The sequence below is a fragment of the Delphinus delphis genome, chromosome 14 (genome assembly GCF_949987515.2).
Source record: "Delphinus delphis chromosome 14, mDelDel1.2, whole genome shotgun sequence".
Taxonomy (NCBI): Eukaryota; Metazoa; Chordata; class Mammalia; order Artiodactyla; family Delphinidae; genus Delphinus; species Delphinus delphis.
The window spans coordinates 3271513-3343601 of NC_082696.1; the positions used below are offsets into that span (position 1 = coordinate 3271513).

The 72089-nt window shown below is 46.3% G+C and overlaps 2 pseudogenes; one reads left to right on the top strand and one right to left on the bottom strand.

The window, feature by feature from the left end:
• Positions 1–12378: 12378 nt before the first annotated feature.
• LOC132437419 (putative uncharacterized protein FLJ36797) lies at positions 12379–13365 on the bottom strand (annotated as a pseudogene).
• Positions 13366–15218: 1853 nt separating this feature from the next.
• Positions 15219–56362, top strand: LOC132437420 (putative transcriptional regulator encoded by LINC00473; annotated as a pseudogene).
• The last annotated feature ends 15727 nt before the right edge of the window (positions 56363–72089 follow it).

The following is a 72089-nucleotide window of genomic DNA, read 5'->3' on the forward strand; positions in this document are numbered from 1 at the left end:
CGTGGCATGGAACTTTCCAACTCAGCTGTAGCAGGCAGCAGCCTCGCTGGTGGAGAGAGATTCTGAGAAGCCCTCTTGTTAGAATTCCCTTCTCATCCCCAGCAAATCCTAAGTATACCTTAGAATTCAATACACGAAAGTCTGATACTTGTACACCAATATTCAAAGCAGTGTTATACACAACAGCCAAAGGGTGGAAACAACCCAAATGTTCAGCTGTTGATGAACTGAAAAACAAAATGTGGCCTATCCGTGCCGTGGAATGTCATTCAGCCATAAAAAGGAACAAATTTCCAACACGTGCTACAACATGGATGAACTTGAGGACAATCTGGTTAAGTGAAGTAAGCCAGGCATAAAAGGACAAATACTGTATACGTCCACTTATATGAGGTCCCTAGAGTAGGCGGATTCATGGAGACAGAAAGTAGAAGGGTGGGTGCCAAGGGCTGGGGAGCGGGGGATGGGGACTTATTGTCTAATGGGGACAGAGCCGCTGCTTGGGAGGATGAAAAAGTTGGGATAATGGGGACGGTTGCACAACATTGTGAAAGTGACCAATGTCACTCAACTGTGCACTTACAGACTGCTATGTTATGTACATATTTCACCATAATAAACAAACAAGCAAACACCAGCGTCTGCTAGAGATGCTACTTCCCCCGGGTTTCCTCCTCAAACTGTCGATTCTAAGGACGGCACCCCTCAGGCAGGGCACCCGAGTTGCAAACACCAGTTTTAAATGTAACTTCTGTTGCCTTAGAACCCACATGAGGTAAGATACTAAAAGTCACTAAGGGCTTTCTAGGCCTTTTATATCGATTTGAGAATGTTCCAGAGTGGACTAAATCCTTACACCTTCTGGATCTTCCCTGTGATAGTGCCCCGCCCCCAAGGCTACTGCAGACATACATTAACGGAATGGATCTGGGGGAAGAAAAGTAATTTCCACTTTTTTGGTTACTGCTAACCTAAGCGCACTAGTGTCATACGGCTACGGTAAGATGGACTCAAATCTGGTGGCTTAAAGCAACATAAATTGACCATCTTCCGATACTGGAGGTCAAAAATCCAACCCCGGTCTCACTGGGCTAAAATCAAGGTGTGGGCAGGGCTGCGTTCTTCCTGGAGCTTCCAGGGCAGAATCCGGTCCTTGCCTCCCCCGCATTCCTCTGCTCCTGGCCCCTTGCACTGTCTTCACTGGCAGCAACGCTCCATTTGCTCCATCCCCTTCTGCCCACGGCTGGGAAAGGTGATGAAATTGAGCTGGGACCACCTGGGTGATCTGTTATTCTCCCCATCTCAAGGTCCACGCCCCAATCGCACAGCAGAGTCTTCTTTGCCATGTCAGGTGCCACAGTCACAGGTTCTGGGGTCTAGGGTATGGACGTCTTTGGGGCCGTGGTTCTGCCCGACACACCAAGGCTCCTGTGAGGGCTCCTGATTCTATATTAAGGAATATTGCTCTAGGTGAACTCAGCGGCACCAAGCAGTTTGCTCACAACTCAATACTCAGGAGAGAAATTAAGTGAAGCTCTCCTGTGTGCTTGATTTTTCAGTGGCTTCGTTCCTGTTTTAGAGCCCTGGGAGTCCTCCTGGCGCAATTGTGGTACCCTGGAATGAGTGGTGTTGACTGGGAGCTCATCTTTGCAGCTGAGACCCCAGGCGACAGTCACCCACCCTGTGTTCAGCTTGCTGGGGGTTTGGGCAACACAGGTCCCTAGGCGTGGACTCCGTGGAGAGGGAAGGTGGATGCAGGGCACCACTGGTGACTTGTGTCTCAAGTCACCGAGGGTCTTGCATCGCTGGGGCTCAGGCTTGTTTATTACTGGCCTGTCACCTTCTTAAAGCTCTTAGTGTTTTTGAACAAGAATCCCCGAATCTTCATTTTGCGCGGGGCCCAGCAAATTGTGTAGCCAGCAGTGGGTGGCTGGGACACGCTGCCCGCTGGGGGTCACACGGCCGGTCCTTCTAGCTGAGCCCCGCTCATCACCCTGAGCACTGCGCTGCCCTTGCTGCCCTGAGCACAGTCGTGCCTGGATATTGATGAGGCTGGCTGTCCGGTTCCTGCCATGGGTGCTGCATGGGGTCCAGGATGGGGCAGGCCTGCTGCCCTTCGGCACTTAGTAGTCAGAGAGAAGCGCTCTGCTGCTGTAACGGGTGACCTGACCATGAAGCCACTCGAGGCTAAGACGAGGGTCACGGTCCTGAGGCTGGCAGCTACTCTTTGTTTCGGTGCACAGGCTTCTCATTGCAGTGGCTTCTCTTGTTGCAGAGCACGGGCTATAGGTGAGCAGGCTTCAGTAGTTATGGTGCGGGCTCAGTAGTTGCGGCTCATGGGTTCTAGAGCACAGGCTCAGTAGTTGTGGCACACGGACTTAGTTGCTCCACAGCAAGTGGGATCTTCCCGGACCAGGGCTTGAACCCGCGTGTCCCCTGCATTGGCAGGCGGATTCTTTCTTTCTTTTTTTTTTTTTTACAGTCTTCCTTTGTTAGCCAACTAAGCTCAAAATAATTATCCTAGACCTTAGGGAAAGATAAGGGATAAGAACCTAAGTACTTTCCACTGGATCAAAGGTGGCTGGTCCTGCACTTTCTGGTAGAAAAATGATCTTAGACCTTCAGGAACTGTATCGGCCTCTTTGTTAAAAGTTCCATTTTCAAATAACTTATTTCTTGGTGAAGATCTTTAAAGAGGGGGCGTGGCATTCTTCTCAAGCCTCTGGGTCCTCTCACTGCTGGCTTAACATAGCCTCCTTGAGGAATCTGCATGCTTTGGGACCGGAAAGAATATTACAGGCGAAGAGGTCAACCCTTTTATTGTATAAAGATGGAAGATACAGTCCAGAAAGATGGAATAGCATTTCTAGATTCAAACGGTGTGTTAACTGTAGTGGGGATGAAAATGAACAAAAAATGCAAATTTCTTAAATTTCAGTTAAATGTTCTTTCCCCTCATTCTCTTAGAAGTGAGACGTTTCAAAGACTGTGGACGTATAGAAACGATAGATAAACAGATGGCACTTTGTCATTTATGTCTATAAATGACACACACATCTGATCCTTAAACCAAACTATTATGTAGTCAGGGAACATATTGTTTTATCCCCATTTTACAGATAAGGAAATAGAGTCTTAGTGACATCAAGTGACTTCCCCAAATTCACAGAGCAAGAACTTGACAGAATTGAGAAGACAAATCATGCCTTGTTCCAAGTGATTTTTTCCACTATATTTATTACATAATATAGAGGGATACAAGGTTCAAAATGTATGTGCTCCTAACAATGAAATATCAGAAAGAGAAATTAAGGAAACAATCCCATTTACCATTGCACTGAAAAGAATAAAATACTTAGGAATAAATCTACCTAGGGCAGCAGAAGACTTGTACTCCAAAAACTATAAGACACTGATGAAAAAAATTGAAGATGACACAAACAGATGGAAAACTATACCATGTTCTTGGATTGGAAGAATCAATATTGTTAAAATGACCATATTACCCAAGGAAGTCTACACATTCAAGGCAATCCCTATCAAATTACCAATAGCAGTTTTCACAGAACTAGAACAAAAAATTTTTAAATTTGCATGGAAACACAAAAGACCTGGAATAGCCAGAACAATTTTGAGAAAGAAGAATGGAGCTGGGGGAATCATGCTCCCTAACTTCAGACTATGCCACAAAGCTATAGTAATCAAAACAGTGTGGTACTGGCACAAAAACAGAAATATACATCAATAGAACAGGAGCGAAATACCAGAAATAAACCCACACACTATAGTCAATTAATCTATGACAAAGGAGGAAAGAATATACAATGGAGAAAAGGCAGTCTCTTCAATAAGTTGTGCTAGGAAAACTGGACAGCTACATGTAAAAGAATGAAATTAGAACATTCTCTAACACCATATACAAAAATAAACTCAAAATGGATAAAAGACCTAAGTGTAAGACAGGATACTATAAAGCTCCTAGAGGAAAACATAGGCAGAATACTTTTTTTTTTTTTTTTTCAGTACGCAGGCCTCTCACTGTTGTGGCCTCTCCCATTGCGGAGCACAGGCTCCGGACGCACAGGCTCAGTGGCCATGGCTCACGGGCTCAGCCGCTCCGTGGCATGTGGGATCTTCCCGGACCGGGGCACGAACCCGTGTCCCCTGCATTGGCAGGTGGACTCTCAACCACTGCGCCACCAGAGAAGCCCAGCAGAATACTTTTTGACGTACATCGCAGCAATATTTTTTGGATCCATCTCCTAGAATAATAGAAATAAAAACAAAAAATAAACAAATAGAACCTAATCAAACTTAAAAGTTTTTGCACAGCAAAGGAAAACCATAAACAAAACAAAAATACAACTTATGGAATGGGAGAAAATATTTGCAAATGATGCTACTGACAAGGGATTAATTTCCAAAATATACAAACAGCTCATACAGCTTAAAAAACAAACAAAAAAACCACAACTCAATCAAAAAATGGGCAGAAGACCTAAATAGACATTTCTCCAAAGAAGACATACAGAGTGTCAGCAAGCACATGAAAAGACGCCCAACATGGCTAATTATTAGAGAAACGCTAATCAGAAATACCATGATGTATCACCTCACACCAGTCAGAATGGCCATCATTAAGAAGTCTATAAATAATAAATGCTAGAGAGGGTGTGGAGAAAAGGGAACCCTCCTGCACTGTTGGTGGGAATGTAAATTGGTGCAGCCACTATGGAGAACACTATGGATGTTCCTTAAAAACATAAAAATAGAGTTACCATATGATCCATCAATCCCACTCCTGGGCATATATCCATAGAAAACTCTAATTCAAAAAGATACATGAAACCCAATATTCATAGCAGCACTATATACAATAGCCAAGACATGGAGGCAACCTAAATGTCCATCAACAGGTGAATGGATAAAGATGTGGTACATATATTCAATGGAATATTACTCAGCCATAAAAAAGAATGAAATAATGCCATTTGCAGCAACATGGAAGGACCTAGAGATTATCATACTAAGTGAAATAAGTCAGTTAGAGAAAGACAAATGTCACATATCACTAATATGTGGAATCTAAAAAAATGATACAAAAGAACTTATTTACAAAACAGAAATAGATTCACAGACATAGAAAACAAACTTATGGTTACCAATGGGGAAAGCCAGGGGTGGTGGAGACAAATTAGGAGTTTGGGATTAACATATACACACTACTATGTATAAAGCAGATAAATGACAAAGACCTCCTGTATAACTCAGGGAACTCAATATCTTGTAATAATCTATATGGGAAAAGAATCTGAAAAAGAATATATATATGTGTGTAACTGAATCACTCTGCTGTACACCTGAAACTAACACAACATTGTAAATTAACTATACTTCAATTTAAAAAATGGTTAAAAATGTATGTGCTCAGTTTAGTAGACGAGTCATAGAAAAATATGTTTATATTATATCCTGATAAGTTCATCACACCCCAAGTTGCCTGAGGATAAAGCAGTCCCTAGACCCTAATCTTTCCAGTTCAGTGAACAAAATTACTTCCTTAAAACATTTTTTTTCATTAATATAGATCTGTTTACACTTGGGAAATTTTATTTGTTTTTCTTTTAAAAAGAAAATGACTGGTGGATTGTAAACTGATGTAAACCCCTTGAAGAGAGTTCGACAATATCTAACAAGATTATGTATTTCTTTTTCTTTAATTAATTAATTTTATTTTTGGCTGCGTTGGGTCTTCGTTGCTGCGCATGGGTTTTCTCTAGTTGCAGCGAGTTGGGGCTACTCTTCTTTGCGGTGCATGGGCTTCTCATTGCAGTGGTTTCTCTTGTTGCAGAGCAAAGGCTCTAGGCGTGCAGGCTTCAGTAGTTGTGGCACGTGGGCTCAGTAGTTGTGGCTCACGGGCTCTAGAGCGCAAGCTCAGTAGTTGCAGCGCACGGGCTTAGCTGCTCCGCAGCACGTGGGCTCTTCCTGGACCAGGGCTCAAACCCATGACCCCTGCATTGGCAGGCGGATTCTTAACCACTGCACCACCAGGGAAGCCCCTAACAAGACTATGTTTAAATTTACTTTGCAGCCCAGCAATTCCACTTCAAGGAATTTACCCTGAAGTTATACCTTCCATAGTATGAAAATGTAAAAACAGAAAGTAACTTATTGCACTTATTTGTAATTGTAAAGTATTGGAGATTGCCTAATTGTCCAAGCATAGGACATGCACACAGTAGAGCTGCTGTCAAAAACTGAGGAAGACATTGAAAAACAATAGGGAGTGATTTCCAGGAGATGTTACTAATCCCAAACAGGAAATTGCAAAAGAGCATATAGAGTATAAGTTTTGTGGAGAAAATAAGAAAACAAACACATCTGCCACCTTTACAAAAGGAAACAGAGTTGAGACAAACCAGAAACAGTGAAATTGGTTTCTAGCCAGGCCTGGGGGTGGTGAGGGGAGATGGAATGGAAAGAATTTAGAAGGAGGGGCCTCTCTCTGTGCATTTAAAGTAGAGTTTTGACTTTCAGAAGCATATTCAAAAATACATGCTCAGAGAATAAAATTAAAGCGATACGAACAGGAAGGGGAAACCCCTGAACCTGAAAGGGCAACGCAACAAAGGAATCCTGTCATCCTTCAAAGGAAAGGAAACGGAAAGTAAATACAGAAGACAGAACAAACTGAGAACTTCTGAGCAAAGTGTAGTTTATAGATCACCTGGATTTTGTACGGTACGATGTGGTGAGAGGTGCTGGGGCGAGAATGCAAAACTCATCTTGACCTCCTTTAGTTGTTTTTGTTGCAGGGGTGAGGGCAAAGCAATTATGAAACGTTCAGACACATTATGGCATTGAGCAAGTAAGGAAATATGTTGATGTGGTTAGAGTGGGGTCAGGAGGGCTCTCACTGTGCTAAAGGGACGTACACAGCTGCCATGAGAAGGCAAGAAAGACTCCTGAAATATGTAAATGCATGTATATGTGCACACATGTTTGTCTGTGTATGTGTGCATGTGCATATATGTGTGTGTGTGTGTGTGCGCGCTCACTAATTGCCTAGATCTGTCTGCTGCAAGGGTCAAGAAGAAAGGACACCCCACTAGCAGTGAGCAACCTTGGTACCCAGATCTTGGTCTCTAATGCCACTACAAGGACCAGCGTTCCTTGGGGGAATGGCTGATTCCAGGCTGGGCAAGGAAGGTACACGATGGGTCTGTAACATTTTACTGTGCCAAAAGCAGGGAAAAGCTCAGAAGATGACAACAGGGCGTTTCGTACAGGCAGGAGCCAGCTTACGGGGCTCTCACTGGTCCTTTTTTTTTTTTGCGGTACGCGGGCCTCTCACTGTTGTGGCCTCTCCCGTTGCAGAGCACAGGCTCTGGACGCGCAGGCTCAGCGGCCACGGCTCACGGGCCCAGCCGCTCCGCGGCACGTGGGATCCTCCCGGACCGGGGCACGAACCCGCGTCCCCTGCATCGGCAGGCGGACTCCCAACCACTGCGCCACCAGGGAAGCCCTCACTGGTCCTTTTATGGACCAAATATGAGGAAATTAAGTGCATGCAAAGATGAATTATAAATCATCAGGCCTAGGACTCTGTGTCCTGAACACTTTAATACTTGCAACATCACTAATACGCAGATACATAAAGTAGTGAATGAGGGAAGAGGGAGGGTTCTTTCCCACCCCACGGCTGATGAGTGAAAGTGGAGGGTGGGCTGGGTTCCAACGCTAAAGAAGCAGGAGTGGACCAAGTTGAAATCCTCAGCTGAAGCCGATTTGGGGCGGAGTATTAGCCAGATCTTCACGTGTCTCTGCACAGACTACTTATTAGTTGCAAGTGAAACAAAAAGAGTGATTACACAGTGGAGACATCAAACAAAAACCTCATCAGGATTCAGACACCCAGTGAGAACTGGGTGGACGTCAGAGCCTCCGACATGCTATTCTGAAAAAGACACAGCTTCCTCTCTGTAGTGTTCCAGCTGAGAACGCATAATCTGAATCCAGTCCTGATGAAACATCTAACTGACCCACACTGAGAAATGGTTTATTCAGAAATGGGGGGAGGGGATATCTATAGTCTTCCAAAATGTCTGTGTCATAAAAGACAAAGAATGGTTCAGGAAAGTTCCAGATTGAGAGCATCTGAGAATAGAGCAATTAAATGAAATCCTTGCCCCTAGACTGCATTCTGCTCTGAAGGGGAGGACGTGTCTAAAAGCCATTGGATCAATGGAAAAAACTGGAATATGGATGGAGATGAGATAAAAGTACTTTATCAGTAATGTTCATTGACTGAAGTTGACTACAGTGCTGTGTTTATATAAGAAAATATTCTTATTTTTAGGAAATACACACTGAAGTATTTGGGTGGTAAAGGACCAAGAGGTACAACTCACTCTTAACAGATTAGAAAAGTAGAGAGCATGCAAGTGACAAGGAACATGGAGGTAAGCGTTCACAGGAGGAGAGTCTAAGTAACAGGTGCATGGAGGTGCCTTGTACCATTTTTATTCTTGCACGTTTTCTATAAATTTGAAGTTATTTCCAAGTAAAAGTCTAAAAAACGTGAATGATGGAATTTAAATAGTTGAAATATTTAGGATGATTAAGTCACGCCGCTACTTGTGGAACAGATATGACGTAACTAAAATTTCTGCATTTATATGCTCGGTTTCAACATCTGAACACAATCCACAGCTATACTGTCCTTCCTTTAAAAAAAAAGAGCCTACTCAGAGCTCCACTACTACCTGGCTGTGTTACATTATTTACCCTCATTTTCCTCATTTACAGCACAGCATTTTGGGGCTAGGGGATTAGTCTCATTAGTTAATTGAACGTTCCTTCCAGCTCTGCAAATCAGTGATTAGACTCTATTTAACCCATTCACAGTGTTAAATAAGCTACTTTCAGACTTTCTACATCTGCAATACCCGTTTGAAAATCATTTCCAAAAACTTAGAAATTCTTCCAGGCACAGAGATGCTTGTGGTCAGCTGGTTGGTCCAGAGATCCCACCTGTGTGCGCCAAGCAGGCCACTTTGTCAGGAAGCCTACTCTGATTTTGCTTGTCTTCCCCAGACTGTCCTTGGAGGTGGTGAGAAATAACGCTCCATTATCCAAAGATCTCACTTCTTCTCAGAATGAGAAGAACCCGGAAATGCTCTTCCAAGAACCAGGGGAATGGAAAGTCTCCGTGGGACGCAGCTCCACTTGCAAGCTGAGCCTCACAGGGGTCAGGAGAAGCCCCAGGCTCCCTCAGAGCCTTTTATTCTCATGGCTCTCCTCAAGGTGTCCGGAGGAGAACAGTCATTTTGGAAGCAGAAATGTGGAGGGTGCCCCGAGGAAGCCAGGTCACCGTTGGGACGTCCTGACGGCAGTCTCGACGGGACTCCCCCTCAGAGCCCATGTGACTTTCGCTGGCCGGCACCACCGGTTCATCACCCCTTTCCACAGCTTAGACGAAGTGGCCTTGAAGCCCATAGAGTGTCCTGTAATCTGATGTGTTCGTGGGAAGGGGTGGCCGGGGTAAAGGAAGAGGGAAGCCCAGCCCTCACAGACTCACCTCCCTGGGATGAACGAGGTGGCCTGGCTTATACACCCGTGTCCCGTGAGTCTTCACCCGAGAGCCTCCAACCCCCATCTGCTCCGGCTGGCAGGTAACGTGGAGTTTCCAGGTGTGCAAGGTGGGTGACAGATGTTAAAGGGAACTTATTTGTAGCATCCAGCGGAGCCAACCTGTCTGCCCCTTGCCGTTGATCTCCCTGGACTCCTCAGCACAGTTGGGCTGAATTTTCAGATCCTACTTCAGGAGATGGGCCACCACGTATGCATCCTAGAACCACTTCCGTCTTCCTCACCTCCTACATCCTCTCACGCACGCTGCCAGCTCTGCCCACTCCTTCAACTCCGGATCTGTGAAACAGCCTCTCAGCTTCTCTCCCTGTCTCTGGTCCCAGCCCCTCTCCACCGCTCCCCAGTTGTCTTCCTGACACAAATAGGACTTTATTTCATTCCTTTCTGAAAACCCATCCAGGCCTTCAGAATACACCTCCAGCTCCTCGGCGGGGCCTGAGCCTGGGGCACTGGGCCTTCCCAACCACCGCTGGGCCTCCTGGGTGGGGCTCCGCCTGCAAGGGCACCTCCTGCACAGCACACAGCCCGGGGCCCCTTCTGCGCCCCTTCCCCTCCCCCATCAGAGAGCCTGCGGGGAGATCTGGGCCTTCAAGCTTTGGCCCCTAGAGCTCAGTGGCTGCTGAATGAAGATGACGTTTGGCACATAGAGTGGATGTTCTACAGTTTCAGGATATTTACTTGCTGGATGAGAAGGGGTGTGAACACTAAAACAGGGCTGAAGGGGCTTCCCTGGTGGCGCAGTGGTTGAGAGTCGATGCAGGGGACGCGGGCTCGTGCCCCGGTCCGGGAAGATCCCACATGCCGCGGAGCGGCTGGGCCCGTGAGCCGTGGCCGCTGAGCCTGCGCGGCCGGAGCCTGTGCTCCGCAACGGGAGAGGCCACAACAGTGAGAGGCCCGTGTACCGCAAACAAACAAACAAACAAAAAACAACAACAAAAAAACAGGGCTGAAGGGAAGGATTGTGGTCTCTGAGGACCCAGGGCAGCTCAGCTCCCCTTTACCTCCTTGTGGCCCATGGCAGGCTTAAGGCTTGGACAGGAAAGAAAAGGCCAACAGGGAGAAAAAAAAAGAGAAAGAAGCAATGGAATAAGAAAGTGAGTGGGGAGAGAATGGAGTCACCCAGAGGTCTAACAGTGGCCTCGGGCGGGGCTCCCACACTCTCAGGTGGAGAGTTTACTTGGGGACCACTGTGGTGGAGAAATGCCCCCGGACAGTCTCTACGCTCACCTGCTTCTATTTGTCACCAAACAAATCCAGCATCTCCTGAATGTGTGGTGAGGTGAGGAACTTCGTGACACTAAGTCTAGTTTTTAATGCAATTCTAAGCCAAAGCGAAACTCCGTGTCCTCGTGAAGCTAGCATTTCAGTGGGGAGATAGAATAAACAAGGCAAACGAGTAAGCCAGAAGGAACGCCAAGAGGAAAGTGAAGCAAGGATGGGGGACAGGAAGAGAGTTGAAGTTTTAAGTGAGGTGACCTCTGGAGGCTTCTCCGAGGAGGCCCCAGAGTAAGTGTGAGAAAGAGGAAGAGAGCTAGTCCTGTGCTTCTTTAGCAGAAGGAGGTCTGGAGAGGATCCGCGGACGCAGAGTTCTGAACGGGTTCTATAAACGGCCAGTGGGGCTGGGGACCAGGGAGTGGGGCTGAAAGGTCTGTTGACGGAGGTGGGAAAAACCGTGGGCAGAGCAGGTTTGGGGTGAGGGTAAAATCAAGAACCCACTTTGCCCTCCTGAGTTTCGGATGCTTTCTAGACACCCAGGTGGAGGTGCTAGTGAGACATGAGTAACATTTAGGGGAGAGGTCTGAGCTGAATATATAAATGCAAAGTCTTCAGCACTGAGACAGGACTTAAAACCAGGAGGCGGAGTGAGACCACCAAGGGGGCAGGTGGTGAGAGAAGATAAGGGGGCCGTGGGCCACTCCAAGGTCAAGAAGTTGGGGGGATGCAGATTCATCAAAGGTAACCCAGAGGGAATGGCCAGAAAGATAGGATGGAAACCAGGGAGTGTGCTGTCTTGAAAGCCAAGTGAAGGGTGTGTCCCTTGGAGGAGGGAACCGTAGACTCTGACCCACTTGGCTGGGAAGTCAGGCGAGGGGAAGGCTAAGAACTGACCTTTGCACTGAGCAGCCGGGGGTGGCCGCTGACCTGGGGGAGCTGAGTCGCTGAGCCAGAACATCTAAGAACATCTAAGACGGTCTTGTAGGCCTAGGTTCAAGAGCCAATGAGACGAGAGAAACCAGAGACAAGAGTCTAGGGCAACTGCTGGGAGCTGTTTGTTGTAAAGGGGAGAGAAAGCGGTGGGAACAGCAGAGGAGATGTAGTCACCTCTAGCAGCGAGAGGGGCTGCGGCCAGGGCCCAGGTGGGGGGGGTGGCCTTTACGGGGGTGGGGTGCAGGCGCACGGGGAGAAGGCCCCCTGAGCGGCAGCTTCTCAAACAGCCTGGGCCAAACCGGGCTCTGAAGGGCTCTGCGGGTCGGTCTCCACACTCCTGGGCTTCTGCTGTCACCCAGACCGCGCGCGCGGGTCCTGGGGTAGCAAAGGCGCTCTCGGATTCCCTCGGCCACACTGTGCTCTGGGTCCCATGGAAGCTTTCGTGCGCGTCCATCAAGCTCCAGCGGGGAGCAGGGTGCCTCAGAACTCCATCCTGCGGGATCCTGAGCGAGAAACGGGGGCAGCGCCCAAACGGGGGCGCCGCGTCCCGCTCCGGGCCGGCGCGGGCCTCGCCATCCCTCAGCTCCCAGCAGCAGCACGCGGGAGACGCGCGCCCACGACCCCTGCAAGCGGGGCTCTGGTGGGGCACCCGCCCTGCGATCTTCCGCAACCCCACGCCGCGCCATGGGGTTCGGGAGCGGAGAGCGCGCCGGCTTGTGCAGCCAAGGGTGCGCACAGCGAGGTGACACCCTCGGCCCCAGCCACTGCCCTGCGCCACATGGCCGCTCCCCGGGACCGCCGCCGCGTGGCCCAGGCTGCGTCCGCGTCCCGGCTCTCCATGGTGCTGGGGCCGAGCGCAGCTCGATTCTGCGGTTTGCGTTCCAGCAGGGGCAGAAAAGAACTCCGGGGCTGGAGGAGCCAGAGGGGGCAGGCCCTGGGTCTCTTAAGGATGGTCGTTTGGGGTCCTCCCACCCGCCCCTAGGCGAGGGAGCAAGTTCCCGCGTGGGAGGAGCGCCTCCCGCGAGGGCGACACCCTGCCCACCCAGTGGTCCCCGCGCGCGGTCGTCCATCCATTCACTGCGGCTCCTGGAGCCGAGCGGCGGCCCCAAGACTCAAACCGAATCTATGAATGGGAAGAGGGAAGAGAAGCAACGTCCGTTTCCACTCCCTGCTTCCCCGCCCCCTCTGCGCCTCCCTCCCGACCGAGCGAGTCCAGCGCGAAGTGACAGGGGCAGGGGCGGGGGCACCGCGGGGGCTGCAGCGGAGGGGTCGAGTCTGGCTGGAGACAGCGCTATTTATAAACTCTGGAGCTCCAGGATAAAGAGGGCAGAGCGGAGTCCCCTCCTCCTCGAGCCCCGGAGCCTCGCCGGGCCCCTCCCCAGCGACTTTGATTTCATTACTCCCCCTCCTCCCCCCGCGGGCTGGCTGGCAGGTGCGGGGGTGGGAGCCGTCTCCGCCCGAGCAGCTTTGCCAAAGGTCCGGCTGCTGACGTCGGAGCGCCCGCTCCTGTCAATGAACGGCAGCGGCAGCCTGGGGACTGTCTGGCAACGAGGCTACAGACGTCATCGCCTCCTGTTGGACGCGGGGGGGGGGGGGAGGGGGGGTGTCCGAGCAGCAGCTCCGGCTTAAAGGAAAACTCTCCAAGTTCCAGGCAGCCAGGGAGAGTCGTTCCCGAGAGCACATGCGCCCCAAAGCCCGGTGCGCGCGGGCAGACAGGCTGGCACACTCACGCGCACACACTCAAACACACACGCACACTCGCACTTAGGTTCTCTGTAGGTGTGTGGGTCCAAAGTTGCGGCCGCGGGAGGATGAGCTGAAATGGACCGGTCTTCCTTGGCGCCTAGAGCGCTCAGCGCGGCTTTCCCGGAGACCCCCAGATGGACAAGAGGGATAGAGGAATGCCACACACCGCTTAGAGTTGTCTGCTCCTTTTCAGGGGAGATCAGCGCGAAAGGCAGACTGCCCCACGCCTCTGGAATATGCCTGCCGAGTGGAGCAGAAGCGAGTGTTCTTGGAGAGGTCATGAACTTGGGCCACCTGGGCTCACTGGCAACTTGTTGTGCGCAGCTCTCAATGGAGCCCTGGACCCACGGGGCTCCGGGCCCGCCCGCTTTTTTTTTTTTTCCTCTTTGCTTTTTCTCTCTTTTTCCAGTGTGTGAACTTGAAGCGGAAAGCAGACAGGCGCTTCGCATACTTCGGCGGTGAGTGGACTGTTCCTTGTACCTGTTATTTAACCCTTGAGAGTCCAGAAAGACTCCAATCCAACCATTTAAAAAGTTACCATCTTTTCCCTCCGTCCTTTTCGGCAATAAGAAAGTGTGTGTGTGTGTGTGTGTGTGTGTGTGTGTGTTGTTTGGGGACATGACTGTTTTGGAAGAGGGGTGATGAGTGGAGGTGAGAAAAAAGAGACCTGAGTGGATAAAACCAGAAGACTCAGGGGTGGCAGAGGAGGTGAGAGGGAGGGCAGCCGAGCCCAGCGCCTGAGCGATTGCCTCCGGCTACTGCTTCTTGGACCGAGTTTCCAGCTCCAAGTTCCCTGCAAGGCTGCCCTCCAGCTGCAAACGGCCGCCTCCGCAAGGCTAGACCCAAGGGGGCCTTGGGAGGAGGCCCCCACCCTCCTGCCTCCTTTCTGGGCCTCCTTCCTCAGTTCTGAATGGGGACAAGACCCCTCCCCCTCCCCTTTCTGCCTCGGGCCTCTGTTGCCTCTCTCCTAGGTCCTCCCTGCACCTCCCCCAACCCCTTTTGCAAAAGCTCAAATGATGTCACAGAGGAGGAGGGGGTCCTGTGCCCCTAGCACCTGAAGGCATCACTATATTGCATCCTGCAGCATTTTGTTTTCTTCATTCTACCCAATTTTCCTCGTAATCCACTGAAAATATTCCCTTCCAAACACCATTAACACCCTCCCCCCTCCCAACACCTCCCTTCCCAGGACACCAGTCCTTTACAGACAGGGCTAGAAGTCCCCATACCCAGCACCCACGCTATCCCCCTCCTAAATTAGAAAGAAATCAGCTGAGCACCCAAAGAGCCTCTCCTCCCTGGTGTTTTGGTCTCTTTTTCCCTCTGGGCTTACCCTTCTAGTGGAAGGAAAAAGAGGAAGGAGGAAGGAGAGAGGGAGAGAGGGAGAGGGAGAGAGAGGGAGAGAGAGGGAGCAGAGAGCCCCCTAGACGGAGGACTGCTGCTGAACTGATTGTAGGCTCTCTGCGCCGCCTGCCCGCCTGGTTCCTGCTTCCCCAAAGTGCCTTCCCTCCTTCAGCAGCAATTCCTCTCCAGCCATCTCCCTCCCCGGCCTCTCCTCCCCACCTCTTTTGCCCGTCTCTCTCCCCTCCACCTAACCCCACCTTCACTCTCCTCTCCGAGGGGGGAGGCTGGGGGTGCGGAAAGAACACCCCAAAGCCCCAGCCCCGGCAGAGATGTCGAAGAAACGCAAAGCCCTGGAGGGTGGAGGACAGTCGGGGCTCCCAGAGGAGGAGCCCACTGCCTGCTTTGAGGGCGGCAGCCAGGAGGAAGGTAGGGAGAGCCGGGCTGGAGGAAAGGAAAGGAGCCTGCAGGGAAGGTCTGGGAGTTGAGATGCTCTGCAGGAATGCTCCAGCCGGTGCTCGGCAGCTCCCTGTGTCAAGGCAACTTGAGTAGACTTTTCTCCCCACAAATGGGATTTTACATGTGCCTCCAGGAAATGGGGGGCGGGGGAGTGGGAATGTGCTGATTAGGCTGGCATTGAAGACCCAAATTTGGGTGAACTTGAAACTCTGTGTGGAGAAGGGGAGGGTGGGGTGGAGTGGGAGAGGAGGCTGGAAGAGGCTGGGTATGGATTGGGGATGGCTGGCCATTTCCCATCCTCTGCCTTGCTGTCACATACATGGGGGTGTCGAGCTGTCCTGTGGTTCTGTGGCCTGTACTGACGTGTGTGCAGGACGCCTGGGTCTGCAGAGTGGGTGCTGGTGCTGTCCCCTCATGTGTGTTGCTGGCAAGGGGCGTCAGGAGGGCTGCTGCTTCTCCCAGGCTTCTCCAGTCCAGGGATGCTCAGGGTTGCATCATGTTGAATCCCCATCTGCTCAGGCAGCCCTTTGCATCCTCCCGAAGTTGGAGGTGAGGCTTGAGGCAGATCTAATGGTGGACTGATCTCGAGGGGAGATGCTGTGCTGCAAGCATCTGGGGACTCCTTTCCCTAGAATCAAACCAACGAAAAAGTGAAGATGGGAAATTTCCTATGGAAGCAAAAGTAATTCTTGGATATCTGATTGCCATATAAGAGCAACCCAGTCAGACACCTTTTATTTCACTTACAGTATTCTGAATTTGGTTGAAAGTAGGCCCCAATGGACTAGTGAAGTTCTTTTCTGGACTGTAGTTTAAACACAAAGGAAATATGAACCAGATGCAAATGTTTTGTTATCGGTTAAGCTGTGGAAGGGGAGGTGAAAGGGCCTGTGGGGGAAAGGTCTGAACCCAGGCAGGGAGAGGAGCTGTGTTTTGGGGTTGCTCTTCTTTTCAGAGGGGAGACCTGTGGCCTGGTCGGTGGCAGGGGCTGGTCGGAGCACCAGGGGACTGGGCGTGTACCTCCAAAATGGAGTCCATGGCTTTTCTCCTTTGACGTCATAAGAAATACGAAGTCACCAAAGTCCTTCCTGCTCATAAGACATGAATCTCTGTGTCCCCTTGCAACCCTTTGCATGGCTTGTGTGCGTTTTAAAGCAAAGGGTCTGGTTTTGGTTCTCCCTGGTCAGTGGGATTTAATAGAAGCAGGTGAGAGCAATGTCTCCCACTCACCTCAGAAGCGGTTGTATTTCAGTGTCTGCCCATGTTTGGACTTTCTTTGCTCAGTTGTGATCTTAGAGCAAAAGTTAGTACAGCTCTTCAATTAATTTTACTGAAAAAAATGTCATTTGGTAAGACATTCAAATATGGCAATGATTCTATCTGAATGGTATTTTGGTATTTTTCCATCTTTGGGGAGAATAATTCGGTATCACCATGGGTGTCTGACAAATTCATCGGCTCTATACTCAGCATTCAGTTTTGACCCGAGGTTACTCTCAAAGGTGCATACTATCTATGTTCTTTTGGTTAAGCAACTAGTGAAGTCTATGGGAACTGACATGATTATCCTGGTATATAACAGCCTGGATACATTTTATGCCATTTTCTAATAATTAGTGAATGCATGGCTGGCATTTATAAAAGCAATAAGAATTGTATTTTAACAAACATTTATCGTCCTTTTGGTGGAAATGTGTGGTATTAGAATTTAAAAAGCTATGTTCTGGAGGTCCTGTACTAACAGTAGTAGCAAAATTCCCACATTCCCTAGTGTGATAGGACCCGGCCGAGAATATTTTGTAAGTCATAACAGGCAATATTAAGTATTTGTATCTATGTTATTCAGAGATTATCATAATTTTGAAGTGACTTATGGTACAGATTGGTTTTGTTAGAGCTGAAAAATGTCTACTGATTTTACTGTATCCTTTGCATTTGGCAAATAAAAATGCTACTAGATAATTGCCTATGAATATGTAACTGTAGAAATCATTAAGTGTGTGAGTACTCAAGTACCGTAGGATTGTGAATGCGTTTCCTTGAGAAATGGTAGTCACGGCACTCAAGCGCCAGCAACTTGGAAGGCCGACGTGTTTGTTCATTTCAACCACTGAAAGCACATTATAGCATCTATTAGATCAAGGCAATTGGAAATTAAGTTTCATTGGGAGTCATTGATTTTAAGACCGTCTGTCAGCAGGTTGTCTTGGTCTAAAGTTTTAAACAGCCAGTAAGCATGCAGGCTGCCTGGAGGGAGTGGAGTGGGAACTTTGAACAGAAGAACGGAAACCATTGCCCCTATTCATGCCCTCACCCGCCACCAATCTGTGCCCCAGTCACGAGGGTAGGTGTCCACTCAGGCCCTAGGTGGCTATTTCCTGTAACGGCTCCTGTCCTGTTAATCATTTCTCTTTAGGAGATTCCTTATGAGATGAAGGTAAGACGGTGAACGGTTGTTGTGAACACACACGGATGGTTCCTTTTTCTCCCTGACTTATTTGCTCAGCTGTGGCAAGGGGACAGTGAAGTGTCCTGTCCTACAGCGGACGTTTATTTGGAAGGTCCGCTGAAGTTATCTGACGTGTGTGCGTATGTGTAAAGTCACGATCGGGACCAGGATATGGTTCTCTTGTGGGCCCCAGCTGGCTCTGTGTCCACCGTGTGTTCAGACTCTACTGATGGGAGATATTTGCATAAAATGTTAAACATACAAAGATTTTGTCTTTACAACTTAGAGAGATCTGGTGTGCAAACGGACAATGCCGGCCACAATTTTCGCTTTGCTTTGCATCTACTGTCTTTCATGGCTTTGAACTTAGACATGGGAGTGTGTTACAGCATTCATCTGGCTGTGAAGGTGATGGGTATGTATGTCGAAGACCATGTGGGAAGAGGCTGTGATGGAAACACTGAATAATTATAATTATTGATCTTATCCCATAGGAAGATACTTCTATTTTTTCATTCTCTTCACATTCCCTTCATATTGGTCCCTTTTCAAGGAATTGTTATCTACTTAGATACTTCGGTCTAATCACATGACGTTGCATTAGTTACTCTACACTGAAATATAACATTAAAGCCTATTTTCCAACACTTACCCTCTAGTTAGAAACTTGTTCTCTCAGCCCCTGTGGGCTCTTCCTAGGCTCTCGGAAACCCATTTCTGTTCTCCCCCTTCCCCACCCACACCCTAACAGTTCTGTATTGTTTTGTCTTCTGACTTTAATTCTCATTTCTTTTAAGATGATTTTTGGATATAAAATGATGTCAAATGTTTATTATTACATTCAGTTAATCTCATGAGTGTTTTAAAAGTAAGCAGTTTCTATCTTTGATGAGCTTGGTTAAGATCCTATCCAGCCCAGTCTTCTGGTTTCCTGTCACTCTGGGGTGTAAAGTCACCCGAAGGGGGCCTCTGCAGTGAAGGAGGTCAGGGGAGGTTTGAACAGAACCCATGACCTACTCATGTTTTATGCTCCTCAGGTTTCCTGAGCCACAGTGAGACTGTCTATGGGTAGCTATTCCTTCATCTGACGAGGTAATGACTGAAGTAAACATTGGTTTCTTAAAATTGTGTTCCTGTTTGACGTCACACTGGCTTTTGGGTTTTGTGGCTTCCCTGTATTATCCACAGGCCATTGGCTTTGGGGGCATCCGGAAACAGGGGCAGGGGAAGTCTTAGCAACTCCGTACCTCTAAAACCAGTTAAAGCTGAACATCTAGATTGTTGACTGCCCTACGTCTACATGACCCCCTAAAACCAGTTGAAATGATTTTTTCCGAACAGATTAATTGTTTTAGAATAGTTGATCAGATTTTTAATTATTATAAGAAAAATCTCTTAAAGGGTTATTTATAATCATTAATATGAAAGAGTGGGCTTGACCCCTGGAAGAAAATCTTGACCCCTGAAGAAAATCTCACAAGCGCACGTTCCATAGAAGCTTGATGGCGAAGAGCGTTGCAGGTCAGATGTTCTTCAGTTCTCACCTTGGTTTCTCTGGCTCCCACCAGGAAGGCCATTTTGCCCTCCAGTGTGCCAAAGCTGGTTGGCGGGGAGAGGAGAGTTTCGGGGAAAAGAAGCACAAAAATACAGAGTAGCATCCGGGGGTGAGTCCTCACACGTGGACCAGAAAGGAAGTCCCATTAGTCTAAAAAGACATGCCTGTTGCCGGGTTCCTCATCTGTAACATCAGAAGGTTGAATCAGATGACCTGGATGGTGACGTTTTTAAGACTTTGAATAGGATTGTGTGAAGAAGCAGGTAAACCATAACCGACTCCAAACGAAATGGTAACTCGCAAAGGAAGTAGATAAGCAGCAGTTCTTGCTGACGTGAAAGGCTGGGGAAGTCACTTAACATCTGCACAATTTGGACAGGCTGGTGGCTGGGGCAATGCTTTCTCTCCATTCTTTCCAGAACTACCAGACACTCTGAGCATGGTGGGGTGTTAACTGAGGGTACCTTCTGATCTACGGTTTAGAAGCAACTTTTTAGGTTGAAAGCAGTTTTGTTTATACTCTGATTTGCTAGCCCCTTCCCTGCCCCCCCCCACAAACACCCCCCTTCCCCCTTCCCACCAGTGCAGAAACAGGATTGCAAATAAACAGAGGTAAGAGCTCTGTGGAGATGTTTCCTTCAAGTGCTTCCGTGACGGAACTTAACCGTGCAAATGGAATCTTGTCTTCTTAGGTAAGCTGAAGCTATCTTCACTGTCTTGGCTGGAGGGGCAGCATCGTTTAGTATAAGAACGGCTCGACTGGGATATGAGATTCTTGTTAAAAGCTCTTTAACTTTCTGTCCTCTTCCTTGATGAATACAATGTGGCAATCACAATGATCAACATCATCATATTATATATATATACACACACACACACATATTATACACATACACGCACATATACACACATGCACATGGTAAAAAGTGTAAATATCACGGCAGGACTTACAGAAAAGATGCAAAATATGTCCCCCTCCAACCCCATTCACCTTTCCCAAAGGTCACCCACGTTACAAGGTTCTTATGACACCAACCAGAAATGTTCTGTGTGTATACAGTCGTCCCTCAAAATCCTCAAGGGATTGGTTCCAGGACCCACTGTGGATACAAAAACCCAAGGATTCTCAAGTCCCATGGTCAGCCCTCCCTATCTTTGGTTCCACATATGCAGATTCACCCAACTGTGGATCGTGTAGCACTATATGTATTTATTGAAAAAAAATCTGTGTAGAAGTGAACTTGTGCGGTCGTGCAAGGGTCACCTGTGCAGGAGTGCATACGTGATATCCCTTTCTTACACAAACACGAGCATCCTCCACCTACTTTTCTGCTGTACCTTTCTTTATTCACTTACTTATGTATTGGAAATTTACCAGCATATATAGATCTACTTGATTTTTATTGTCTGTATAGTATTCCACGGCACAATGTAACATAACTGATAATTCTTATGGAATTAATCTTTTTATACATAGTGGTATAATAAGCAACCACGCAGTAGTTTTTTGAGCACGTGTATAAATCTATCTGTTGGTGAATTTCCAGATAGAGAAGTTGAATCAAAAAAGATGACAACAATTGAAACTCCACCAAAGGCCTATTTGCCCACACCTGCCCCAATTTTCTTTTGCAGTGATCTACTAGCCCTATGGACACTACACTTTGGGGACCTAAAAATGGAGTGATTAGCAAATGTAAGCAAACTCCTCAAATCAGTGGGATAGCATATTTGAAGTCTCAGAAGTACTAGATGTAGGGCAACCGTAGCACCATGCACTTTAGGATTTATGGGACAGTTTTTCTTCTCCAACTCTCTGTTTAGAGCAGATGTGGATACGATATTGCATTCTGTCCACGTCAGTTACTATAAATAGGCACAGGTTTGTGATTTTGCTATAAATTTATGTAATAACAGGGAAAGAATTATGTTATTTAACATATGCATTATTATAAAATAGGATACGAATACACCTTCTGGGGAGCCCATGAAAATTATGATTGGTATAAGTATGACTCTTAAATTCTCACGTAACTGTAATGGTATGTCTGGGTTGTGTGACTTTTATACATTTTATATACTTAGATTCTTAAATATTGACAGAATATAAACTCACAAAGGGCAGAGGGGAATGTCTTAACTGGTGTGTTAAGACACTGAGCTTCATCTAGAACTGATAATTCCTGTCTTAGTCTGTTTCATCCCTGTTTTATCTGTTTTATCCCTGCCCCTAATACAATGCCTGTACATATTCTGCGCTCAATAATTTCTTCTTGAGTGAAATGACCAATGTTTCTGTAACTAAGACATCTTAAAGTATTGAGTATTCCATTTAATAGTGACCATAATAATTATACTTGTAAATGGATAGAGATAAGAAGGAATATTTATATTGAGCCGTAAAAATCTTTCATTTGTGAAAGAACACTGGCTTTGAGATTAAGCATGCACAGATGATTAAAACATAGCATCACGTATTTACAAAAATAGTTTTCCTGAGGACTAAATTGATTTTAAGGTATTAGTGCCTGGTACTCATGTGAGAGGACAGTAGGCTCATCTTCCCTCCTCCCACTTTTTATTTTGAAAAGTATTCCATCTACAGAAAAGCTACAGGATGTGTACAGTGCGTGCTGAGGTCCTCTTCACCTAAATCGCCAATGTGACAATGTGATACAGAATCTGACTCCATTTCTGATGGTGGGCTGCTGACAGCTTTCAGATCCCACCACCCAGCTTCCTGTCTGCTCCAAACCTGGGCAGGCTGATGCGACAGCCCACGTGGTCCTTCCATTGGTGCCAGTGGGAACTCAGTCCACATGAGCCCTGACTCCTACGTGAGAATCTCCCAGAACCACCTGTAACCACAGTGAAACCTGCACCTGTTGGCTCTCAAGCCATTTCCAGACATGCTTGGGGGTCTGCACTTCTCCCCTAGCAAAGCCTCGTCATGAGGGCAATAAACTTTCCCACATCCTCTTGGTGCATGTCTCGACATTCGAACCAGATTTTGGGTTGAGGTGGGTCCATCTCACTGCAAGTGATGGGGACAAGCGTTTGGCTACGTTTTCTCCTCTTCCTCCCCCTCCTCCTCCTCTTCTTTCTCTCACAACGATTATTATTTTTGGCTGAACCACTTGAGAGTTATCTGTAGACATTATGATGATCTAGAGGGTTCAGATTTATTTTCTAAGAGCAAGACGTTCTCCTAAAGGACCACAGTCCAGCAACCACACCAAGAACACTTAATGTTGATATAATATTATCTAGTGGGAGCACATGTTCACATTTCCCCAATAATAGCCCGTTTTTTTCCCCCTCAATCTAGGATCCAATCAAGAACCACACATGGCATTTAGTTGTCACATTTCCTTTAATCTAGAAATGCTCCCTGATGTTGACATGTTTGAAGGGTCCAGGTCAATAATCTTTTAGAAATTCCCGGTTTGGATTCATCTGATGTTCCCAAATGATCAGATTCAGGTTAAACATTTTGGACAAGGATACTATCCAGGTGACATTGGGTCACATCAGAGGACACATGATGTCATTAGTGATGTTAAGCTTCATCACTTGGTTAAGGTTGTGTCTGCCAGACTTCTTGCTATATTGCAAAGACAGGTAGAAACATATTCTGATAATTCACTACTTATGCCATGACAAAAAGCTCTTTCTGAAAGTATAAAATGTTGAACACTCAAATCTGCAGTACCAGTCAATTCATAACTATATAAATTTGGATTTTGCTTACTTACCTATATATATATATATATAAAATGAATTATAACATTTTCAGAAAGTTCACTTTCTTAGGTGAACAGCGTAATTAATGTTAACATATATCCATACCCAGATGAAGATACAGGACATTTCCTGCATTCTAGAAAGCTCCTTGTGCTCTGTCCCAATAAAACCCCTACTCACTATTCTGAACTCTATTGCCATTAATTGGTTTTCCTTGCTTTGGGACTCACATATGTGGAATCAAACAGCACATAGCCTTGTGTCTGGGTTCTTTTCTTCAACATTATGTCTGTGGGATTCACCTACGTTGTTACAGTTGTTTGTTCTTTTTGAGTGCTAAGTAATATGGTATTAATAGTCTACAATCTACTTGTCCTTTGTACTACCGATGGGTATTTGGGTTATTTCAATTTAGGGGTCATCACAAATAAAACTGACATGAAACAACTTGTGTGCATGCCTTTTGGTGGACATAATAAAACTCATTTGTTTTAAATATATATCCTACACACTCATTTTTGTAATAATTTGTGGAATGTTCTTTAGCAGTCATTGGAGCCCATCAATGAAGATGTATGGTTTTCTATAAACATGTCGAATCATGTCTGAATATTATAAACCTTATATTCATGAGAAAAATCCCTGACGCATTCCAAGCCCTTTAACATGGAAACATTTGCAATCCAGATGTAGGATCTTGATAAATGAACTAGATCTTGTTCTTAATACTAAAAGTCTATACATAATTTTGATTCACAAATATTTGTTATTCTTCTCTACCACGGATGTTGACTTTGATTCTTATTCATTTTTTAATATATTTTAAAATATTTATTTATCTTTGGTTGCGTTGGGTCTTCGTTGCTGCGCACGGGCTTTCTCTAGTTGCGGCGAGCGGGGGCTACTCTTTGTTGTGGTGCGCGGGCTTCTCATGGCGGTGGCTTCTCTTGTTGCAGAGCATGGGCTCCAGGCCCGCAAGCTCAGTAGTTGCAGCACGCGGCCTTCAGCAGTTGTGGTACGTGGGCTCTAGAGCGCAGTCTCAGTAGTTGTGGCACACGGTCTCAGTTGCTCCGCGGCATGTGGGATCTTCCTGGACCAGGGCTTGAACCCGTGTCTCTTGCATAGGCAGGCAGATTCTTAACCACTGTGCCACCAGGGAAAGCCTGATTCTTGTTCATTTAAGAAGTATATTGTGCTTGCTTTGCTGGCTCTGAAGGAGGAGGTATTGAGAAGGAAGATGAAATACCCACCAGGTATAGAGTCTTGAGGTGTAGTTGCTCATAAGGAAGATCCTTTTACTTCTGTTTGGGAAAAGCTTACCCAACTTAGGAATCTCTGCCTAGGAAGGTCCATAACTTCGTTTCAAGAAGGGAAGTATAATCAGGAGGCTTAGCTTTCTTTTCCGGACTATCCTTGAGCGCTGTCATGATGTTGATTTTTTCCTCTTTCCATTTTTCTACATCAAGACAGTCACTTGCCTGTCTTATCTGGGGCTTCCCTGGGCTAACTGTGAAGGAGAAGGAAAAAGGGACAGATGTGACTTTATGCCACCCCCTGACCTGCAATACTAAAACCCATGTTTACATAACAGGTGCTGTAACTGGTGGAGGACTTGCAATCATCCTAACATCTAGCTCCAGAGTATCTCTCAGGAAGGGAACAATCTTGGTTTGGAAAAATGCTTTGGTGCACACCAACTGTAGAAGGTGAGACCCTGGGGCCTCAGGGGCAAGGGCTTTGGTTGCTCCCGCAAAAGGGAGAGTCGCTGAGTGTAAAGAAAAAGAGAATGTGAGACAGAACAGAAAGGAGGAGCTGTGGGGGCCAACTCAGAGGAGGACCCCTACTAGTGGTGCGGTTGACAGAGAATCAGAACCCAGGAGTGACGGATGGTGACTGCATGTTAATTTGGTAGGTGGTGCAGGCTGTGCTCCTCTGTGTGTCCTGAATTCTTTGATAAGCCTACCAACTTCTTCAACATCTCATTTGTAAATGGAAACCAGTGCAGGGCCTGAGTCTCATGTCTGGGTTGACGTGGAGCAGACCTGAGTGTGTGGAAGTAGCAGCCAGACACAGGTGAGCCCATGGGGTCTTAAGTCCTAGAATATTTTTAGGGCTGTTGGTAGGGCTTTGAGTATCTCCAGGCTATAATACGCTATTCAGGGCAAATCTCTCAATCCCAAGCCCTGACTTTGAGCTGTATTTGGCCACATGTTCCCTCTAACTTGAAGTTAATTGGAACATTTTGGTTGTTGTTACAGCTTAGTCTCCTGTTCTTAATACAGTATCACCTCTGGCTTGACATCCAGCAAAAGATTGCACGGCATTGTTAAAACCCTGGTTTCACTTAGACCCAGTGGATTTTGATGACCCAGTTTAAAATCACTGGGATTGGATAAAACCCAGCTGCCTATTGTAAGTGATTAAAAGGATAACTAACACATACAAATAACAATAACTTGTAGAGCAGTAGGAATTTCATTTAACTTCGTTATGAATGTCCAAAGTAAATATAGGGAAAAATAATTTGTTGTAACATACAAGAAAAATCCATTATCAACTGATAGCATGTTAATTTAATCCATCCCTCTCTCTACCTAACATTAAGCTCTTTTCCTGCCCATTCCCTTTAGTTTTTGTTGTTCAGTCTCTCTGATTGTCAGATTTGAGGTCATTGTCATTTGACGGTCTCAAGTGCAAAAGGATCGCAAAGTGGAACTGAAATGCTGCAGTGACAGGATTTCGTGAAATCCGTGAGAGTGATGTTGGGAACAGCTCCATTTCTGTGCTAAGTCATTGAACATGAGTTAGACTTTCATCTGAAGAAAGAAAACCGGCAAGGATTACTCAGTGTCCCCACTACAATATATTTCTATCCCATTCTGTTTTCTTTCATCAAACATCTTCTGGGTAAGCGCTTGACCTGTGCTCTCTGCTGGCCACACAGGGTCCTGGAACCTTGGGTCACTGTGGGGATGTGATGTTTCACTCGTAGGACAAAAATGCTATCTGAGATTTTCTTATTGTGCTTACTTTTTTATAGTCTGCCTCTCCCTGTGAGAATGTGTTCTCCATAAAGACAGAAACCTCTTTGGCCATTTTTTTCCAGTTAGAGTAAAGCCTGGCAAATATTAAGTGCTCTGTAAATATTGTTGAATAAATGTATGAATGAACAATGGAATTCCCTTTTTAGTAGAACTTTTCTGTAGACTTAGGATGCCCAGAAGGTAGTGTAGAAAAGGGCTAAGGGGGACTTTTAGAAGAGCCTCCTAGAGGGACTCTCTGCCCCCAGCTCTCCTGCTTCAGCCCATCCGTGCCGAGGTCCCTGTCAGTTACAAGCGGCAAAATCCAAAGAGAACAAATCTCAGTGGAAGCCGGTTTTCAGGGAGTCCCTGGGGGGGAGTCAAAGGTGGAGCAGTGGGACCTCCAGGGCTCCTTTGCCTGCATGCCCACCCCCAAGGTAACAAGGCAAATGGCAGCTCCAGGTCAGACCTTAGGACCCCAGAGCAGAGAGGAAAGAAAACCTTGACCCTGCTGGCCTGGCCCAAGTATCTCAAAGACAGAATTTCTCGTTCTGACAGACGGGGCAGAGTCCACTTCTCAAAGAAGGTATGTGCATCAGACACAGCAACGCTACCCCTCCAACAAGTGCAGGCAGCCTATCGCTGGCCCTTCTCCTACCGGGAAGTCTCCAGCTCTCCTTTTATGCTCTTGTAAAGTACTAACGCTCTCCTTGGGCGTAAGGGTCTGTCGCACTGTAGTCCTGAAGAGATGGCACTGAGATAATGGATGTGCCAATGCGTGGTCAACTAAAAGTAGCCACACAAAGGGAAAGCCCTAACATCTTGTGTGCTTCTCCCACCCCTCCCCTTACAGGGCCCTCCCGTTCAGCTAAACTGATACTTACTTTCTAGGAGCGCTTATGAAGTTTCCTCTTCCCAGGACTCTGCTCACCACTCAGTCTCTCTTCGTAGAACCCTTCTGCATCCTTGGAGGCCCCTCGGGACGTCTACCCTCTCCGTGAGGCCGTGGTCATCTCCACGAGAAGGATGGGGGTGTCTTTCCTCCTGGGTCTGGGGCCTTAGGCGCTCACCACATTCTGTGTGGCATGAGGGTCATTTCCATAGTTCTGGGATCCCCGTTGGCCTGAAAGATTCTAGAGAAAAGGGGCTGTTTCATATGCATTCGTGTAGTCATTCCAATAAAAGTTATTACTCCATGCGTAAAAGTAGAGGGAAGAGATGAAGAAAGAGAACCACATATATTGGCCTTGATAAGCTCTGCATTAATTACTAGTGATAGTCTATATATGGTGTGGGAAAGCAATTTTTAAATTACTACAAACTTTTTTTTTAACATCTTTATTGGAGTATAATTGCTTTACAATGGTGTGTTAGTTTCTGCTTTATAACAAAGTGAATCAGCTATACGTGCACATATATCCCCATATCTCCTCCCTCTTGCGTTTCCCTCCTACCCTCCCTATCCCACCCCTCTAGGTGGTCACAAGGCACTGAGCTGATCTCCCTGTGCTATGCAGCTGCTTCCCACTAGCTATCTATTTTACGATTGGTAGTGTATATATGTCCATGCCACTCTCTCACTTTGTGCCAGCTTACCCTTCCCCCTCCCTGTGTCCTCAAGTCCATTCTCTACGTCTGCTTCTTTATTCCTGTCCTGCCCCTAGGTTCTTCAGAACCATTTATTTTAGATTCCATATATATGTGTTAGCATATGGTATTTGTTTTTCTCTTTCTGACTTACTTCACTCTGTATGACAGACACGCACATATAGTCACCTTATCTTTGATAAAGGAGGCAAGAATATACAGTGGAGAAAAGACAGCCTCTTCAGTAAGTGGTGCTGGGAAAACTGGACAGCTACATGTAAAAGAATGAAATTAGAACACTCCCTTACATCATACACAAAAGTAAACTCAAAATGGACTAAAGACCTAAATGTAAGGCCAGACACTATCAAACTCTTAGAGCAAAACATAGGCAGGACACTCCATGACATAAATCACAGCAAGATCCTTTCTGACCCACCTCCTAGGGAAATGGAAATAAAAACAAAAATAAACAAATGGGACCTAATGAAACTTAAAAGCTTTTGCACAGCAAAGGAAACCATAAACAAGACGAAAAGACAACCCTCAGAATGGGAGAAAATATTTGCAAATGAAGCAACTGACAAAGGATTAATCTCCAAAGTATACAAGCAGCTCATGCAGCTCAATATCAAAATAACAAATGACCCAATCCAAACATGGGTGGGAGACCTAAATAGACATTTCTCCAAAGAAGATATAAAATTACTACAAACTTTTGTAGCATTATTCAATAATGTAGTGGACTGATTCAAGTGGTATTTTTCAGACAGTAGAAAGTCTAAGGGTAAAACTTCTTTGCTCCAATGACTTTGCTCCAATGACTGGGTGGCTAATTTCATAAGCAAAAATGCTTAAGTTTTGACAAGAAATTCTGTCATGTTATTGAAGAAGAAAATTGCCCAGATATCCAAGAAGCTTAATTGTGATAAAGAAAAATAAAAAGAAACTTACCTGGAGAACGGTTACTCTATTTATAAATTAAGACTCGTAATGCCCAGTCATTCCACATTTATTTCGATATTTTTGTAAAGGTCCTGCCTTCACCCATCCTTGGATGGTGGTCTCGACAAGCTAATGATGTTGTTAGTTCATCTTTATCTTCCAAGGGCACCTTACTGTACCACGTACATCTTTATTTATTTATTTATTTTTGTGGTACGCGGGCCTCTCACTATTGTGGCCTCTCCCGTTGCGGAGCACAGGCTCCAGGCGCGCAGGCTCAGCGGCCATGGCTCATGGTCCTAGCCGCTCTGCGGCATGTGGGATCTTCCCGGACCGGGGCACGAACCTGTGTCCCCTGCATCGGCAGGCGGACTCTCAACCACTGCGCCACCAGGGAAGACCCCACGTACATCTTTAGACTGCCAAGGACTGTTGGATGTTTCTTCAGCACGTTTGTTTTTTAAAAAGACGTCAAGCTTTTGTTAACAGAATGCCCTTCTTAGTCAGCTTCAACTAACCTCAATAAACCCTCCTCGTATCTTTCACTCACAAACCATAGGCGGGGATCCTCAGAGCCCTAGATTCCATAACATTTTGGAATGGTCTCAACCAGTGCTTTTTGGATTGTGGGTAGCAACCTCTTTGTGAGTCATGAAATCTATTTTTAGTAAACCCAAATTGTATTTCTAAAAACTGAATAGAATGGGGGAAAGGGGGAAGGGGATGGGAGAAGGGCGGAGGGGAAAGGATGGGGGAAGAGAGGGGAGGAAAAGGGAGGGGGGAGGGAAGGGGATAAGGGGGAAGACAAGGGGTGGAGAGCGTGAGGGTGAGTCCCACAAGCGGCAATTATTATTTAGTGACTTGTGTGTGTGCTCATTTGGTCCTATTGTAAAAATAAATTTCATATTGTGAGTTGAAAAAGTAACAAAACCCTGGTCTAGACCACATTTGACAGATATCTTCATGACAACGGACAGCCCACAACACCAGAATTTTTATGGCCCCTTGGTGAAAAATAATAAATACTTTAAATGAATTCATGCAAATTTCTTTGGATTCAGGACCATCTGAAGAGGGCTCTGAACTGCCTGTGTTAACTGGATGTGAAACCCATTAACATAGTGGCACCTACGGGGTGCCCAGGTGGTTTATCACATCCCTGCTGTGGTAGCTGCAGTCCTGTCTCTGCTTTACTGTCAGCTAACACTCCTGTGTGAGCCTTGCCTCCCCAGCTAGATTGGAGACATTGTCAAGTCATGATCAACTCTTCATTCCAGTTCTTCTTCCAGTAATGAGCACGGAGTAGCTGTTCAACAAATGATTTTATGTTAATGACTGAGAACCTGGAACACACCTGAGAAGTGTGTCCCCACGAAGAGGCGGAAGGTGAGAGGGAAGGAGAACAGGAGGACACGGGAGAAGGTCCATATTTGGGTGCTCCTGTCGGGGCAGATAAGAAGGCAGAGCAGGGAGCCTGGGACCAGCTTGGAGGAAACAATGCGAACCCCTCCGGGTCTTTGCTTTGTGGGGTGGCAATCCCCACCAGGAACTCGAATCCTTGTTTCCCAGTGACTCCACCTAGTGGGTAGAACAAAATGTGCTCCACCTTCCACGATAGAATGAAAGGCACACTTTCCTTTCTAAAATCATTTTCCCGTTCTTGAAAACTTTTCATGCCTAATTCGCCATCTTTATGTGCTTGGGAGTAGTTATCTGCCTGTGCTTTTTAAAGTTACGTTCTTCTAGGCTTGTTTGATGGAACGTACCTTTTCACCTCACGCCCTCACAGGGGGTGGACTTAGCCTCTGTTATTTATGCCTTGACTGCTACTTTGTCTAGTCTCACTTGTTATTTTATACTTTAAAATGTTTAAAGTTACATCAGAGTCAACGTGATGGGTACATATACTTCTTTAGTTTTCTTCTTTCAGTGTGAAACCTTTCTACTCTAGATTTGATAGGTAAAGAGGTAAAATAATGAGATAAATAAATAAATAAAAGCTCTGTGGCTGCCTACATGCCAATTTGCAAAAATTAATGCCAAATTGTCTCTGGAAACGTCTGGAGCAGCTGTGGTTGTCAGTGTTGCTTCACCCCCCCAGGTCTGATGATTTAAACTTTCCATTTCTCTCTGTAAAAATTAGAGAAAATAACTGACTATAGTTTTACTCCCCTTCCTCCCATCATCAGTAAAATATATGTAAAACTTGGTTCTTAATTGGTGAAACACCATTTACAGTTTGGGTCTGAGTTGGGGTCAAGGGAGAAAGAAAAGAAAAGGAAAACTTCACAGTCACACAATCACATGTTTACGATGTGCAAAGCAGCGGAGAATTGCAATGAGCGATGGATCAGAGTTTATTTTCTCAGCCCTAAGGAATTTTCAATCTTTATGGAAGACAAGGCTGTGTTACAAGAGCCATTAAGTGAGCGACTTCATGGAAGTCATTCAAAGGGTTACAGAGGTTTCTGAGAGGGAGTGATCCATTTCTCCCAGCCTTGGGTGAGTTGAATCATGGACGGCCTTGATGTGCTCATTGGGTAGTGAGGAACCATTCCTCGTGTTTAAGCACATTGGATCTTACAACCAGAGTCTATTTCTGTGCAATTTCTTTCTTTATTTAAAAGCGATTTCTGTTTTAACAACTTGCAGTAGGTTCAGTAAGGGGTCAATGCATGTTTTCCTCAATGCATTGTCTTTGCTGTAAATTTCATTCACTTATTCTTGAATAAAAACAAATGCATTGGTAAAAATTCAAAAGGTACAAAAGCCGTATAATGAAAAATGTCTTTTCTGTGTTACTTAGTCCTGCTTCAAAGTTTTCTTCATATAGATATTGCCAATTCCTCTAAGTTCATTCTTAGGTATGTTTATCCTTTGTTCTGAATTGCCCTTATAAATGTAATCATTTCTTGCACTAAATATTTTGGAGTAGTTCCTTATATATAGTGAATGCTATGGATATTTTTATAAACTGATTTTTAAATTTTGAAATAAACTTACAGAAAAGTTTCAAGCCCAATAGGAAGACCTTTTATTCCCTGAACCATTACCCTGTGCAAATTCTACAAACTAGGACATTCTCTTACATGAACACTGATACATCTCTACCTTCTAATCTTCCACTCCTTCATGTTTTGTCAGTTGTTCTAATAACGTCCTTAATTATGAAAGGATCGGGTCCAGAGCCACACATGGCATTTGTCACTTTGGTCTCCTTCAGTCTGGAGCAATTTCTCAGTCTTTCATGGACTTTCATGACCTTTGTGGTTTTGAAAATTATGAGCAAGTTATTTCGTAGCAAGTGTCTTGAGGGGGGGGAAGAATGTCATAGAAATGATGCTGTGCTCTTCTTATGCACCTTAACAGGTGGCCCACGAATTGAATTTGTCCCATTAGTGAAGATGTCCACTTTGACCACTCAATCAACTGATTAGGGGAGTGTCCTCCAATTTTCTCCATTGTAAGTTACATTTTTCCCCCTCGTGAGTTAGGAAGGAATTTGTGGGAAGGTACTTTGATCCATGTAAATGTTCTTTTCCTTTTCAAACTTTCAGTTATTAATGTGCTGATTTACATAAGTTTGTTTTTTTACTAATAAGTTGTATGAGCTGTTTGTGTATTTTGGAAATAAAGCCCTTGTCAGTCGCATCATTTGCAAATAGTTTCTCACAGTCCGTAGGTTGTCTTTTCGTTTTGTTGATGGTTTCTTTTGCTGTGCAAAAGCTTATAGGTTTGATTAGGTTCCATTTGTTTATTTTTGCTTTTATTTCTATTCCCTTGGGAGACTGACCTAAGAAAACAGGTACAATTTGTGGATTTACATGAGTTTGGACTCTTGCTTTCCTGTTTTATTCAGTGGGTTACAATACATTACTACCACTGTTCATTTTGAAGCTCAAGTAGTCCCAGATTTGGCCGGTGGGAGCCCCTTCAAGGTGGCTTCTGTATCTTTTGACATATTTATCTCTACCTCAGTCTTGATCTCTATATCTATCTATGCTGAGAGACCAAGGGATGCACACATATATAAACGCACTTACATCTGTACTTTTTCTATATTTGTCTATACTCAAAATGTGGAGTTCATGCCAACATCTTCATTTCAATCCAGTGTCACAAGGTTCATTCTAAGTTTGCTCCTTTTCCATATTTGCATCTTTCTTCTCTGATAAAGGGAAGGAACCTGGCTATATCTGCACCTGTGGCCAGTGCCCCATAACTGCGGCTGCCCCTCCCCTGTGTGGCGCTCCCCTCATCCATCCAGCCGTGACTCCCAGATCTTGGCGCCACAACTTCTGCCCACCCTTGGCCTTGGCGAGGCTGCTTGTCTTGTTGGCCCCTGTCTCATAGCTTTGGGACTGAATTGTTCAGGAAAGTATAGGGTAGAGGAAGCAGAAGAGAAAGAGGAGGAGGGGTGAAGGACATTTGAATGCTGTCTTTGTACTCATCTACTTTACTGACTCTTACGTCCTTTATATTTGTCCTTCAGATTAGTTTTCCAAGTACCTCAGGTGGTCAGTTACAAGAAATGGTAATTTTACTTCCCCTTTCCAAACTGTGTACCTCCTTCTTCTCAGCTGATTGTACGGCTTAACACTTCCAGGATGTCATTAACATGAACGATGATAAAGACGCTATGGGAATGCTTCTTTCATTTCCCCACTTATCATAGTACTTACTGGCTTTTGGGTAGAGACAGGTAAATCCATCAGGGTGATCTTTCTTAAATGCAAACCTGATCACATCACACCCCTGTATCAAACCTTTAGACACATTGACAGATGAATAAAGAAGATGTGGTACATATATACAATGGAATATTACTGAGCCATAAAGAGAATGAAATAATGCTATTTGCAGCAATATGGATGGACCTGGACATTGTACTAAGTGAAATAAGTCAGACAGAGAAAGAAAAATGTCATATGATATCACTTGTATGTGGAATCTAAAAAACAAATGATACAAATGAACTTATTTACAAAGCAGAAATAGACTCAAAGATGTAGAAAACAAGCTTATGGTTACCAAACGGGAAGGGGGAGGGATAAATTAGGAGTTTGGGATTAACATATACATTCTAATGTATATAAAATAGATAAACAACAAGGTCCTACTGTATAGCACAGGGAACTATACTCAATATCTTGTAATAACCTATAAGGGAAAAGAACCTAAAAAAGAATATATATATATGAATCATTTTGATGTACATCTGAAACTAACACAACATTGTTATTCAACTATATTTCAATAAAAATTTTAAAAAACAAACAAAAAACTATTTAGACAGATTCCCATTGATCTTAAAACTCCCAATGAGGTCAGATGCGCTGCGTCTCCAGCCTTGCCTCTGGTCTTTTATTTTTATGTTAAGATATTTATTTATTTATTTATTTATTTTTGGCTGTGTCGGGTCTTACTTTTTGCATGCGGGATCTTTTGTTGTGGTGCGCGGGTTTCCGACCAGGGATCAAACTCGTGTTCCCTGCATTGGAAGGTGGATTCTTAACCACTGGACCACTAGGGAAATCCCCCATCTTTTATCAATAGCTTTCTTTTTAGTAACTTTCTTTTTAAAAGAATGGACATTGAATATAGAATTTTTTTATCAAACTACTTTCTAGCTCCTATAGGTATAATCATATGATTTTTCACTTTTGATCTATTAATTATTTTCAGAACATTTTAAACCCTCATTCACAAGAAAGCTCCCGATTAGATACAACTGAGGTTTCCCATGTCATTTGGTCAGGATAGGTGACAAAGAATGCCATGGGACTGAGTCTATTTCCTTCTCCTCCCTTCTCTCCTCTCTCTGTCTCTCTCTCAGTCGTGACAACTCACCATGGTTAACATCTTAGAGGTGCATGCCCGATTCTGCTCCTTCTTGACTAAAACATAATCAATGTCTTATGTCTTTGGCCCATTTTCTAGAAATGCATTTGGGTACGGGACTCCCATGGTGACAGTGGGTCACCGTGATGGGCCTTACTGAGTGGTTTGGCATGTTGCTAAGGCTTTCCGCTTGTGCTTCACCAGTGTGGATGACCCCACACCGCACAGCCCAATAGGCTTGGATCCGGGTGCCGTACAAAATACAACCATGGCTGTGCATTTGTTGTATTGAAACCTGACTTTATGCAGGTGCACCCTGTACCCCCCACTAATATCGAGCTTCTTGGCGAGTCATCTTCGCTCGCCTTCTTCTCCGATACCTTCCTCAGAGCTGACACCCACTGTCCCTCCTCCATCGTTTCCACTGGGACAAGGACATTGCTGCAGATCAACTCCCTTGATTTCAACCTTTTGTGTCACTTTCCTATAATTTTTGAATGACTATCAACATCTTTTACCTGCATTGTCTCCTAATCTTGGATTTCTCTGTTGGATGCTGTAGCTGATATCCGCCTGCACCGGGATTCCTGTATGTATATTTAATATTGACATCTACATTCCGTGTTTGAGAAAGGTTAGCAAGAGTATAATTTTGAGGAACGCTGTTGTGAAACCTAGGAGGAGACGGAGTTTGTGGGGAAAACAGCTACCCACCTACTCACACATTTAATGAAGCAGGGGAATCACACCATCTCTGTACAAACACATAAAAAAAAGATTAGAGCCTGGGAAGATAATACCTGAGCAATCGCTGGGCTGTCTCTCAGGCAAAGTTGGAATTCAGTCCGAGAATTAAAGATAGACATGTAGGGGACTTCTCTGGTGGAGCAGTGGTTAAGAACTCGCCTGCCAATGCAGGGGACATGGGTTCGAGCCCTGGTCCGGGAAGATTCCACATGCCGCGGAGCAACTAAGCCCATGCACCACAACTACTGAGCCTGCACTCTAGAGCCTGCGAGTCACAACTACTGAGCCCGCGCACCACAACTACTGAGCCCGTGAGCCTACAGCCCGTGCTCCGCAACGAGAAGCCACCGCAATGGGGAGACCGTGCAGCGCAACAAAGAGTAACCCCCGCTCGCCGCCACTAGAGAAACCCCGTGCGCAGCAGTGAAGACCCAACACAGCCAAAAATAAGTAAATTAAATTAATTAATTAAAAGAAAAAAGATAGACATGTTACATCCAGGAAAATGCCCCGGACATTTCTTTCTTCTGCCCTCCGTCTCATGTACAGATGTCATTTCTTAATTTAAATGACCTTTTTCCTCATATTTGTTTTAAACATTTTTTCAATCATTCAGGAAAGAAGATTAGCAGTGATGGAGTTCAAAACTTATGGCAGCAAAATGATTTCTTTTTGTCTGTTTGAGTCAACGTTCCTTTTCTCTCCATCCTGCAGCTTGTGGCACAGCCATTGGCGTGAGATTCGAAGTCCAGAGCGTCTCTGAGCCTCAGCCAGGCCCTCAGTGATTAGTGAGCCCTTTATGATCCTGACTGTGTCCCTCTGCTCGTTCAGTTCTAGGAACCATGGGCCCATTTCTTATCTCCTCTGAAGACTATACAGGGTTTTACGGCGACTCTTTAGTGCACGGGCCTCACCGCCTTTCTCCTCTTCTCCTTCCTCCTCATTCTCCGCCGTTCCGTCTTTCTCATCTATTTATTTTATTTTCTTTTGCTCTGGTGGTTGGGTGTATATTTGTAAGCTGTGTGAAATCCCTTTGGCATAAAATGAGGAGAACGTGAGTAACTATAATGAAACAAATAGATACATTCTTACGTAGCACCTGGCACACACTTTACCTAATTCCTGCACCGTGAGGCCAGGGACATGACTGTTATCCTCCCATCTTCCCCTGGCTACAGTGCCTTGCGAAATCGTACCAAAGACTTAATAAATGTCTGGTAAGTTGTAGAGAATTGTTTCTGAGTCCATGTGGCAAAGCAGGGGACTTCCTGCCGCGTGACGGCAGAAAAAGTGAGTGGGATTCCAATACCAGTTACGTTTGAGCATCTTCGGTGTGCTGGCCTGTGTGTGCGTGTGGTGGGGGGGCAGTGTGCCAGCCCCCGGGGGCCCAAAGCCCCGTGGTGTCCCAGACACAGGGAAGTATGCAGACGGCAACGGGAAACACAGTGAGGGCACAAAATGCAAAGGAGACGATGGCCGGGGCAGGTGATGTTAACTCCCACGGGTCTCCCGCCTCCGTCTGAATGCCGTCTCCGTGAAAAACACAGGAAACCAGGGTCCACAGCCGAGTGAATATAACCCACAGCGACGCCGACTTTCTCAAGCCTCCACGTTGCAGCACACAGAAGAGGGAACTCTTCGGCTCTTCCTGCAGATGGCGTAATTCCCCATCCCCTACCTCTTCCCCACCGGACGCACATCTGGTTCTGAGAAGTGAGGTGTCATAGAAGTTCAAATGTCTTAGATCTCTTGGAAGATAAAGACCCATCTTTGTAGCTCTCTGGTCTGATGGACTAAGCCGTGACGTCCGTGTTCAACCATGTTTTCGGAGGACCTCTATCTCCCTAAACTCACATATCCGATGGCACGAAGCAGGGTTGGTGAGTCGTAACAGATAATATGGTTTCCTGAACATTTGGTGTAGTTAAGGCCAAACCCCAGGGACTCAGGGGCCACGGCAGCATCCTCTTCCTCGGCCCGTCCTGAGCGGCTTAGGCGGCTTCTCGGCCCCGACACTGACCCCACCGCCTTCCGAGGGAGCCCCAGCTGCACGCTGGACTGTGGACCACATCACAGAGTCAGCCCGGGGCTCCAGAGAAGAGTCCAAGGCCAAGCTCAGACTGGCCCTGGCCCAGACACTTCTCCGTGGAGACGCACACCTGGGAGTCAAGAGCACAAACACCAGTCCGCACCAGGTTCTATTTTCTAAGCGGCATGACGTGCAGCCGTGTGTTAAGTGACGGAGAAATAGGCAGGTGAGGCCTTTCTAGCGAAGTCCTGGGTGGGAGCGCAGTGTCCCGGTGGTCACACCCCAGGGAAAGGTTAGGGTCTAGACTGCAAAACCCTCCTGTCCTTTTCGGACAGGGCTGTGGGTTCTGCCTCCAGAGCTCCTCGCGCCCCATAGTCCCAAGTTCAATGCCATGCTGCATCCATACCTGGGTTTACACTCCAGACTCAGGCGAAGTCTGGTTTATCTTGTGTGTGCTCAGATCAGCTTTTCCTACCGAGCTCTCCACGAGGGCACGGCCACACCCTTCACCGTGTCACCCACCAAAAACCTGGGCCGTCCCTTTCCTTGACAGTTGTGTGGGCCCTGCCCCTGTATCATCTCTCTCCTCTGGGTGCTGACATCTTCCCCGTGCCCGGGCCCCAGCTCGGTCCCTCACCGTGTCACTTGGAAGGCTGGTTTCCCAGCTCAGGCTCACGTGCTTCCCACACCATCTCTGCGCTTCTGCTAGAGAGCTTTCTAAAATAGAACACGTCCACAGGATGCCCTGCTAAACACCAGTGGGGGGTCTCCAGGGTCAAGTTTGGCAAAGGGGTCCTTCATTTGCACTGCCCCCACTCCACCCTCTTGGGCCCACTCGTGCTTCCCACCTCTGGGCCCTGGTACCACCCTCCTCTGCACTTTCCGTCTCCTCATCTGCGCGGTGAGCTTCTCTCCTCAGTAACCACGGTGGCTTCTCCTTGTGAAGTGCTCCTTGATCTTCTCGCAGAGGTGTCTCACCCTTTCACCATCATCACTACACCTGACACACTCTTCTAATGATTGTCTGCGTTGACCTGTGTGCCCAGAACAAAGTGTTTAAGAAGTACTTTAGCTGTTACTGCGTTCACACATCTACCTAGTAATTACTTGTTTCCACGGCTGTGTCCCCTTCAAGTCTGGGCACTGCTCGGTAACAGGGGCTGGGCCTTATAAAGTTGGATATCCCGTGGGCCTTGTGCCGCAGCCGGCGTGTCGCCAGGGCTCTGTACATTTTTGAAGATGACGGGAGAGGAATCACAACTAGTCTCGTGGTAAGTTCCATCAGCGTCACTCAACTGAAATTGGTTGGGTGTTTTTAAAAATTACGAATATTTCAGAGGTATTATGTCCAGATTTTCTCTCTGCCTTTCAAAAAGGAAAGTGGTAAACTGGTAACGATACAAAAAGAATAGAAAAACCAGTGATTAGAGGATAGAGAATTTTGGTCCCACGAGAAAAGAAAGGAGTAGCTCAGTTGCGTGTTCCTTGCCCTCCTGGACTTTACCTCTTTTCTCTCTGAAACAAGGAGTTGTGTGCTGTCTGGGCCACTCCCAGGTCGGAGGGACCCTGATTCGAAGCGCAGCCGGCGGCTTCCGGAGGACAGGACACAGGAGTTTCTGTGGGTGAACTTGGACAGGTTGCTCCCTGTCGCTGCAGGTCTGATAATGAGGAAGTGGGTTACATTTATAGGGAGGGTTTATAGATAGAAGGAAGCATTTCTTGGCAATAACAGAGAGAAAATAATGAGATAGCTTTGCCTGTAGATTTCAAAGAGGTGACTTCCTTGGATTGCTTGGGTTTTCACCTGCTGGGAACCCAGGTAACTACGGTGTGGCCGACACCTTGGCTGTCCCTGCTCTGCCTTCCTTCCAACTCGGTGACCTGCTGTGACCCAGGGGTTCGAATCCAGAGTTAAACGCACAGCACCTGCCCTCAGAGTGCAGCCTGTGAGGTGCCCGCACGGCCCTTGCTGAGAGAGGGCAGAGGGGCTTTACTGTGGCCCCGGTGGGCGAGGAGGTGATGTCTGGACTGGGTGAGGAAGTGCAGGGGAGTCAGTATGTTTGGAAAATTAGGAAGGGACATCTAGACCGAGAGGGAAGCCTGGAAGCAGGAGAGCAGGTTGGACGCGCCTTCCAGCGAGGCCGAGAGACATCTCTGCACTTCTCACCCAGGGCTCTGGCTCCGTCACTGATGCTCCCTGGGCCGTTTTCTTTCTCGGTAAAACCACTAGTCCGTTTTCATGCTGGATGCTTTCAATGAAACGTTCACCACAGTCGCTGGGGCTGGCTTTATCCTCCCATTTTAGATGAGGAAATTGTGACCCAGAGATGTTAGGTCACTAGTGAGAGGTCACACAGCAAGGAGGACGTAGAGCCGGGCTTTGAACCCGGAACCGTTTGGCTCTTGCTATGTTTTAAAGCACCGACTCGTCCTCCGTGAACATGATGACCATACACACTAGGCCTGCGTGTGTACCAAGGAGAGGATGTCTGGGGGAGTATCTGGAAACCTGTGAGGCACTTTTCAAATGTAAGGTCTTAGGAACGGAGGCAGATTTACTTTACAGCCAGAGATTTTGTGCTGCCCTGGACTCTAGTATTAAGAATACTTTCCCTCTTTCCTTGTGTGAGTGTGTATGTCAGCATGTGTGTGAGTTCGTGTGTGTGTGTGTGTGTAAGAGAGAGAGGGAGGGGGAGTAGGAAACCACGCAAATCTTGATCAGTTACTTCAGAACGTTCATTTAAAGGGCGGAAAGGTTGGTTGCATTCTTGTCAGCAGCTGAAAAATTTCCATTCCTGGCGCTTCTCTGTATTTGTCAGATCGGGTGGTTGTATGTGTGTGTGTATGTGCGTGCACGGGGCCACATGTGCTTATTTTATATTTTAACTCGCGAAATAATCAGGTTCAATGTACAGAACCAGCAATGCTACGGGGCACAGTGGACAGCTGTTGCTGGTCACATACGTGCTGTGGTACATGTGGAAAGGCTTGTCCACAAGCAGATGGACTTTGTTCCCCCAGGGAGGGTGACTGTGGTGCCGATAGTCGGTGACTGGGGCATCTTGCTATAGTCTCATGACCCTGAATTCATACAGATGATAATGAAGACAGTTGATCTTTTGCCTTTACTGGCTAGTGTAGGACTAGTTGTGATGGCATCCACTGCCCATCTGGGAGCCCACGCTCTGACCGTTGTCTTCCAGACACGTTGCAAACCACTTGCGGCTGACATCCCGTAGCAGGTGACCAGAGTCCGGAACAACTTGGACCTCATCACATCTTGCTTTAGGGCCCAATGGAAAACATCTTTCTTCATGATGTTGTCGGACTGTTCCTTCCCACCTGAGTTGTGTGGCGCAGCAAAGCTGAACGTAGCCAAGCAATGAAGAGTGAGTCAGGGGTGGGCGTCCACGCTCCCGCCTGCGGATGTGACAAGCGGGAACGCAGCCCGGATGCCCGGGAGCCTCTCGCCTGTTGGTGGCCCCTGTCCGAGCAGACGCCCAGCTGGCCGGTGGTGTGGCTCCTGACATCTTTCATCGCAGGTTAGAGGTCTTCCCCAAGGGATACACCAACTCCTGATCAGTTTTCCTTGTGATGGTTGCCGTTGGCACAGGTGGTCTTGCCCAGTGGACAGGCTGGGGGCGAATGAACTGGGTTCAAATCTCCAGTGCCTCCCATCCACTATGAAACCTCGGGCAACATAAGTTCTAAGCCTCGGTTTCCTCATGTTTCTGTATCTCCAGGGCTGTTGTGGGAACGATCCTGGAGCACGGGGTCATTGTAAGGATTTGCAATCACATGTGTGAAATGCCTCGGGTAGGGCTTGGTAGCGGCAGTCAGATGACATAAAGTGACAGTACAGTAATGTCCAAGGGTCCAGGCATGAATGTTGGCTGACATCTTGGGCCAACGTCCTTCCTTCACTACCCACAAATGACCTGTTCACCACAGATAGAGAAGGTGCAGGGGGATTTCTGGAAAGGGCTTCATGGGGCTCTGTGCTCTGCAGGAGGGCACGTCTTGCTTGAGGACCTGCTGAAACCTTGTGTCTGGTGGAACCTGAGCCCAAGCCTTGCCATCCAGGCCAAGGAGCCTGTGCAGAGCCCGGGAAGCCCACTGGAGCGAGGGCTCAGGTGGACAGACCGCCTTCTAGCGGCTCCCAGGCAGGTCCAGGGGCCTCTCCAACCAGACCCGGGGGAGTGGAGGGCTGTTGACCAGGCCCTGGCATCCGCCCAGCCCGCAGGTAAGGCTCTGATACCGTGGGAAGCCAGCCACGTCCTGCCCGCCTTGCCCCGTTTGTTCGTTGTGATGAGGTGCCCCCTCATGTTCGTGTAGCCCGTTGGGGTGTTCACAGCTTTCTCCTGACTCTGCAAGGTGGGCCTCGCCCCTTGTCAACCAGGGCGGGAGCCCATCTTACAAAGAAGGAAGGCAGCAGGCCGGCCTGCAGTCACCCGGCTTGTGACCTGGTGCTCAGGACCCAGGGCGGGGCCGCCTCCACGCCCAGCTTAGTGCTGTCTCTGGGCACTCACGTTCCGTGGGTGTCAATGTTTGAATGAGAACTTTTTTTTTTGGCCGAGCTGCAAGGCTTGTAGGATCTTAGTTCCCCAATCAGGGATCGAACCCGGGCCCTCAGCAGTGAAAGCGTGGAGTCCTAACCACAGGGCTGCCAGGGAATTCCCAGTGATAACTTTTAGATGAGTAAACTTTGGTGGCTCTCAGCAAATGCGTCCACACGGATCTCCGCTGCCCCTAGCCTGGACCCCCCCCCCCCCGCCCCGTCCCCAGACACTGGCCCCCGGCTGGCCCTGGCTCTGGCCCAGCCCAGCTCTTCCGTTGCCACCCCCTGGCAGTGCCTCTTCTGTCTTCCTCCTTCTACCCCACAGACACATTGAAAGCAAGGGGGCAAATTCCAAAGACTCATACCTCATGCCCGCCCGTCTTCACGCTGAGCCTTCCCCTCCTGGGGCATCAGACATGAGTTTCTGTCTCGTCTTCTGCTGTCACTGTGTCCTCCTTCTTCCCTCCCTGCCTGGACTCCACCTGCCCTCTGCACACACCTCTGCCTTCCCAGCATCCAGGGGCCACTGGTTGCTCCTTTTCACTCAGATCTTCATTTTCACCTCATCTGCTGACTCACTCCCCCTCGTGTAGAAATCTGCTGGATCGTCACCTTGTTCTGAACAGCTTCACTGGATTTCCAGCTACTCGCCACCTCTCCTTTCATGACAACTAGCTTCTCTTGGTCCTTAATGTTCTGGAATTGAGTGACGGCGTGTCTCGGTGTGGGCTTAACATTTGATCCAGGATGGAATTCAGTGGAAAATAACCTTCGAATTCGAGGGCTTTCCTTTCTCAGCTCTAGACGGTGTGTTGCTATTTGTTTGCACGCTGTGTCTCTCCCATTCTCTGTTTTCTCCTCCTAGAACTCCTTCCTGCTGGTCCTTTGCATCCCTCACGTGTATGTATACTTTCCATTTCTTTATGGTGTCTTTTTGGAACACACTGCACTTTGCTCTGGGAGAGCTGCTTTGCAATAATTCTCACCACATTATTTTGGGCTTTGTATGCTATTAAGCCCTTATTAAATTTTTTTCATTTGAAGAATTCTATTTTCCTTTCCCGTAGTCTTCGTGGATTCTTGTTTCTTTCACCTGTTCTCGTTCGATTACCCCTTTTCGTGGCTTTGGAGATGCAGTCCTTGCCCTCTAAGCATTCATGCTTACAGAGCAGCCCGGTTTTAGCTTTGGGTGGTGTTCACTCTACCCTGTGTGTTGGGCTCGTTGCCGCTCTCTCATCTCAAGGGCTGTGCTTTCTTGCTAGACTGTCCCTTGCTTCTGTACATGGCAGGCTGACTGCTGGGGAGTGGGCTGAGGTAGCAGGAGTGACCTCACAAGCATATGCCCTTGCTGATTTCAGGAGCTGTGCTGCCTTGTAGGGAACCTTGGCTGCCAAACTTTCGGGGTCACTGCTTCCGGTTGTCCCCTTGGTTGTCCATCCCTGGGCCTGGCCTGTCTGCCAGGAGGCCGACAGCTGGGGAGGGAGGGAGCTGGGGAGAAGGGGCCCCCCGAGCAGCACGAGTTGCTTCCAGGGAGTCCTCTTCTCTCACAGCTTTCATTACCCTCTTCGTGTTCTTTTCTCTAAAAAATAGAGGATCTGGATGAAATATCACCCAGGGAATCAATTTTCTAGGCTGATTGCCACAAATCTTCCAAAGATAGCCGGTCTCTCAATGTGAATGAGGAAACTAGACATAAATTATCGTGTTTCTTTCTAGAATGGTATGTAATACGTTTCATAGGGACGGCAGTGGATAAATGGCTCATTATATTTTTATGGCAAAGCACTGTTTTTTTCTTCACAAAATTATTAGAGACAGAGGGCAAAGCCAAGCACTTTGCAATGGCCCCTCTCCCATCCTCCCATCCGCACTCCTCCCCGCTCGAGAGAAGACGGTTTCTTGCTCGGCAATACGGAAACCATTGGTTGGAGGAACATTTTTTAGGAATGTCCTCACCTTGGCTTCCCACTCCATGGAGCATACTGCAAATTTACACTCTGTTCTCCACGGGCCATGCCTGCCAAGAGCAGCCTGCTAGAGGTGTTGAGCCTGAAACTCTGCGGTGCTTCCAGAAGTAACTCTGACACGTCACCACTCCACATGTGGCCCGACCCGGCTGCTGGTCTAACTCGCCGAGCCTGGTCCAAGAGCGCCTGTGGCTGAAGACTGCGTTTCTACCTTTTCCTTTCAGCCCTCCCGTGAAGGCTATCACCTCTCATTTCTCCAGAAACAGTGACGAGAGAGGCATCAGGAAACAAAGTCCTATTAATATGTGTAGGGAGCTGAAACTTTTTCAATCATAGGCCAAAGGGATAATTATCGGTCAATACTTCTTTCCGCAGAACAAAAGTTTCTTTTGGCTTTTCCCGTTCACTCTGGGCCACTTTGTCCTTCGCTCGTGTGCACGTGAATGTCCAGCCCTTCCGCTCTGGGCAGGTCCTGCTGTCTTTGGTGACGTGAGGCCGAGGGATGCGATGCCAGGAGATCCTGGCTTGAAGACGCACATGCAGCCTATGGTCCTGGAGGGGCCGGGTCTCTGTTCATTAAACCAGCGAATCCTCCTTTTTGCTTCTCTTGCAAGTGAGAAACTCTCCATGTGAGTTCTGATCTGGGAAGGGTCAGAAATACAAGTTTCAATGCTTTTCTACTGAGCTGCCCCAAAGCTAGGCTAACGTGAGCTGAATCGGGCCTGTGGTGTCAGACTTGGACTCTGGTCCCCTGCCTGGCCCCAAGCACTGCAGTGTCTCCAGGGTGATGTGGGCCTGGACTCCTTCAAACAAAACTATTTCAAACCAAGATAGAACCAATCTGTTTAAAAGACGGTTCCTGCTTCTGTGTCATTATCTGTCTCTGAACATGTTTTCCTCCTTCAAAAGCCTTTAAGCTCTGGGCCGGGGGGCTGTATCTTGCGCACGTTCCTCATTTTATCCTCCCAAAGCCCAAGCACAGCGCCCTGGGCACCGGAAGCCCTTAACTAATAGGGGGTCCTAGAGCCCACTGGGCTCTGGAGTCCAATTGCCTGAACGTCATTCATGCGAAGAGCTTAGCCCAGTGACGGCCAGAGGGGGCACCTGGAAAATGTTAGTTTCCATTATTAGTAGGGACGGATGTTCCTTGAATGAGTCCTTAAGCAGTTTTTCAGGGAAAGGTGTTAGAGAGAACGCTCCCACCCCCGACATCTGACAGCCTCCTGAGTGCATCCTGCCCACTGCACGATGTCTGCACCTCGAGCTGTTTTGGCAAATGCCCCCCTCCTGCACGGCAGGGCTGGGCAGCTGTGGGACTTGCTCCCGGTCCAGCCGCATGGCTGATGCTGGCTTATCATCAGCCTCCGGGCCGCCCATCACTCCATCAAATGCTCCGAGAGGGCAGAGGTTGAATCATGACGTAGGCAGTTAATCCCTCTTGAGGAAAAGATACGTTTGAAAACGCACCACCCTATGTCTACGGCAGAATCTTAAGATCCCTCTCACCCTTTGATTCTATGACACGGTTGAATTCTGAACCACAGCAGACATGACTTCTCTTGTGCTCAGTGGACAGAGAACGATGTAAAGAGAAAATCCTATAATTCACTGCTTTCTTGTACGAACAGTTATGTTTTGAAAATCAAGTGAGAACCGCAAGAAGATGTGGAATCTGGTGAACTGGGCCACGGTTTAAATAGAAAGTTTTAAAATATTCCTCACATGTGGATGAAGGGTTAGTTTCTCCACTCACAGAAACAAAAAGGATCCTGCAAGTGAGCATCATAGGATTTGCAGTTCTGCACATGCTGACACTCCACAAAAACTGCTTTTCTTGTACGACTTTCATCATTCTTGTTAGGTTTGTAGAGACATCAGTAAAATTTGGAGCTGGGTAGAACCACTTGACAGAATTAAATCACAGGAAACCACAGAATTAAGTCACCCAAACAGAGGTTTTAGAAAAGGACTAAGTGAAATGGAGAGAAGCTGCCAGGGGTATTGAGTCCTTCTCTTGACTCTTAAAAACAAATGTGGAGAGGGTTTCCCCGGTGGCGCAGTGGTTGGGAGTCCGCCTGCCGATGCAGGGGACGCGGGTTCATGCCCCGGTCCGGGAAGATCCCACATGCCGCAGAGTGGCTGGGCCCGTGAGCCATGGCCACTGAGCCTGCGCGTCCGGAGCCTGTGCTCCGCAATGGGAGGGGCCACAGCGGTGAGAGGCCCGCGTACCACAAAAAAAAAACAAACAAAAACGTGGAGAAACAATAGCAATTTAGGTATTTCTCATGCTAATGCAGTATTGCTCCCTCCAGCCTAGATTTGCCTGTGTATTAGTCCTGTGCTTACACAAGTTAAGGAGAGATTGCTGGAAATAAGAGGCTACTATTATGAAACAATTAAATAAATACCTAATAGTATTGGACATTTTAAAGCTGGAAAGACCTCCGACAATTTTTTTAGTCTCTCTCCCTATCTTCTGTTCAGTTTATGAATATGCCCATTTTATAAATGTGACAGTTGAGGCCCAAAAGATTAAGGAATATGCTCAGAAATCGTAACAAAGGAGTATAAACAATACGCACTTCTCTATGTAGCTTTAGAATTTTTCATATGAATGAACGTGTGTACTGTTACGTAAGCTACCAACATACAGCTCAGGGATTGGCAGCTTCCATCTTTATTTTTGTCGTACCTTGTTTGCACTACACGTCATTACTCTACCAGGTTATTGAGGTTTTTTAAGGATACAGAGTCTTTAAATTCTCTGGTCTTCTGTAGTTCTTTTTCCTTGTCCATATTTTAAAAACACGTCTATACTGAGAAATGACTCTTGAACTCACATTTAAAATGCTTTAATATGTGTCTTATATTAGAGTTTTCTAATGTGGATTAGTGTTTGGTTTTCTATGCTTTGTGCATTGAAATCCTGGATTTTTATGAGAAGAAGAACACAGTACAGACAGAGGGAACAGCATGAGTGGAGGCTCAGGGGCAGGGCGCGTAGCCAGACTGGGGATGGAGAGATGGAGACAGATTGTAAAGATGCTGGACGTCAGGCCAGGGCATCAGGACTGCACCTGGCAGGCGGTGGGGAGGCAGCAAAGGTGTGTGAGCAGGTGAGGGACCGATTTGTTTTGTGTTTCAGGAAAGCTCTGCTCGAAACCCTGGGAGAAATGAATTGAATGTGGGGGGACTGGCAGAGGGAGACAATTCTGAAGTCATCACAAAGATCTAAGGGAGGGATAACGACGCCTAAATCAAAGCAATGGAAGTGGCAAATAAATAAGAAATGCCATGAAAGTGAACTTTTTGCCTCTTCTATGCTCTCTGTGCTTCCAGCCCTACGTTCAGAGACTGATCTTCAACATCAGAAGGTGGGAAACTTGGGTCTTGTACACGCCAAGCGACTAGTCAAACAGGAGGTTGGTTTGTCCTGGCATGTTCAGTGCACGTATTGCTGAGCAGTGATGGAAAACGGGACTGTGGTAGCCACCAGGAGATGTCATGGAGCACAGCAGCCCGTCTGAGCATCTCTTTCCAACCAGGTCTCCCCACGAGCAGCAGGGAGATCCTTGGGGGCTGCGAGGTGCTTAGACGGAGCGCAGCTGGAGCTGTGTCGAGTGTGTTTGCAGCTGTTGTTGGCTATTTATTCACCTGTGGGGTTAGCCAGTCTGATAACCAGTCCCCTCGTCCTTCCCCCTGATCTCCTCTACCACAGAGCTGTGAAGAACTGAACGCTTGCCTCGGAGCCTCCCCTGGGTCCAAAAGTGGCCATGGGACGCTGCCTGGCCAGTGAGATGCAAACCAAAGAAACCCACGTAGAAGCTGCAGGGACACCGGGTGCTTCCTTGTAAAGGCCATGCTGGCGCCGCCCCTTCCTGTCTGCCCGGCTCGAATGCTGCCACACCCACTCGGCAACCGTGAGCTGACAGGGACGAAGGTGGCAGAGATGGTGTCAACACTGACGGTGGGAGGGAGGATATGGGGAGACCAGGGGTCTGAGGATGGCACCGGCGGCTGCCGCCCTCCCCTCCTCTTATCTCAGACAAACAAAGCCCCGTTGTGCAGGCTCTGAGAGCTGGGTTTTCTGTTGCTTCAGCGTGTGCTCCTACCTGACGCACAGTGGCTTTTCTCCTTCCTTGGGAGCCAAAGGCTTCCTAACAAGTAGATGTTAAGCCCTGAATATCTAGAAGCAAATCGAGGGTCCCTGTGGATGTGGACGTTCTATAAAATATGCTTCAACTGTTAAATTACCACTGCTTTTGGCTCCAGGTTTGCCAACACAATCTTAATAACATCAGTAATCACAACAGTAGTAATGTCGGACGCGGCATCTGCTGTAATACTTTTATTTTTAAAAATTCAACTCAAAAATTTCCTTCTCTCCATACAAAAACCTGCACATGGGTGTTTTTAGTGGTTTTATTTACAACAGCCAGAAACACTACAGAAGCAACCGGGATGTCCTTCAGTAGGTGATGGATAAATAAACTGTGGTGTATCCAGACAGTAGAATATTATTCAGCACTAAAAATAGATGAGCCCTCAAGTCAGGAGAAGACGTGGAGGAACCTTAAATGCATATGACTCAGTGAAAGAAGCCAAGACGAAAAGACTGCATACTGTGTGCCATCAACCGTGTGACACTGCGGAAAAGGCAAAACTGTGGAGGCAGCCCAAAGATCAGTGGTTGCCAGGGGTTAAGAGGGAGGGAGGGATGGACAGAGGGAACATAGGATTTTGAGGGCAGTAAAACCACTCTGTACGTGGTTTTACTATATACGATACTGTAATGGTGGGTACGTGACATACACATTGGATAAAGCCCATAGAATGTTCAACGCCAAGCGTGACCCCCAATGGACCTAAGTTAATAATAATGTATTAATATTGGTTCAGCAACTGTAACACACGTGCCACATCAATGCCAAGTGTTAATAATAGGGAACCCAAGTCCAGGGCAGGAGGGGATGTGTGGGAACTCTCTGCACTTCCTGCCCAATTTTCTGTAAACCTAAAACTGCTCCGAAAAAAGTGTATTAATTTAAGAAAATAATAAACTGCTAACAAAGAAACAAATTTCCCTTTCCTACCTCTTGAAGAAGTATTTTAGAAATTAATATTTCATCATTGAATGTTGTAAGGGATAAGTTGGGAGAGCTATGAAGTAAGTGGTTTAAAAGCACTTCTGTGAGAACAGAGAGAAGAAAGGCTCAAAGTCGCAGAGCAAAGCCATGGAGCCAAGCCTAGCGTGTAAAGTTCAGTTAGACGGCTTCCCTGCTGGCACAGTGGTTGGGAGTCTGCCTGCCGATGCAGCGGACGCGGGTTCGTGCCCCGGTCCGGGAGGATCCCGCGTACCGCGGAGCGGCTTGGCCCGTGAGCCATGGCCACTGAGCCTGCATGTCTGGAGCCTGTGCTCCGCAACGGGAGAGGCCACAACAATGAGAGGCCGGCGTACCGCAAAAAAAAAAAAAAAAAAAAAGTTCAGTTAGAAAGTTTCAGTGAACGCCAAAATGGTAGCTCAGCAGCAACTTCAAAAAAATAGATTTTTCATTTTTCAGGTCTCTCTGTTTCGGTTCATAATTTCTCCTAATGCTGGATTTGAAATATAATATTGAGGCGGCCAGGAGAGAGGCTGCTCGGCTGTTTCAAAGTTAAGAGAGGTGTTGGGAAACACACAACTCTGGGTTAGGAATGTGCTGTGGCCACTTTTTGCTCTTATAAAAATAAGTGGCCAAGGAAACACACAGAAAAGTTTTCCTTAGCAAAGTGAGTGGAGCCGCGTTTTCGGGCCTCATGGCCTTGGGGGACCCGGGCGAGATAGTTCAAGGCAGCAGCAGACCCAAGTCCACACCGGGCTGTCCTGCTGGGGTGGGGTTAGAGGGGTGTGGCTTCCTGCCGCTCCCAAAGCCCTTAGGCTTCTGGTGACTTTTCCGTATTTCTTTAAGATGACAGAATGAAAGTCTAAGGCAAAAATGTCGCAGGTTTTATTGTCATAATAATATTGAAGGACAAGCTCGATAGAGGTGGCAAGTTTCAGGGGAGGTGGGAAGTGTAGGTGAAACTGAGGAGCTGTATGATTTCCCAGTGTTTTCCCCACATACTATAGTTTTATAAAACATAAGCAGTTCATGTCATACACTTATTACCATGATTCCAACATGGAATTCCGGCAAATTCCGGCAAAATCTCATCATGATTGGGTGAACCCGGCTGCCCCAGATGCTGTGCTGTTGTGCTCATTGAGAGACACGGAATTTATTAAAGTTGGGGAGACAGGATATGCACAAGCGAAACACTAAAAATGGTACCAGGAAGCCCATGGCAGGGGCAGTGATGGCCAAGTGGGGAGAGACCAAGCGGGATAGTGGCTGAGAGGGGGGTTCCGGAGCCGGAAAGCCAACTGTGAATCCCGGCTGGGAAAATCATTCAATTTCTCTGTGCCTCATTGCTTCGTCTAAGAAATGGAGGATACCAGTCCTCACTTCAGAAGGTTACTGGGAAAAGGAAATAATACACGTCGGGAAGTACTTGACACACTGCTGGGAGCAGTACATTGCTGATGAAGGTTAACTCTTTATTATAAATTATTAGAGCAAGTGTGTGATAAAATGCCAATTGAGGAGTTTTGACTCTCTAGCTAGAACAGTGCCTGGCACATTGTAGCTCTGCGCTAAAAGTTTATTGAATGAGTAAATGGATCAAGCATCCTTTATTAAAGGAAAGCAAGGTCCCCACTTGCATGGAGAAGGCAATGGCTTGATCTGGATCTGAAAGACTCAGAATTGTGGAGAGTTGGAAATTAAACCAGAAGAAACAACAGGTGGAGGACACTGCTGAAGGGGGTGATCAGACCTCTGTAAATGGAAGAAGTGGTGTTGGGAGGAGACCAAACCAAAAAGGAGGATCGGAGCCATTGAAGAGGACCTTGAACCTGAGGGTGAGGAGTTGGAATTTCACATCATGCACATGTGGGTGAGGTTCCAGGAAGAGTAATCTAGCATCGTTCATGGAACCAACTGGAAGGGCAGCCAACTGCTGGTGGGAACCAAGCAAGCGGAGGTACTTCAGCGGTGAGATACTGAAGATGTGAACCAGGGCGGCAGCCAATAGCTCAGAGAGTGTCCCGAGGATGGGGTCTCAGTCTGGACAGGACCAAGTTTGATCTAGCTATTCATCCTAAATTGAAGCCTCAAAGGGAAAAAGAGTACAAAGGTAATACCCTACTAGAAGACATAAAATAAATTCAGAAACAGAGTCAGCATATTGACGTTTGTTCCGTTGCTTGTGATCTAATTTGTTACCTTACAGAGCTGGTGAGTCTAGTATGATTCTGTGTCAGTTCAGAAGTGGTTTTTCAGACCCTTCGCCAGCTGATGGGACACCACGAAACAGTGAGTGTCGCTTATGTCGGTCTCGAGAAAGGCCTGTAGGGCTTTGGTCCCTCCCTAAACTGACCCTTAGAGCTTGAAGGCATATACAATGATGTGACATGTTCGAGCCAGAGATAACCCACATCTTACATCATTCGAACTTATATGAGCAAATAATGTACAAAGAAATCAGTAACTTTCCAAAAAGGACACAAATACTTTCTCAAATCTGGATAAGAGACCAGATCTCCCAACTTGTACTCCAGTTTTACATTATTTCATTGAATTTTTGCCATTGGTTTCGTTTACTGTGTGGTCTGCTTCACATCCGAGGATTTAACTAGATCAGACTGTGAATCACCCTTTAATACGGATTTCCCGTTTTGCAGTGCTTTGGACTTCCCAGGTTCAGCTGAAGACTGGTACAGTTTAAATTTGTTCTCATGACCACTTCCAGGCTGGCTGCCGTCTTCCTGACTCAAAAGGCCCCTTTTTGCATTCCAGATGGATCTGCTCTTCCTAGGTATTGGGAGTCTTCATGAATGCCCACTTGCAGAAAGAGCTCTCTCTGCGTGCAGAAAAAGAAGGCGCTAAGCAGAAGGAACCACCCGTGGGAAGACTTTGAAGAACCACAGCTTTTGCCAGGATGTCCTTTCTAGGGCAGTAACAAATGCAAAACAGGTAGGCGATGCTCCCACCTTAAGACAAAATTGCCAGAAAGCAAGCTCATCTCTCATCCTCTCGACAGAAAGCATAAGACAAAGGCTGCAGAAGCGCTCGGTGTGCAAACTGAAAATGGTAAAAAGACTATAAACCACGTTACAGTGAGTGAATCATGTTGGATTAAAAACTTACCATCAAACCACATAAGCCTGTTAAAACAGTTAGCGAAGATTGGACTTTTGTGTATGTAAGGATAACTGTTGAAGCATTCTCTGGGCTCTCCTACTCAGATCATAGAGCACGTTTTAAATTCTGGAAATTGGCCATATTTTATAAGTCAGTCTAACTTCACTTTTTAGGGGAGATAATATAACAATAAGGAAGTCCAGCTTAACAGCGATAAAGGAAAAACAAGAGATTGGACTAGATTCGTGCAAAATAATATTTTTTAAAGAAATCTCTTACACCAACATTCTTGTTCTTCCTCATATTTTAGCCCTTATTATTATTCTATGATTATATAATATTTTATATTTTTATTTTCCCATTTTTTTCCCCTAAGTCATTTTTACTTCCTATCAACAACAAAAAAACAGCCAGAATGATGTTGGAACTCAACAGATAACTACAAAAAAGAGAAATTTTATAACATCCGACTTTCTCAGCATTCATATAGGGTTATTTTGGTAAAAATAGGTTTTTTAATCAATTTTCTTAAGGACTGGACTGTTCAGCATACTTTGATATTCAAATCATGTTGTTTGAGGACCCTACCCCATCGTCGTCCTTGTTGATTCTCTCTTCCCCCATCTGGTCTGACTGTCAGCTTCCACCCTGTCCATGGAGCGTATGGTTAGGGCACATCTCTCACATGACTCACAGGCTTCCTGAAATCTTCCAGCTCTTGAAAGAATTGCAGTTTCGTTTTGCAATCCATTGGCATTGAATTCTGTCTTAACGTATCCATTAGCAAAAGTAGCAAAGACTGACAAGCAAAGGTATTGATGAGATGGTCTGGGATACACGTTCCTGTGGAGTGGGGAAGGCTTGAGTGAGGACTCAATTCCTTAGGTATTCAATTCCTTCGGGAAAATGTGTTACAAGGACTTCTGCTTTCCTACCCAACCTTGTAACTAGGGGATCAGATACCAATTTATTTTCACAACAATACTTCAAGCAAGGTATTATTATCCCCACTCTACAGATGAAAAAACTTGAAGCTGGGAAAGTTCATTGATCTGCACGAGGTCCCGCAGCTCATAAGCTGGTGGCCTCTGGAGCGTGGATGTGGATCCAAACGGGGATGACTCCAAGGCCAGCTCGCCAAGGCCAGGGAGAAGGGGAGGAGCACTGCTCCCTATCCGGAAGCAGAGGAGTGCAGCCCAGTCTTCCCAGGCGGTGAATCCATCAGTGTAGACACCACAGATGGGGCTTCCACTGGGCCTTCCTCAATTCCTCTCACCCTGTGAGGGTAGAAGGAGGGCAGGGGTGGTGTGGCTCCCAGCTCCCGCAAAGGAGAGGCACGGGGGGGTCTGACCCTCAGGCAGTGGTCCTCGAAGTCTGCCCCAGCAGCATCAGTGTCGCCTGGGAATGATAGAGATGTAAATTCTGAGTCCCACGCCCCAAACACACTCCCACTGGTGGGTTTCAGTTACCACTGTGACGTCACTAATGCAGAGTTGGGGAGAGATATACGCACACAACCAGCTCTTCCAAGGGGAGCGGGCAGTTACTTCTGCTGTCACGTGATGTCTGCATTCCTCAGATTCAACCCACTGGCAAAATTGCGCATTAAAAACCACGGGACTCAGAGTAAAATGCAGTCAGGGCCACAGCACTCGAGAATTTGCAGTGACACTTGATAGAAAGATGGTAACTCAATAAAAATGTCAGCACAGTTTGTCCATGCTAACTGGTTAAGAAATGTGTGGAGACTGTGATAGATGTGTCACTTCGGAAAGGTCACCTTGATAAAGTCTGAAGTTTGCTTGTGGAAGTGAGTGCTTACAGTGCTGGGGCCCCGCCATGCCCAGCACCCTGCCTGCAAGGGGAAGAGAATAAGAGAGGGGGAGAGAGAAAAAAGATCCCAAGAGCAAAAGAACAGGAAACAGAGGGAAAAATACAAAATAGGGGAGAGTACAGGGGAAATTGAGAACAGGGAGGACCAAGGGGGAAGGAGTGCAGCTGATGTTACACAGAAGTAACATCAGGAGGGTCTTCTGAAACCAGACAGAAAGGGTCCCACCAGCTGCGGTGGGGGTGGCTCGTCGTCCTGGTGACCCGAGCGCGTGTGCCATTTGTGTGCTCCTGCTTCTGTCACCTGGGTTCTCAGGGATGAAACACACGTGAGCAAACTGAAATTCACGTTTCGCTCAAGTTGTTTCCTAATGTATCCATCATGCTGGGACAAATCCTCAAGCGTCAGAGCAAGCACCCCGAGCAGAACTGGCTGCATTTACACCCTGGAAATGGGCAAATCCTTCAAGTCAGGGCTGCCCCCCGCCCCCGCCCCGCCCCGTGCACCTGTTAAATCCTTACCAGCACACTGCTGGTTGTAAAACACTGAATGGAGTAGTTGGTATGTACTAAGTGCCTAATAAGTGCCTAAGAGTTAATGTACTTTTCCCCAGGCGGAAGGCAAGTGGGATTCACGAAACAAACTGAAACTAGAAAGTAGACCAGGCAAAGCAGGTGCCCCAGAACTGGAGCAGAGTAGCCAGCACAGATGTGTGGGGTCCCGCTGCAGACAGAGAGGGAAATAGTAACTTCCAGAACACATCTACTCTACCATCCCCTGCAGATGCAAAGAGACACTAAAGAAAATGTGTCACAAATTTTTAGCATCTTTTGTAATTATTTTCAAGGTGAAAACAAAACAGGGAATGATAATAAGCTCCAGTGAGACTTTAATTATTTTGTGAAGATTTTTTTTTATCATAAATTGGCATTTCAAACTCTCCTGCCAACTCCCAGTGCATACATGGTTTACTACGCTTGCTTGTTGGCAAGCCCAAATGGGATATTTAATAAATGACTCAGCAGCATACATTTATCGAACAAGATTTTATGAGGAAAAACAAAATGTACGTGTTTTTAGGGTGCTTGCCATCAAGCATGAGCCGTAACATCTAACTCATAAATCATCGTGCAAACAGCGTGGCAAGATGAATGCTACATGGATGCAGAAGAGAACAAAGACCACGTGAGTTGGAAGAGAATCCCTCTGCCTGGCGTCTCCCAGAAGTCATCACATATGGTGCGGTATTTGAGTCTGGCCTCGAGAAGAGGGGAAATTGCAGGTGGAAGTCAGACGCTGTGTGGAAGGGCAGCAAAGCCTGGAGCGTTTTCAAAGGACTGGAATAAGTTTGGTTTGGGTAGACAGTTTATGAAGGGGTATCTCTGTACCTCTTGCAAGACAGTACCTTCATGGCTGTAGAAATGGAGAGACTTCTGTTGGTTTCAGGCAGACTTGTCACACTTTCCTTATTACAGGTTTACTGTTAATGAATTATTAATAGCTCTCATTTACCGATCATCATTCTGAGTGATCATTTTCTCACTCAATCTTTACAACAACCCTATGAAGTCGGTAATATTACTATCCCTCTTTTAGATGAGGACACTGAGGCAGGAAGAGTTTAAGTAACTTGCCAGAAATCACACAGCTACTGAGTTTCAGATTTGGGGGCAAATCCCAGTCGGGGCTCCTAACCGTCCCACTCTACTGCCTGCAGGCAGTCCTCAGGTTGATGTTGGATGATGTTTCTTGAAAAGACACTATGAAGATGAAGCAATTTAAGTTCTGTGCTTTTCATAGAACACATGTTTTCATAGAAAAAAATGAGCTATTATTGCATCAAAATCTGGAGAAAATGAGCTTTATTCCTTTATTTCATCAGTGACAAAGGTTATGGAATTGTGCACATCATTAGCTCATTCCCAGTAACTAATCACGTTTCACTTCGTTCAAGACCTTTTAAAAAATGGAAGCTATGGGCTGAGGGTGGAATGGCTCAGAGCTCTAGGGAGAACCCGCAGGGAGGCACAGGCCAGAGAAGGGTCCTCAAGAAAGAGGATCAGAGCCTGGAAAGGATTGCTCTGTGGGCCATGTCTGCAGAAAGTGACGAAGTGAATCCTGGAACCATACACCCAAATGTATCAGTGCTGTAAGTGAGAGCGGGACCACCAGTCCTGCAGATTCATCATGATGGAAAACCGCACCAGAGCCTCACATGAACTTTCCAAGAGCAAATGTATAAGAGGCAGGGCTGCTCTTTCCAGTTGGTTCCACCTTCCAATAGGAAATGGATTTGGTCACTTTTCCCTGATTATGCTTTCTCCTTGGCCTGGTTGCAGGCAAGCAGCTGCCAGTACGTCTGTGTGCTCCCTGGATTAGCTTCCACTGCATGTGTTTTAATAGTCTTCCTTTTTCCTCATTGATTCAGGCCAACCCTGTCTGCAAAGACTCAGTCTAATAAAAGCTTGAGTCTGGGTGCTACAGACTGGAAATGTGCTGAAGGTGCCGTAATATATGGCTGAAAGAGCCTTTATTCTGAATGCGAAGGAGACACCTGGTAAATCCTCTTGAATAAAAAAACAGCTGGCGCCCATGTGCTCAGCTTCAGGTGTCTCCAGCTTAAAGGTGGTTGTCATCGCTGTGAGGTTTACCAGTTGCCTCCACTGTGCAGATGTGGGATTGTTGAGAGCTGAGGATCCTATGACCTCCTCACTCCCAGGGTCTCAGTCCCAGGGCCCAAGAACTGGAGGTGGTTGGTACTTGGAGTAATCAACATATTCAGTGGCAAAGGATGCTTCCATTGTTGGAGCTGATTCTGTCTGATTCTCCATGGAGGTCTTATGGCTCCTGGGAGGAGTAAAGAGGGTTTTGGAGCTAGGCAGACTTGGGCTACCATCCGGTCCTGAGTTATGTGAGCTTAAGCAAGTGACTTAACTTCAAGGAGGACCATTTTTCTCACCTAGTCTCCCTCTGAAGATTATTATGAAGACAAGATAATACGTGTAATATTTCAAACATTATCTACACAAAGTATAGATAGAATTTATTTTACAGGAATGAAAATACCAGAAGAAAACAAATGATAAAATGTAAACAATTCATCTGTTTCATTTCTTCTTTTTAAAAATTGAATATAGAAATTTATTATATGTATTTACACAGATATTTTTATACATGCAAAAATATGGGATCTCGGGCTTCCCTGGTGGCACAGTGATTCAGAGTCCGCCTGCCGATGCAGGGGAAACGGGTTCGTGCCCCGGTCCAGGAAGATCCCACATGCTTGGGTACCGCAAAAAAAAAAAAAAAAAAAAGGGATCTCATAATGCTGTTTGTTGATTTATAGATGTAAATATATACACATATACATGTACAGGTATCCTTCACTATATGAAATCTCATTATCTGGCTTGTTATCTGAACTCAAGAAGAGGATTTGGAAAGAAAGGGATATTGGTATACAGTACACACAGCTTTTAGGTTATACATGTTTTGTATGCCTTGGCTCAAGTGACAGTGCTTCCTAGAAATATCACTAAGTAAACTGGTATACTCTAATTAATTCTTCATACTGGCTGCCTAATATTCTGTAGATGTACTATATTCTATTCATTTTCCTATCAATGGTCATTTCCTTTGCTTCCAGTTATCTGAGGCTGTATACGATGCTGCAATTAATATTCTTGTCTATACATCCAATGTGCTGAAGATTTTACTTCTCCAAATAAAATTTCATTTCCAATCTCTAAACAGAATTTTCTCTCCCATTTTATCCAATGTGCCCTTCCACACACATGCAGATCAGTTAACCTGTTATTGTTATACCCTGATTACTTCCAGACTTTATTTCTTGAGGTCATGCTTGCAAGGGATTCAGAGACAAGTGTTTTGGAAAACATCAGGGCTCCCCACCCTGAAGAAAGCCCCGGGCAGGTTCCCTGAACTGAAATAGTAGCCCAGGGAGGAGGGCTCCATCATCCAATGAGCACTAGGGCCCAGGGTGTCCTCACCTCAAACTCTTCCAAGCTTAGTAACATTTTAGCCTAAAGTCATCTTTCTGGCATGGTTTCATTCAAAAATATATAGCATTTCAATAAAATAGGTAAATTATATACCGAATAGCTATTTTAATGAAAACAGCAAGAGATATGAGTTGGCGTCCTCTCTATTGGAGTTGAAGACTTAACCATATTTCTACAATTTATTCAGGGGTGCCCATAACTGCTAATAAATTCTATACTATAGTTTTATGAAACCGTGTTAGCTTTTGATGACCAGCTGTTCTGGTTATGTCATCAGGTTGTTCTGATTTTGAGCTGGTTTCATCTGGGTGTTTTACCTCGAGTTACCGACGTGTTCATGGTTGTGCTTCAAGGGTGCCAAAGCTCTTGACTCAGTTTGCAAATCTTCTTGACTTACTGGGGAGGCGAGAATGCAGTATATTTAGACTTTTGATATTTATAGACCAGTGTTTGACTTCTAAAGTCTTTATGGAGAGAGACTAAGAGGGAAAGAATGACTTATGATCCATCTATGGCATAGGATCTGTGCATATGTCTGGATTTTTAAACATTTATTATCTGACGTCATACAGCAGAAGCTGGTTTACAGGGTCCTGAATTTAAGACTTGACAGGTAAGAATCTCTGAAATTGTCAAGACTATTGTTATTAGCACTTATGAAAAGGCCAGTTTGGCTTAGTGCAAGTAAATTATTAGTTATATCCTGTTTAGACAACTTGGGTAATTTTATTTTTAAATTGTGAATTGCTGCTCTTGACGACAAGCTTTGTGTAACTGACAGCAGCTTATTCTCAGCTGGTTTTTACCTGTTTGTCAAAATGACTATTCACTATTCTTTCATTGAATAATTACTGTTGACTCTCCGTTCATTCAACAAATATTTATCGAATCCTACTATGTGCCAAGCACTGTAGAACCTGTAACAACGTCTTAACATATACTCTTCCAATAGATAAACTCTTCCAATAGATAAATAAATAAATTCCAATAGATATTTCTTTCATAAGTTGTAAAGAATTGCTCAAAACTAAATGTATTACCTTCTCTTCCCAATTCCTCCTCTTCACTCCCTGCCCCATCTGCTTTTTTTTCTTCTTAAAATTATTACCATCCTCCAAAATTTATGAGCTGAAAACCTCAAATCTTTCCTGATTTCTTTCCCTCACTACCTATATCCAAATAATTACCAGACCCTCTATTTTTCCGCCCTAGAAAGATCTCTCAAAAATATCCCCTATAGTAAAAATTTTTAAATCTTCCTAAAAATTAAAAAAATATATATCCCTTCTCCTCAAGTTCCATGATCCTTGCCTTAGTTTAGACCAGAATCATATCCTGCCTGGGCTTTCTTGCCAACAATCTCCTCCCTTAGAAGTCCATCTCCTCTTGGGACTTCCCTGGTGGTCCAGTGATAAAGAATCTGCTTTCCAATGCGGGGGACACGGGTTTGATCCCTGGTCGGGGAACTAAGATCCTACATGCCGCAGAGCAACTAAGCCTGCGTGGCACGACTACAGAGCCCACGTGTCCTGGAGCCTGCGTGTCACAACTAGAGAGAGAAAACCTGCACACCACAACTAGAGAGAAGCCCAAGTGCTGCAACGAAGAGACTGCGTGCCGTAACGAAAGATCCCTGTGCCACAACTAAGAACCGACACAGCCAAAAAAATAAGGAAAATAAGTAAATATTAAAAAAAGGAAGTTCATCTCCTCTCTACTGTCAAAATAGTTCCAAATTCAAATTTGATCCTGTCTTTCTCCTGGTTAAAACCAACAGTGGCTGCCCATTGGCTGTAAGATAAAGTCAGATCTCCTCTGGGTGCACGCGATGGCCTTTGTCGCCTAGCCCAGCTTTTCCAGAAACCTTCTACATCCTTCACATGCACACATACCTTCAGTGCTTTGGTGTCTCTGGAACTTTGCCCACACTTCTTCTTCGTTTGGAACCACTTCCTCCCATCCTTCCCCTCTTCCCTGCTCTACCTATAATCTTCTCATTCTTCAAGGAAGCAACCCAAACGTGGCCTCACTGGCCAAGTCTTCCCTGCCCTCTCTTGCTGGTGGTGGGCTTCTCCTTTCTGGAGCGACCACCTTCATGTCTCTGGGGACCTTTTCACGTGTTGGTTTACACCTCTGCATCCACCACCAGATCGTGTACTTCTTCAGGGAAGGAGCGACATCTTATCCATGTTTGTAGCTTCATGGAAGCAGTGCCTGACACGTAGGAATCTTTCTGGGCCCTGAATTTGCCACCTTCTTGCATGCTTTACGTTGAGGAAGTCACTTGGTTACATGTTTTCCCCTTTAATGTAATGGAGGTATACTGCCTGTTATAGATCACATGGGGTTATATGAAACGTGATAAGTGCAATAATTTGTATAAAAGTGTTGCTCAAACTGAAGTTTTTATCCAAAAGTAAGGTATTATTATTATTGCTGTTGTTGGCGTTTTATCCTATTTACAGTTTTGTTACTGAAAGTCGGGTCCAGCTGCTGGCCACTCGAAAACCAATACTTGAGAGGCAAGATTGGTGGAAAGGGAAGTTTGCTTTATTCCGGAGGCTGGCAACTGGGGCAGAGGGTGGACTCGTGTCCAAAGGCTGACTCCCCACTGACCATCAGTGGGCAAGAGCTTTTAAAGGGAAATTTCCGGGGTGTATAGGAGGGGGGAGGGGACCCCATGCAGAAACAGCACAGTCAGCTCTGACAGTCATTTTGAAATTGTCATGCTCATCTTGATTGTATTAAGTACAGTTAGTCTTCAGTTCCAGGGTTGGTTTTTTCCCATTTCTTTGAGGCCGGTTCTCAGAATTGTGGCAGTTTTTGTCGTGGCTACCGTCTGCTCATCATGTAGTTAACTTCTTCCACCTGGTGGGGGTTTCAGTGTCTATAAGACAGCTCACAGGATGGGGCTCAGAATATTATCTATAGCCCTCGAGGAGGAGCTCAAGGTCCTTGACTTTGCTTAATGACTCAACTATTATTATTTTGTGTTCTTTGACTGCTTTACTTTGCTTCTGTATTTTCTCACTTCTCTGATTAAACTTATTCTTTGACTAGAGCTTTTCTACAGACAAAAGGCGGGCGGAGGACATGGGGGGAGAAGTACCATAAGGTTCTGCTCCTTTCAATATTTTTTCATGATTTTCTTTAAAAAATTTTCTATTTTATTTTTTTATTGAAGTATAGTTTATTTACAATGTGTTAATTTCTGCTGTACAGCAAAGTGATTCAGTTATATATATATTCTTTTTTCATATTTTTTTCTATTATGGTTTATCCCAGGATATTGAATATAGTTCCCTGTGCTGTACAGTAGGACCTTGTTGTTTATCCATCATGATTTTCTAATAGCAAACTCAAGGCATGCGCCCACCTCCCTGCTTACAGGAGGGCTGCTACATTGAGGGCGTGTCAAGGTCACTCCTATTGGAATGCTTCTGATGGTACCTCACAGGAATGTCCTCACAGGAATGTTCCACAAGAAATGTGGAACTTATCCCCAATACCAGGGCAAGTGCAACAGTATTCGCTGGATCAATACCAACTCTGCCCTTCCCAGAAACAAGCAAATATGAGGTGGAAGGAGGCATTTGCCCCATCCTTCTTCCTTCCTGGTTTCCACGCACTTTCCAGCCACCATGCAATCTAATCTACAGATGAGGAAGCTTTACAAACGTCTCATTTTCTCTCATTTTGTTCCCTACACCAATCCCTACACTAATAGTCAGTTATTGGATGCCTACAAACAGCAAGGCTGTGGCTGGAATTAATTTCTTGGTGAGCAACTACCGTGTGCATGGACTTAATGCACAGGGCTTAAGGCCGTCCTCCCAACAGCCCTAAGGAGGGAGGGATTATTTCCCTGGTAGGCAAGAAATCAGGAGCTCAAAGAGGCAGTCCCTTGCGGAAGGACACAGCTCTCATGGGAGAAGTTTGGCAGCACGTAGAGCTCTGTGGCTTCCCGTGCCCTCTCCCCACTGTTTAATTCCTCTTCTGTCATTGCAGCAGACAGGAGGGAAGCTTCTCAGTCACAAGGTCCAAAGCTCTCACTTTTCCAACCCCCAATACCGCTTTTGGGCGTTCGGTGTTCAGCGTCTGAGTAATTGCTTATCCCTCTTTTTTAAAAAAAAACAAAATTCAAGTGTAGTTGATTTGCAATGTCACATTAGTTTCAGGTGTACAGCACAGTGATTCAGTTATATGTGTATATATATATATATATTTTCAAATTATTTTCCCTTATAGGTTATTACAAAACATTGGCTCTGGTTCTCTGTGCTGTATAATAAGTAGGTCATTGTTGGTTAGAAAACAAAGTTATGGTTCCCAAAGGGGAAAGGGGGGTGGGATAAATTAGGATGTTGGGATTAACATATACACACATACGCATTCCTCTTTGAGGTCACAGCATCTACCATAGTCCCTAACACTTAGAAGAAGGTGCCCAACAAATGTCTGTTACTGCGAATGTGGGGGAGCCAGCAACACCGGGACCTCGAGGCCAACCCTGGGTGCCGGCACCACTAGCTTTCAAAGATGAAGACAGCTCGCCTCCTTTCCCTGCAGAGTGAGTGCCCAGCAAGAGATTTCCCCCTTGGCTCCGTCATTGTCACTCTTAAGACACTTCTTTCCTTTAGTTCTAGCAAGGCTTAAGGGCCCCTCTAGATCAAGAGTGAGGGGTTAAGCAGTCCACGGCCCTGTGCTCTGCAGTTAGATGGAGGGTGTCCGAGCACTTGCTGGCCTGACTGCTTGCTAATTCTGCAGAGGCTTCCAGAAGGTTCTGTGGCAACCACATACAAGCCCACTCTTCTCTTGGGCTCTGTTTGGTTCCTCAAACCCTATTTTAGTCTCATCCTTCAATAAATCTGCTCATAGGGTAAATAAAAATGATTCTCCTGCAGAGAACTTTGAGATCTCATTTCTGACTCAGATGAAGACCCTTGAACACGTGTCTGTGAGATACCCACAAAGGTCCAGTGCTTTTCCCCTTTTCTACCTAAGTCTGAGCCTTAATATACTTACTTTTGATATATAATGTATACGATATATATAATTATGTATTAATATTATATATAAATATTAACTATATAGCGTACCTTTTAAATATTACATATAATTTGTGTATATATATATATTACTTAAAATACAATTAATTTATATTGTTCTCCTTAATAATATGAATGAAAGAAAAGTGAGAAAACACAGACATAACTAAGAGAAGATGCAAGGCCTCTTGAATTCCACCCACAGACCAACACAGAATAACTCTGTACGTTCTTCAGACTTTCTGCATATAGTCATTTACACATTTATATTTTTTCCAAAAATAATGTTTTATTGTGGTTACTATTTATAAACTGCCTTTAAAAAACTTACTGTCTTATAATTATCTTTCCATATCACTAACATATTTTATGTTATCATTTTAATATATACATGTGAATAATTTAACCAATCTTCTGTTGTTGGCTATTAGGTCACTCCTATTGGAATGGCCATTTGTAACAATAATTGTTATAGCCCCATCTTTAACTGCATCCTTAATTACTTTCTTTGGATGAATTACTGGTAGTTTAAGAGCTGGCCTAAACTTTTTGAAGGATCTTAGTATCCTTCCAATAAGTTTGTTCTATAGCTACAGTAGCTGGAGGAAAACCCAGCAACCTTTCTCCCTCCCTGAGCAGGCCCTGGTGTGCAACTGCGAAATCTGTAGGAGTGCGACCTATTTCTATTAGAAAATTAAGTCCTTTTTGACATGAAGTAGAATATCCTTATTGGGAAAACAATGATTTGCAGTAGCTCTGAGGTTTAAAGAGTTTGCACTGACCTGTGAAGTCATCTGAGGATAAGGACAGCCGAGTCTGCCTGAGGGTCCTGGAGGTTTGGCGCTAGGTGGGCTGACGTGTAAAGTCTGATCCTCCTCGGGTGGGACGCTGTGCTCTAATGATCCAGGGCTGGAAGCCTGGCTTGTTTTGTCTCTCCTGTTGTCCAGTGCAGGGACCTGCAGGGGGGGGAGTGTGAACACAGGTGTGTCCAATCTCACAATCAGGATTGCTCAGTTAACTGCAAACTGGGATTTTTAAACGTCAACTGAATGTTTTTGACTTTTCCATTTAAACTGGAACATTTGCGTTGGAGAAGAATTTAGACATTGATACAAACACTATGAAAGAAATCAAAATAGCAGTGCTTTCTCAATACTAAAGGACACAAGCGCATTTAATTCTAGGTGAATGTGGTTAAAGGGTGTCTTTTGCTAGATTAGAAGGGATGGATTTAGTGCCAAGCAAGAGCTACATGACTTCTAAGCACAACTGGCTCTGTCAGAACCTCTGGTCTTGCCTTGCCCTCGAGCCTCACCTGCATGTGAAATCAAGGACCACACGTCAGCAAGTGCAGCTGATCCTTCACTCACCTCGCTCTGCCAGGGGGCGCTTCAGGTGGAAACCTCAGGCAGAATGCATCTGTGAAACTAATGTCCCGGGATCGTCTCTGCACACTGGCCAAGAAATCATATTTTTAAAACCTTTTATTTCGAGATAAATGTGGATTTTCATGCATTTGTAAAAATTAATACAGAGAGGTCCCCTATACCCCTTATCCAGTCTTTCCAGTGGTAGCAATTTGCATAACTGTGGAACAGTATCACAGCAGAAATCAACATTATATAAGCAAACCATCTTACTCAGCTTTCACAGGTTTTACTTTCACTTGTTTGCGTATTTAGTTCCATGCGATTTTAACCTATGAGTAGAATTGTTTGACCACCATCATAATCAGTGTGCACAGCAGCTCCGTCACAAGGATCTCCCCCTTTAAGAGAGACAGCTCTCTCCCTTTCTCGCTCTGACAACTGCTAATCTGTTCTCTATCTCTATAGCTTCGTCATTTCGAGAGCGTTATATAAATGGAATCTTATCCTACACAGTCTTCTGAAACTAGCTCTTTTCACTCAGCACAGTATCTGGAGACTCATCCACGTGTGTCTGTTGCTGAGTAGTGTCCGTGGCAGGGAGGGACCACAGTTTGTCTCACCCACTGGAGGACATCTGAGTTCTTTCCAGTATTTTTATTGGACATCTGAGCACAGGTTTTTGTATGAACATAAGTCTTTGTTTTGTTGGGATAAATATTCAGGAGCAACATTGCTGGGTCATATGATAAATGAATGTTTAGCTTTGAAAGAAACCGCCGAACTATTTTCTAGAGTGGCTGCACGGTTTTGCATTCCCACCAGCAATGTAACAATGATCTAGTTTCTCTGCATCCATGCCAGCATTTGGTGTTATCACTAGTTTCTAAGATCTTACCCATCTGATAGGTGTGTCATGATAGCTCGTGGTGGTTTTCATTTGCATTTCCCTCATCGTTAATGATGCTGACGATCTTTTCATGGGATTATAAACTCCATTATCAGCACACATTGCACTTTTGTGCAATGCTTCTTTCCCAGCAATATAAAAAGAAGCAGCTAGTTTGTGGCGTCATAATTAGGGTAGAAGCAGTTTTTGCTCGTGCAATTCGTGTCTGCTACCACCTCCCCAAGCCTTGAGGTAACATCCTGGGTTTTTTTTTCTCCTTTTTGGGGAGATTTTCCCTGTTTCAGTGGGTTCGGGTATTTTCACATTTTGCTCCCTGTGAATCGTCTCCTTTACCTGTGTAGACATGAGGGCTTGTGCATAAAGTCCGGCCCCAGAGTTTGCACTACAGGCCTCTGGGATGCTGGTTTCCCGCCTGGGGCTGTGAGGCGTGACTCGTGGGGGAGGGAGGCTGGTTCTGATGTCCTCCAGGCAAAGGCCTCCACTCTTGGCACAGAACCAGTGACTCAACCTTTTGCTACCCATTCACAAGACTGGACCCAACGTTTCCAAGGTGGAGAACACTTCTGTGGGCCGATCTACCTCCCCCTTGGCAATGCCGCATCGGCACACTTACCTTCCTGACTCTGAATCAATGCGGGGCTCACGGGAGGGGTCAGAGTCGGTTCAGCTTAACCCTCACATTCTCATAAACTCTCCCGTGCTTTTTCACAAGGCCACCCGAGGGGGTTTGGCTATTCTTGAAAATTGGTGTCATTGCTTGATCAGTTGGAGAGCACGTATATTGTCCTAGTTTAAAAAAAAGAGAGAAAAATGGGTCACTCCCAATCTGCATATCTAACTATCAAAAATTGAAGACACCCTTCCTTTACTGTTTTACTTTTTAATTTTAAGACACACAAACTCAGCTGAGTAGCCCTGGCGGGACTCATGTACTCTGCCCCTCACCTGTGTTTGCACCACATGGTTTAAGAGGGGCTGGTGACAAGGGAAGATCTGACCACTCATCAGCCATCGGGAGGCTGGATCACATTGTTCCTGCTGCTTTGGAATCAGGATGGTCCTAACAGTAGAAAGTCTGTTTCTGTGATAACACTGATTTCATCTTCCATGTGTATGTTTTTTCTGGTTGGCAATCAGGCTTTTGCCCTCACAAGAGTAGGATTAGAACATAGCATTTGCTTTCATTGTTACAAAGGTGATGTCATAGAAAATTGAGAAATGATAGTTTCATCATCTGTATCTTCGTGGGTTTATATATTCCAAGGGCAGAAAGTAAATATCAGTGATATTTTTCTGTGTAGATGATGTGACTCTCATCTCAGACAAATTGAGGGCATAAACACTCCAAGGTTTAATTCTTCTTTCTATACATGTAAATATACAAATGGAAAATAATATAGTTGTTCCAACTTCATGGCATCAAACGCTTAGCACAATTAAGCAAAATTCTCCACCATTTTGAAAGAAATTCTTTTAACAGCAACTTTTCTCACCCTGGCTCCCTCTTTCTAGCTACCCCAACTCCAACAGCCCAGTTCCCGGCACCACTGTTGCTTGTGCTGACTCCACACTGCTACTCACCAGCTCAGATCCCCGGGTCCATCACTGTGTCACGCCCTCACTCGCACCCTTGACCTCCCTGCCCCCCTCCTGCCTCACTTTAGCAGGACCTTGAGCGTGTTGAAGTCCATCTCTCTGTCTCCACCCGAACAGCTGAAGGTGGCTGGAGAAAACACACACACACGCACCACACAACTATACACACCACACACACCACACAGCCACACACACACCCAACACACAATCACACACACACAACAGACACACAAGCACACTACACACACAACACACACCTGCACTCTACACACACCCAACACACAATCACACCACACACATAACACACACACAACACACAACATACAATCGCACAGCACATCATGCACACAACTCCTGGGGCAGAGGAGGAGCCAGCAAGGAGCCTGAGGAGACCACTGAGTTTGCAGAAAACCCAGCAGAGTGTGGTGTCCTGGGACCAAGTGAAGGAAACATCCTGCGACGGGAAGGAGGACCAAGGGCTGGTCAGCTGGCACATGCGCCGGTGGACCAGGGAGTCTGAGGACCGGGAATTCACCACCAGGGCCAGCAACACAGGGTCGGTGCTGCCTCTGACAGAGCCGGTCCATGAGGAGGTGGGCTGAGCGTCTAATGGGAGCAGAGCCCGAGAGGGAAGCGATGGGGAGAGACTCAGGCACAGACAAGTCATCAAAGGAGTTTGCGCAAGAAGAGAACAGACGGTCCGGGGGCATGGGGATCTTACCCAGACTCCTGGCATTCAGTTATATCTGCTACCAACAATGGCCAGAATCATGTCTCTAGTCCTGACTTCTCTGTCCCAATGTCCAGACTGTCCACCTGCCCGATGTCCCCACCTGGATGTCCAGCAGAGACCTCAGACCTAAGTCCGAGCCCCTGATGCCTCCCCAGACTCCCTTACCCTTCTGCCTCTCTTATTTCAGCAATTCCGTGCTTTCTCTTGCTCAGGCCCAAACCCTTGACATTATCTTCGATTCCTTTCTTTGTCTCACATCCCACACCCGATCCCCTCAGAAAATCCTGGGGACTCAGCCTTCAGAAGCATCTGGAATCCTGCCCCTCCCTACTCACTGCTGCTTCCCGCCCCGCCCACCGCCTCTGGTACCTGACCTGCTGCCCCTAAGCCTGCCTCTCTTCTTCCACCTTGCTTCTCTACTATCTAATCTCAAGCCTGTGCCAACCTAGGTCTGTCTCAGGCCTCAGCTCCAAGCTTGCCAATCCTCCCAATCGCACTTAAAGTAGCAGCCCAAGTCCTCGGAAAGGCCAACAAGGCCGGCCTTGGCCTGGCCTGCCCACCCCCGCCCCGGAACTAACCCCCCGGCTCACTCTGCTACGGCCAACTGGTCTGCAAGCTGACCTTTGGGCACACAGAGCCCTCTCTTGTCTCAGGGCCATTGCACTGGCTATTCCCTCTGCCTGGAGCATTCTTTCCCCAGGAATCTCAAGTATCGTTCCCTCGCCCCCTTCAGACCTGTGCTCAAACGTTACCTTTCTTTATGAGACTTAGGCCAACCGCACTGTTCATATTTCAGCTGAGCCGCAGCCCCCTGGTCTTCCTCACCGGCTCTTCCATCCACAGCACTGTCACCTTCTAACACAGCCAGTGAGGTTTAAATTTACTGTGTTATTCCTGTCATCTGACCTCACCCTCAGCTTCTAGAATGTAAGCTCCCTGAGGGCAGGGATCATGTGGTCTTTGTTCCCTGGTTTATCCCTATGTGCTTAGTAAATGAACCACCCCCAGGGCCAGGTAGCTCTCCCTCTGCTCTGTAAATGGACCATTTAAAGAGCAACATGCATCCAGCTTTAAGTCTGTTTTCACGCACAGCCCGTTGGCAGCTTAGATCTGCTTACCTTGGCTCTTACCTCTCAGCTGTTGGCGATGTTCCAGAATGGTAGCGAGGTGTGCAGGCAGGAGCTGGGGAAGCCTACCTGGGGACCCATGATCCCGAGAATGCGATCTCCGTCCTCGTGGAGAGATGGCTGCCCAGGCAGCACCCCTTAGCACCAACAGGCCCACACTTGCCCCCTGCCCGCGGGAGCTGGTTTCCAGTGCCTGACAGCCCACGTCAGAAGGTACAGGCCTTCGCTCAAGGCCAAGGGTGGTGACAAAATGAGCCTTCGGGTTATTCTGTGAGCATATATATACGGGTTCTTTCTCCAAGCAGACTTGGATCACATAGAGGTTGGAGAAGATGCTGTGGTGTCTTGAAAATGAATTTATTTTACTAATATTGGTTGAGCACGGACTGGCACTCCCCAAATGATGGGGATGCGGTAGTGTAAGATAAAACCCCTGACCCATGGAATGGAACATTCTAGTGGGTTATGCCATGTGAAACAAGTAAGTCAACAAACACAAATAATAACCTTTTAGATAATGATAGAAAAAGGGAGGTGAGGGAGTACCCAGGGGTTATGGGCACAGAAAGAAAGGGTGGAAACATCAAAAACAGTTTTTTAATCAGTTTCAAAATATAACAAAGGCTGATCATGCCCATTGCTGACTTTGATTTTTGTCCTGGGATTTATAGTAAGCAGGTATAGGAGAGTGTGTGTGCATGTGTGTGTGTGTGTGTGTGTGTGTGTATGTGTGTGTGTGAGAGAGAGAGAGAGAGAGAGAGAGAGAGAGAGAGAGAGGGAGAGCCTACACTTAGAAGATAAGCATTCGATAGTCAATCAGTATAATTACACCAGGGTTAGAAGACCAGTGGCGTTGTTCTTAAAGAGCAGAGTCCTTGTACAATCTCCCTCCAGATCGACAGAGTGCCGTGCGCATAGAAGGCTGTCAGTAAGAATTCTGAAGGAAGGAATAGGTGCAAGAATGCATGGGGGCAGGTAGGTAGCAAAGCATTTACTGCGGAGCAGAAAGTAGATGCATGAATGTGCTTGAGCTGCTTTAGTGTAGATCAGGAAACTTTCTCTGTAAAAGGCCAGCAGTAAATATTTTAGGTTTTATGGGCCATATGGTCTCCATTGCAACTACTCAACTCTGCCGTTGTAGGCTGAAAGCCGCCGCAGACAACTGTAACCAGTGAGTGTGGCCGCGCCCCTGAAAAACTGTTCACCGAACAGGCAGAGTGCGAGCAGCAGTGTGTTTAGATTACTGTCGTTTTCTAGGGTGATTAAAGCGTATCTAATGACGCATGATGTTAGAAGCCAGACCTATAGAGACTCAGAGACTCCAAGGCATGCGGAGAACGGGTCCAGAGAAGTATCCTTTCTACCATGAGCTTTCTGAAAGTTACCAATAGCTGGGTTTCTGCCTTGGTCAGACTTCGATTGGAGCATTAGATTTGCTTTCATCTGCACAATAAAGTGCAAGGATCAGATTGAAGAGCCACTGAGTGATCAGAGTTGTAAAAATAGGATTGTAAGGATAGCTTTGGATGGGTGACCCGGGCTAGCAAACTGCAGTCGGTGGTCAGCCAATCCAGCCAGTGGCCTGTTTCTGTCGAGCCCCCGAACGATGAACGGCTTCTACATTCTCAAAGGGTTGTAAATCGGAGGAGAAAGAGAAAGACGAGGAAGGGGTGGGGGAGGACGAGGAATAAGAGGAAGAGAACACGGAGTGAGAGACTCTTGGTGTCGCTGGAAGCCTAAACTTCCTCTTTGGCCCTTGCAGAGGAAGCTGGCCACCCTCTGACTAGAGAGTAGGAAGACCATGTTGGCAGAAGACACTAGGTCTGTGGAAGGACCAAGCACCGTCTGTTAACAGGAAATGCCAAGGGGTACCTGGGTGGGCAGGGCTCTGAGCAGCTTCACCCCTATCGGAGCACGTGCCCCGAGATGCCCGCACTCCCCATGCCCGGGTATAGCATCCAGTGCGGCTGCCCGGCTGCCCTGCCCGAGGGATGGTGCGTGTTCACATGCTGGGTGGACAGACGTCACTGTTGGAAAGGGAACGGGCACAGGGACAAAACTCTGGCTCTGATTTCCTCTCTAAAGAACTTGGTCAATCAGAGATGGCAGGCGTCAGATCTCTGTGCTTCCTGACAGAGCATAAGGAAGAGAAAGTTTTCAGCGTTAAGATGGGCTTCTAGGGAGGGAACTCCCTTATTCCCATGTTTATTCAAGAATAGAGTCAGGTTTTTAAACCTTGACAACTTGCCATGTCTGTGGCTACAAAGCACTTCCCAGAAGAATGTGATTTACATTCATGCTTCTGCTGTTTGGTAGGAGCCAGAGTTTCTGTCATCTGTCATTGAAAACAGCTCTCTGTAACTTATCACGAGGTTGCAAACATGTCCCTGGAGAGAATTTGAGTCCGTGTCACTTGTATTATTCCTTCCCAGGTGCCCTCACTGCCACCCCTGAGGGAGGCTTCGCGTGGGAAAGCCTGGGAGGAGGTGTGGTCTTTGCTCAGGAGTGCTTCTGGAAACAAGAGCGTAGCCAACTAGGTTTAAAAAATGTAAACTAACATGCTTTATTGTAGGTAATATATTCAAATGGAATATTTAAATCCATTTTCAAATGCAGGTAGTTTAAGTGCAAAAATCAGTTTGTCATTCAAGCAATTCTATGAGAAAAAGTTGTAAATCTCAGCTGAACTGTTGGCAAGTAAAATAGTTATTGTTTGGAAAGAAGAATTTCTGGCCTTCCTTCTGGAGTCAGGTAATGGGGTTTACAATCAGTTAAGTATCAGTGACATTAAACCTCAATTCAATAGAGATTGACTGTGGTCCGAGGTCTATTTCTGAATGAAAACAAGCCAAAGCATTCGATTCACTTGTTTTAAACCTGGAAATGCATATGGCATTTTAATTATCCATGTTTTCCAACACTATTTGTAACTTGAGAGGATACAACCCATGGGCAGGGGCAGGGCGTATGTGGGAACTCTGTACTTCCTGCTCAAGTTTTTTGTGAACTCAAATCTCTCATTTAAAAAAGTTTACTGAAGAAAAACTACATACATGTTTGATCCCACCTTCAAAGAGTTCTGTATGAGACCATCGTGGTTAAAAATTCCTACAGCTTCTAATATGCGGAATTCAAATTTACTTTATTCAGTCTTTATTTTCTTACATCACCCTGGGATTGTTGGATTACAAAGTTATTTCCTTTTTGGAGCATTAAGTGAATTAATTTCAGTGGGCTTTCTGTATTTACTGAGCATTTATTGGGGGATGGTGAGAATGAGGCCCAACCCCCAGAGGGATAGGGAGCCGGGTCCCTCACTCGGAAGCAGATGGTTGGATGCCTCAGTGAGAAAACACAAGCTGGAAGGCACAGCGTACTAAGATACAGATCACAGACTTCAGACCATGTAGTTTCCCCTTCAGGTGGAAATTAAATGTACACATAGA